We start from the raw sequence: 64,260 nt of genomic DNA on the forward strand, positions 1-64,260 counted from the left end.
TTAGTGGTCCATAAAAAACTGAACGTGGCTTATGTACACAAGTTATCAGAAAAAAATACTTGCTTACCACTGCTATAGTACTCGTAAATTAATTACACACCAAAAAATCCTCAGAATAAAGTTAAACATCATCTTGGAAAACTAAGTGACTACCTGACTTACCAATAGTGGGGTCATGATCTTCTGGGAATCGGTGACTGATGAACTGCATGGTCATGGCTTCAAAACAAGAAATGAAAGGTAAAATTCACACAGAAGTAACCCACAGAAAGAACTAAGTAGCAACACTGCATTAGAGCCCGTCTCCCATTTGGTTTGGATGGAGATCATCTGTCCTAAATTCCTTTCATCCTTCCTTCTTGAAAAAAGAAAATGCCACTCACCACTTTTCCCCACACCACCAGCACCCAGCATCACTAATTTGTATTCCCGGGAGAGGCCCGCAGGGTTGCTACAGCAGCTACCAACTGGTCGAGCGCCAGACTCCATTGTCCTCTTGGAGAATCCTGGGTGCCCCTTGGGAAAAGGTACCTAAAAGAAAGAAGAAAATATTTAATCCAGGAAGGAGACACCTTGACAAGGGCCTAGAGGCAATGCTCTCTCTTCCCTTCTCTGCCCTATTATTACTCACGTTCCCTCCTGCAGTCTTTCTGGAGGCCCCAGAATCTCCCACACCCCTACCTTCGCTCCAGGACAGTTCAATCCTGTGACACACCACAGATTTTCCGCATTACTTTGTCCAGAAAGAAGAGACACTGTCGGCTTTTTCGGGCTGGCGGCACAGCGGGCAGGCGCCCCCGAGCGCGAACTCCCGGGTGAAGGAGCACAAGGAACACCGCCCCGGCGGCGGGGGTCCTCCGAAGCCCGCGGCGCCGCGGTTCCGCCCCCTCCCAGCCCTCCGAGGCGCTTTCTCCCGCGGCAGCCCCGCCCGCCATCACGGCCCCCACCCCGCGCTCCAACAGCCGAATGCCAGCTGCTCTTACCTTCGGGTCGTGAGGGCCCCGGACGGGCCCCCCCGCAACTCGTCTTCCTTCTGGCGGCGAGGGTCGGGCGCTGACCTGTGACCCTCCCGCAACCGGGGAAGATGGCGCCACCGGCACCCACGTCCCGGCGGGAGGGGCGGGGCCACCCCGTGACGCCCGCGGCTGGGCCCACCCCCTCCGGGGAGGGGCCGCTCTCGCCCGGGCCTCAAGCCCCGCGCGCGGCTGGCCGCCACTCCACTCGCAGGTTAAAGCAGTGACTTATACACGTCAATAAGGGAGACTTGAGCAGGTGCACTCGCGGGGCCTCCAAAATAACTCTTCAGGGCTCGACGACGCTCGTGCTAAAGCCGCATTTGGCCACAAGTAACGAGCCACCACCAAATCGCCCCCAGGTGAGGAATGAGATCAGTTCACTTCCCATAGCAGTTTCTAAACGTTTCCAAAAAGGGACAGCCGTGACTTGGGCTCTTGCAAACAGGGATCAGGCCTCAAAAAACAGATGGTCAGTTAATCAAAGTTCTACATGTATTTTAAACATGTAAATGAAAGACGGTCAAAATCACTTTCTGTCTTAAAACAATGTACTGCCTTCCAGTAGGAAATTTTAAGTTTTCAGGTGACCTCTAATTAATGCAGCCATAAATGTACTATCACTATATTCCTCTATTTAGGCAGCACACATAGTTGATAGGTGTGAAATTTCTGTTGAAACTTACACCTTTAAAGAATCCCCCCCAAATAATTTGTATTTCCCTTAAAAATTCATTTAGTCCTTTTAATCAAATCAATATAAAGGAGGGCTCAAATGTGAAATGGGGAAAAAAATCGAGCATAATATTCTACACTTTTCATCTGAACTTTCAAAGGCTTATTTAGCAAAATCATGAAGCTCTTGGAATTATATACAGACACTTTAAGCTCACATGTATTTTTCTGATGAGATTATGTTTCGTTATGGTCTGAGTAAAAGTTTATGAACTTTAGTGTACGGATGGGTTGTGAAAGAAAGAAACCATAAGCAGAATATTTATACATTTATTTATAATGAAATTATGGTCTAAATATTTACAACATATAGGAAACCAGAGGATCAATTTGTACAAAGCCAGCCTGCAAAATATTCAAATGTGCAAAAGTGACAGTTCAGTATCTCAAACTACTCCTGGTTCAGCAGACTAGCTCCTTCAATTTCATACATCAATATTTGATACAAAAAAGTTCTTTTGGCAAAACCTGTAATGCCAAGAAAAAGGACAAGTTGCAATTTCAGTCCACCATCCTATTGCCAGCAGTCACATCTCTTTTTTAGCTGCAACCAGTTCTGAGAGAGACAGACCACTGTTTCATTTCTGTGATGAGTTTTTGATCAAGTAGTTTTCTTTGACCCAGCTGAAGACAAGGAGCTTAGAAGGGCAATAAAAACAGCAATGGCTATCTGGGACAAGTGTGCCTGAAAAGTGCCAGCTTTGGATCATCCCAAAAGACACAACAGGAGAAAGAATATAACCCTTCCCTTACCCCTGGATCCAGCCATATCCAACTGTACTAGTAAAACTGCATTTTCCAAAACAGAATCCAAAAATGAAATAGGGACGAGTTTTTCTTAGATCTTAAGTACTAAAAGGATGTCTTAAAATAATTCCCTCACGAAGAATAAGGCTTTTTTTGTAACCAGTCATTATCAAAATTGACCAAGCAGTAGTAAAATATAAATAAAAACCTTCTTCTATGTCAGATAGGGGCTATTTGTTTGGAAAAGGCTGGATGAGATCAAATGTATATGGGAATGACCCTGTTGGGATGCTTTGTTGCATAAGCACATTTCACCAACCATTAAAAAGCTTCAGAGACAAGTTTGTGATTCTATGTAAATTTTAACAGATGCTATGCCACTGCAGAATTAAGGATGTTTTAAAAAAGACTGGAACCCCTTCAATAAAGGGGACACTGCATCTCTAAGGACTTCTGCAAAGGTCCACTGCAAAGGTCCAAGATGGTTCCCAGTACAGGCCCCAGAGTCTTGTTAAATCAAATGCATGCATTATTGCTAAAGAAGAGTCACCGAAGGTCAAAAGTCAGTTCCAGTATTTCCTACGGGGCCATCCAGAATGGCATCTGTTGTTTAGCTCGTGGTTGTGATGAAGGGTACTGATATCCCAAACTCCAGCCCTGTGGAAAACTACTTGCATTTTTATGACCTCCGTGTTCCTCCTCTTCATCAGATGAATCTGCAGCATAAGCCACCAAACCAAATCCCTTCTCCGCAGTTTTCATCTTCTTCACTGGATAATCTAAAACAGAAAAAAACAACCCAACCCCAAACCCCACCAAGAAAAAAAAAAAAGATAATACCATAAATTCGTTAATAAAAAAAAGATGTTAATTGTAAGTGGTTAGTTGGACACCATTTTGAGGTCACAGGGTCAATGGTCACCCAAAAACGTTGAAGATCACACGAAAAACAGCACCAGCACCAGCAAATGTGAATCCACCAGAACCATGTAAGAAAACAGAGAAAGAAAAAAGAAACACAAAAAAAAAAAAGAAAAAAGAAAAAAAAAAGGAAAGTTAGCAAGTGAGTCTCTGGAGCCTGATATCTCACCTTTTAAAGAGTTAAAAGAAAAGAAGTTTAGAAAAGAAAAAATATTTTTTCTTGTTTGATTTTTATTATGACTATAGGCAAGGAGCAAAATGATCCCACGTAACCCTACAGGATTTAGAGTTCTGGAACACTAGGAGGCAACACTATTTTATAAAAGCCACAAGCTGATCAATAGTTGTAAGGGGAGATGTGGCTCATCTTCCAATACAAAGAAAAAAAAAATCAATCTTTATTAAATCTGTATCAGATTACTTCTAGGTATTCACACAACAAAGGCAACAAAATTTTGAAATGACCTACCAATCATTAGCATTTCCTAGGGTTTTAATGTCACTGATGCTATGTATAAAATATAAGTCGACTGACTCTTTTCTAGACACGTCGGGTTGAAAACAAAAGGCTGTGTAACTATATGCTGTCCATATAAAAAAAAAATTCTCATTAGCCAGTAGATTACAGAAGTTGGATTAAACACCTGAATGAATCACACCTGAATGAACATCAGGTTAGAAAACTAAACACTTATGACCAGTCTTGGACACTCCCTACTCCCCCCAATACACCTTACTCACCATGACTCCCTGTTAAGGTCCCAGACCCATTCCTTTCATCAGACTCTGATTTTATTCCAGTCACTGGGAAGGCTGGTGGAGGCATCAACTGCCTAGGAAAATGAAAAATGAAGTACTTTCAGAAAAAATCAATTTTAAGTTCTCTAATACTTTGGCAAAATAACAGTCTGCAGCTAATCTTTCCAGTTAAATTTTTAAAAAGATTTATTATTTATGCATACAAGAACTAGGGTACAGGCCAGAGGTGCTGGGGGTGGTGGTGAAAGGATTCACCAGGGCAGAGTGGGGAACAGAACAGGCAGATTGAAATACACTACTGAAGGGAGTAGTGGGCAAGATAGGAGAGCTGCTGAACCATGTGGGTCACCTCCCCGGCCAGGGATTGAATTTGTGCTACAGTAGCTGTGGGTAGCTTCATAATGCTTCGCTGTAACTGCTTATGCCATCAAGCAAGAGGCCCTCGAATTAAATTTGACACTAATTTCTACTTTCACGAACCCCCAGGCCTTCAAGCTTACTAACAAGTTATAAGGTTATATGGTCTGTTGACATAGCCAGAACATTCCAAAAATAGAACTGTTATGGGAAATCGGCTCCTACTTGTCAAAGATAATAATACAGGAAAGGTGAATTCAAGAACTGGATGGCAGGATGGATTTTCATTTAATAGCTTCAATGAATGATAGGCTATGGTCATAAAAAACAAGAATGGCTTCTTTGTGTAACACCTTTGTTATTCCCTCTCCCTGCATTGAATTAATGACAATGTAGCTGTTTTTAAGATTTTACTTTCTACTACTGCATCAAAAAGAACTCACCTGAGCCAAATACCATGTTTTTTGTTTTTAAAAAAGATTTACTTATGGGGCCCTCCCTGGTGGCGCAGGGGGTTAAAGCACAACACTGAGAAGCTAAAGCCGCTTCCGCATGAGTTCGATTCCCGCCTGCCCCGGAGGTGACCACATGGCGCAGCAGACCTCTCCTGACCCGCCCACTGCTCCCCTCAGCAGTGTACTTCGTCGATCTGCCTGTTCTGTTCCCCACTCTGTCTCTGGTGAAGCCTCTCGCCTCCCCTGCACCTCTGACCTGTACCCCAGTCTATATGCATAAATAAATAAATCTTTAAAAAAATATTATTTAAAAAAAAAAGATTTACTTACGTATGCATGTAAGAGCTCAGGTATGTAGGCCAGAGGTTTGAGGGATGTGTGAGAAAATTCACTAGAGACAGAGTGGGGACAGGCAGATCTACTGAAATACACTGCTAAGGGGAGCAGCGGGTGAGACAGGAGAGGTCTACTGGGCCATGTGTGTCAGGTCTCTTGCCAGAGATGGAATGAGTGCTGCAGTGGCTGAGGGTAGCTTCACAGTGCTGAGACTTAACCCCTTAGCCACCAGGGAGGCCCTTCATTTCAGTTTAGAATACAAAGTCTGTGAGGGCTCTCCGATGGACTAGTTAAGTCTCAGTGCTATCAATGCTACTTCCTGTGTTCGATCCCCAACTAGGGAGGTAACCCCCTGATGAATCCTCACTGCCCCCCCCCACGGCCCTCTTACCTATACCCCAATTATTCTATGCAAAATAAAACAAACCCCACTTTAGAACACAGAAACTTGTGTCAATTCAAACAACATCTGAATATATCCACATCCACATACATGTGTTTCAACCAACTCACCTGTCCCTCTCTCGCTCTTTGCCTGAGGAACTTGCCAGCTTCGATCCTGCACCTTCAATCTCATTCTGACTGGAGAAGCCTGTACCTAAATTAGTCATATGAATGGGTCCATGCTATGAGCAGAAAAATACATTGGCATTAGCAAATCTACAACTGCTGTATTGACTTTAGCTCCTTAATGTAACTGTCAAGTGCCTCATCTTTCGAGTAATAGCAGTAAGCTGCACTACATAGTTCTTTGGGATCTGGAGTACAACCAAAACAATGAAGGCTTTTTTCTCTGTAGGACTCTGTCAGTGTTGCTGTGACTCTTTTTGTGATGTTTATCTGCTTTCAACGATCCATAACTGGTTTGTATAAATCTAGTGCTGAACTATGAAAATGCTTCAATGTTTTGTTTCAAAAGTTTCCAGAATTCTAAAAAGTAAAGGTGCTTTAAAACAAAGATGCACCCAAGCCACATATTTTAATGATTAAAAAAAAAATCTAATGAATGACTATTAAATATTATGTGTTTGCACAGGATTACTGCATTTCTGTCTCTTTTAGGGAGTATGGAAGGAAATGGAGAAAGAAATCACTCTCAGGGTAGAAGAGAATAAGTTGAAAGCCAAGATTTTAAACTCAAAGCACATAATAGGGGAATAGCTTTTGGAGAGATGTGTAGGGAAGTAAGAACTATCCAGCTTTCAAAAATATTCAAGAGTCCAATGTATGAATAAGACGACGTGCAGAATTTGATAAAACTCATCCCAGATGATAGTCATAGGGGACTTCTTCTAGTGGAGAGTTTTGTAGTCTTATCACACTGACCTTGGAAGACAAAATCTACCAAAGAGAATTACTCTTGCTTAAATTAATCCCCCAAGAAAAAAAATCTAAATAGATTTTCCTGGAATCCTAGTGGAGAATAGTGGATATATTTGTGCATTTCTTTTTCTAAAGGGAGAATTAGTAGGATGCAATGAAGAAAGTAAGACATGGTATTTTATTTAACCTGGTATCCAAGAAGTCCAGATTCTCGTTCATCTGGTAGCTCCTCTGTGAATCGCCTCTTCTGTGCCTGGGGTTGAGTTGGGAGTGGGGGCTGGGGCTGGGGCTGGGGCGGGGGCTGGGGACCAGCCGGCAAGGCAGTTTTGACAGGAGCAGCAGGAATAAAAGGCCCACTCATCGGATTCTGGGACCAAAACAAAGGGGGGGGGCGAGTGAGAATAACCAACTATTGATTTAGTAAACAACAATTACAACATACTTTAATGATCAGAATGTGCCACATGAGTCTTTCATCTGTTTCCTTTTTGTATAAAATTTGCTAACAGCATCACCTAGCTTTCCCACCTTCAAAGGGAAAGATGAAACTGAACCTCTCCCATACTCTGAACTGAGAAAAATCACTGTTTGTTTGGGCTATTAAGAGCAAATAGGATTGTTAAAACACAAAACCTCGGCACTTAGTTCAATGGTTATCAAGCAAGAACATTCTCTTTACAACTAAGGCCCTTTAATCAATGTGATTAGCTTTCTGGATAATGCTTGTGGCAAAGGAAACCTCATCTACCACTTCTACAGGATAAGATGTTACATTTAGAGCATGTATATCTTATGTTTTAAGAGTTTCTTCCAAAAAAGAAAAGGGGCAATCAAAAGGCAGTTTATATTAGAGAAAACAAACACTCCTAAAAACGAAACTCTTAATAATAAACAGCTAACATTTATTGACTGTTATCACCTTACATAATTCTGTAACTATTATCACACATGCTCATTTTGTATATAGATAGTCAAAGCCTGGATCAGAAATAAGTTATATTCCAAGATCATGCAACTCAAAAATGAATAAGTCATGATGAACCCTTGCAGTCTAACCTTAAATCTAAACCACTCTGTTGTATTGCTTCCTGATTACAAAAAAAAAAAAAAAAAAAAAAAAAAAAACCTCACATCTTGAGAACTACAGATCTACCTGTAAACGTAAGGTAAAATAATTATGGATGGGGAACAGAGTCTAGTTCTTAAGCCCCTTTCTGCTTCAAATGTGCAGTCCCTTTCAGAGCCCACAGTCCACGGGTGAGAGACTGGGCAATGGTTCGAGGCTGCACCTTACTCTTGCATGGGTACACTATGACAAGCCCACAAAGAAGGGCCTACCATAAATCCATTTCCATGCTCACACTGACCTCTTCCCTACCACGAAAAAGGACTATATAGTAATCTACCTTGATGAACCACTCACATACTACTCTATGGCCCACACAAACTAAACTATTTTTACCATCTGGTTCTTTACAAAAAGCTTGTTGACTACTGCTATAAACTGTTACATGGTGGCAAGATTTGTAAAATTATCTGTAAACTTTAGGATGAATGCACACACACAAAGTATTCAGGTAGCCTGGTGATGCGAACACAGTGAGAAAACAGGAAAAAAACCCTCACACTGTATATTTATTTCTGGTTAATCCCGCCATCCTCACCCTCTCCCTGCCCCAGTGTTCCAAATTCAGCAGTATCCTGTTGTACATCCTCACAGCCTACCTGTCCAGTGCTAGCTGGAGGCTGCACTTGTGTTATCGGGTATTGTGTTGGCACAGGTGGGACTCCAGTAGGTAATGCTGGCAAGACTCCAGGTGCCAATGAAACAGCAGGTGGCACTATGCTTGGGACTCCATAGGGAGGTTGAACTGGCTGCTGAGGAGGGGGAACAACAGGGTAACCAGACTGATAGCCATTGGATGGATAATATGGTGGCTGAGGAGGGACACTACTTATAGCAGAGGGTTGTGTATAGCCTGAGGGGGAAGAAAAAAAGTGTTTAATCAGCTGCAGCAGAACGAGACATTTTAAATGAATAATTAACTTAATCTCTAGGGAAGCAAAATACTGAGGCACGAATGGCTTTCCGAATTACCCTAAGTTGAAGGGAACATTATCAGTGCCCTGGCACAGTAATTCTAGCCTCAAGTATCATATTTTACACATCAATATCACTAGCAAAACATTTTCTAAACACTTCAAGACATACACACCTGGTAAAGGTACAGCAGTATTAATCTGATTCACAAATCTAGAATATTCAGCATGAACCTACAAGAGAAAGGAAAGCAAATCAACACTGGACAGTCCTAACTGGTGGGCAATTCATAAAGGTCTGACTATACAAGTTCAAGTCCAAAGTAATTAGGAATTAAGTTTGTCCATTGATGTGCTGATCAAGTTTAAACTCATCCAATTTAAATTTTAAGGTACACCTATCAATTTTTTAAAGACTTATTTATGCATGCAAGAATTGGGGTACAGGCCAAGGGTGTGGGGGTGAGAAGATTCACCAGAGACAGAGTGGCAAGAGAAGAGGCAGATTGACTGAAATACAATGCTGAGGAGAACAACGGGCCAGAGAGGAGAACTGCTGTGCCATGTGGGTCACCTCCCCAGCCAGGGACAGAAGTTGTGCTGCAGGGCCCTTCCTGGTGGTACAGTGGGCTGGAGCACAGTACTGCAAGCTAGCTGCAGTGGCTTCACTGCTAGTTTGCTCTCTAGGCCCTGGAGGTGACTCACATGGTGCAGCAGACCTCTTCTGTCTCACCCGCTGCTCCCCTTGGCAGTGTACTTTGTCAGTCTGCCTGTTCTGCTCCCCACTCTACCTCTGGTGAATCCTCTCACTGCCCCTGCAGTTCTGTATGCATAAATAAATAAAATCTTAAAAAAAAAAAAAAGTTGTGCTACAGTGGCTAGCTTCACAGGCCTGTGCTTTAACTCCTTGTGCCACCAGGGAGGGGCCACACCTATAGATTATTAAGCAAGGTTTCGAAAATCAGGATCATGGAAAATTCTAAATCCCAGAAATGCTGGGTACAAAATCAGAGAACCAAAGAAACTTAAGCTGTTATAGAATTTGTAAGTTGTGAGTGTAAGTGTTCAGAAATCGTTCATTCCATCTACAAGGTGATCCACTTGATACCCAGAGCTGTGCCACTGTGCTATAAAATGCTGTTTGTAATTATGCCAATGGAAAGGGTTTGTCTACTATTCACCATAGATGTGGTGATAAAAACTAGAAGTGGGGAATGTAGCTGGGGACTGAAGCCAAGGACTGTGGCAGGTGGTACCCTCCCTGAGGGGGTTTCTGTGAACACAAAACAGCCTCCCATAAGGTATAAAAAAGTATCGATTTTGCAGCAGCAACCTTAGAGAGGAAATAGGAGTGACTGGAGCAGAAAGCCACTGCAGACCTCTGAAGAGGAAGGGAGTTTGCAAGGAGCTGAGAAACTGAAAAGGTTACTGGTTTTGCTGCAGATGTAAGCCTGGCTTAGCTGCCTTTTTTGGGGTCATTTTGGTGGCTGTGGCTGCTGTCCTGAGTGCCCTCTGGTACGGTGCTGAAACGTCCTGCAGTTCTGGAAGCGTCTTTTGTCCTGTTTTCTGTTGTCCTCTTGAGTTTCCTTTGTCCTGGCCTGGAGTCTGGCTGCTGTGTGCCCCAGGTCGACAGAGGCAGGAAGACGCCATGTTAAACATTGTTGAGAAAGGAGCTGCTCATCCTCAGTGGGAGGAAGACGCCATCATAAAGGTCTGTGTGCAGGACAGTACTGGACATGACTTTGGGTAAAGTAAATGGCTATTAATGGCCTCAGTGACTCTTGTTTCTCTGTTAAGAGAACCCCTTTGCTGTTATTTCCTGAGCCTGAGCAGTCTTACAACTGTGCACACAGGTGAAGAACCCAGAGAGTATTTGGTAAAGTATTTGGGCAACAGGGCCTTGGCCAGTTTAGTCTCCCTGCCACCTGGTATCACACCTATCCTCAAGGAATTCAGTTAATAGAGGCCTAATACTTGCCCCAGCTCCAGTTCTGCATTACGTGGATCCTGAGTCTATAAATTCAAGTAGCACCAAAAGATGGGGAATGGTCAGGAAGATATCTGATACAAAGTTTGCTAAATCAGGTTACTTCACAGAACCAACTTCCTAAGGGGTATCCTGAAATACCAAATAGCACAAACATGAACACAGTCAACCCCAAAATCTGAGTATGAGCCCTTCCTAGTGGCACAGGGGTTAAAGTCAGCACTACGAAGCTATTGCTAGCTACTGCTGTCTGAGTTCAATCCCCAGCCAGGGACCTGACCCACATGGCACAGCAGACCTCTCCTGTTGTCACCTACTGCTCCCCTCAGCAGTGTATTTCACTAGATCTGCCTATTTTGCTCCCCACTCTTGTCTCTGGTGAATCCTGTCACCCTGTACACCTCTGGCCTACACCCAGTTCATATGCATTAAAAAAAAATCTTAAGCAAAACAAAAAAAGAGTGTGTAATCAAATAAGCAATTACCCCCCCAAAACACTGCTAACTGTGCTAAACCTATCACTGCTCTAATCTTCAGCTGAAACTATTACTAAAAAAAAACTTACGGCCCTCCCTGGTGGCGCAGCGGGTTAAAGCACTGCACTGAGAAGCTAAAGCCACTTCCGTATGAGTTCGATCCCCGCCTGCCCCCGGAGGAAACCACATGGCGTGGCAGACCTCTCCTGACCCGCCCACTGCTCCCCTCAGCAGTGTACTTCGTTGATCTGCCTGTTCTGCTCCCCACTCTGTCTCTGGTGAAGTCTCTCACTGCCCCTGAGTCTCTGGCCTGTACCCCAGTTCTGTATGTACAAATAAATAAATCTTAAAAAAAAAAAAAAAACTTACAATGCCATCACAACCAGCCTGACTGGAATGAAAAGCATTATTTAAACAACACATTGTTGAGATTTCAGAATCTAGAATATAGATTTTTCAATTTCACACTGAAACAGCATGCTACTGTGAAACTGGATAGGGTGGTGGCCTTCCTTAGACTATGTAAGGTACTAGAAGAATGTAATGGTTTGACTAGTGTTTTCCCTGCCACACACACTCCCTCCCCCTTTACATCTACCCGGAACCTCAAATGTGGCCTTATTTGGGGAGGTGACCATTGCAGATCTAAATTATTAAGATGAAGTCACACTGACTGCTATCCTCAGGAGACAGACACAAAGATACAAGACAAGTGGCCAGGTGAACATGGAGGCAGAGACCAGTGAAATGCCATGGCGAAGAATGCCAAGAATTCAGGTGATCAGAGAGGAAAGTGGCCCAGAAGAGAGTACACCTTAGAGCTCCCAGAGAGAAGCAATCTTGCCCATATCCTGATTTTGGAGTTCTGTGAGAATGAATTTATGTTTTCTAAGTGACCCAATTTGTGGTACTTTGATATGGGATGTCTGAGAAACTAAACCAGGTAGGAAAAACAGCTAAGACACAACCCAAAATGGCAGCGGCTCTTCTGAATGAGTATGTATAACTCACTGTTTGCAAGAGATTCTCACAGAGCTTCTTGGCAGCAGCCAGGCCCTCAGATTTGGGATGACTGCAAAAGAATAATAATGAAAGTTCAAAGGGGAGAAGGAGAAAGAATACAAGATTCCACTTTTACTTTGACTGTTGTTTTGTACATTTCATAAATTCAATAGCACAAATCCAAGTCTCAAAAACCACAAACTAGAAAAAATGTCAAATAAGCTCTTTAATATAACTATATCAATTACTCTATATATTTCAATGGTTTCTTTCTCTGAGTAATAGTATATCTTACCATAAAGACACAGAGTGTTCATTAAAATTACTGTGATGTAGCGATGTTGTCACAGCTTCTAATGCAAGTTACTTTAGGCTTATACAGCTCATTGTAGGATCACAGACTTGTATAAAGCCCAAGCAAAGAGAATATTAAAAATCCCAATTTTATCTCCTCATTCATTATTACCTCATTGGGATGATTCCTAGAGTCTGTTTACCCTAGCTCCTCAAATAGTTACCACTGCTTTATTAAATCCAAACCCTCTTACTTTGGAATTATTCCTGCCTGTACCGTTAAGGTGACAAGTACTCAAATGCCTGAGCCCCATATATTCATACCTGATATAAATATACATAGGTTCAAAAGCTTCTCGGCCAGATGCTGGCTCAATGCAGCCTGAACCCTTGCCTCGTAGGAAGACTTTGGCACCTGTTTCAATTTGAATGTGCTGCAAATAGGAGCAACCTGGACCTTCCACTTTTTCCTTGACGTTAAACGTGGGCACAGCATGTTCTAGACCCACAAATAATTTATCTTGAACATAATGCATCTGTGGAAGAACAGAACACCTTAGATTAAACAGAGTATATATAACCTTCATCTTGAAAATTATTGTGCAAAAATACTTGAATCCCTCTACATACTTTTAATCACTTCCAGAATAAGAACACCTACGTTTTCTATCATGACATATCATACATAAAAATAAACCCTGTCTGGTAGTACACCTTGTGAGAACTACACATTACATGTATCTACCCACGTTAACACCTTACTGTGTTCAGCAAAATATTTGTAAGATGTAAAAACCCAAGATGTAATACTGAAGTAAACATACCCACTTTATCCACTTTATAAGCTATGTTTAAGTTGTGCTAATCCATAATCACAACATGTAACATGTATATATACACACATAAGTAATGAATATAAATAAGAGTCTCCTATAAACTGCAATGAAGTGTTGGGTAGTACAGTCAGCCCGTGACGTTCTCCAATAAGGGCTGCTCTCTCAAACCCTTTTTTTCTAGGAGGATTGTATCAGCAGAATCTTACTTCATCAGACTCAGCCTTCTTAGTCCTCCAGCTACTATCAAGTTACAAACTAGGTTCCAACCGCTAACTTCAAATTGTAAAATACATACTCTGTCATCTATTAATCCCCTTTACAGAATGTATCCGTTTGAAGACGTACTCAGAATCTTGGAACCTTAACAGGCCTGTAAACAGGGTATCAACAGTGGGTAATTTTCAGATTGAAATTTCAGAATTCTCCCCCAACACACACACTTGCTGCATTAGTTGGTATATTTATTTAATAGAAATGATAAAGCTGTTCATCATCTCTCCACAAAACATACCCCTGACTGGAAGGGAGGTTTCTGGCTAACAGCTGGAGACAGTTGTGCAATAGGTGCCGGCTGGTGATAGACAGTGACTGTTGCACCATTGAAAGTTGGACTAGTCCCTGTAGCAGCTTTCACTACCCCATTGGTGATAATTTCTTTGATTCGGTTTACTGCTCCTGGGAAAAAACACAGCTAGTAAGATACTATACCAAAGAACTGAATAAACAAACTAGTACCCAATGGTCACACAGGCCAATGCTCAAGTCCTCAAGTATTATTCCATTTTCTAGGTTACCCAGCACATGACTTCCAACCTCTCTAAGCCCCCATGGACATTCAGGATTGGTTCACAAACCAGAGTTAGAATACAGCTGTTAGGAAGCAGGCAATTTATTGCATATTGCTCTGAATTTTGCCCTTTAAAAAAAGCAGTATGTAAGCCCAAAGTATCACTTACTGTCCACTAATTCCCGTGTCTGGCCCTGAACATGAAGATACAATGGCCGATCCCTATAAAGAGAAATATAAAATGATGATCCCAAACTAGTCACAACCACAGAAGGAGCCAACTGGGTTATCAAGTTAATCTGTAATCTTTAAAGCTTCCAAAAGTAAAAGAGATGATATGTACAGAAATGGTTGCTTCTATTTAATTTCTAAGAATACGGTTTTGCACAGCTGGAGAAATGAGTAAGCCTTTCTTCTTGCTTAAAGTTAACTGGCCCATACAGGGGTTAAGTCTATTCATAAGGGTTCAAAAACATTAGTATCAGTCAATTGAGATAACCCATTATTCAAGAACAGAATTTCTTTGCGCTGGATGTCCATTAGGTTATGGGCAAATGTACTCTTACTATGGAAATTAATGGTGCAGTAAGGATAAATTCAAAAAATCACCCAAGTACCTGTCCTCAAAAATTGATAATGAAAGAGGAGAAATGACAGGGAGATGAAATCTTTACAAAGGATAACTTATAATCTATAATTATCAAAGAAGCACTAAGGACATAGAGAAAAGGCTTTAAAAAAAAAAAAACAGCCCATTTGTTAGAGGAATTATTTCCATAGAACAAAAATTTAGAAGCATATTCATTAAAAATCAACAAGTGTTATTTTTTAAACCTTTGGATGTGTTTCTGCCAATAAAAAAAAAGAGCTGCCAGCATTTGTCACGTCTATTCTGAGGCGCAATACCTGCATGCGCGTGCACATGCACCCCCGCCCCAAGCTACCAGCCAGAATTTACACGTACAGCCTGGGAGAGAAAGACACGAAGCAAATGCCAGCGGGGTATGCCAACCCTTCCCCAGAGTAAAGAATATGCATACACACCCTAGTCCCACTTTGGCCTTCTCCTCAGTTGTCATGAACCGCCCTCGAGTTGACACTGCAGCCCCACTAAGCCGGCTGATCTAAAAATGCAAATGTTCTATTAAAATAGGATGTGCCAATTGATCGATTTTAATGATAACTAGCAGGGCTGACTTTCCTCATTCATTCCACCAATAAGGCAGAAATGAGTTCTCTTCTGTATCTGAAATTTCCGCTCTACTGGTTCTTTACTTTCACTAAGTAATTCCTGAGTTAAATTAAACCCAACCCTCACTTCAAGCCTAGGGCCCAAACCCCTAAAGAATATCTGACTCCTGTTAGTCTGCATTAGTGATGTTGGTTTTCTGAAACCACACCCACCCACCACGTTCCCCACAGAAGCCCGACATCTCCACACCTCGTCTTGAGTCTGTCCTCGAGTCAGCAAGTTCCTACATGTGAGAGGCACATCATTGATTTCTACTTCAGCTACCACCAGGTCATCCTTGCTTTTATTGCTAGTTAGGCCTTTGCCAGGAGCCTGAAGCTACAAAAAAGAGAAATTTAAATTTATATTATGAAATAGTATCTTTTCATTGTCCTCAGTCCCAAGTCCCACCATGTCCCTACTTTTCCTCTTCCCGGCCTATTATCACACTTGGAAACACTTGATAATTCTTCATGAATGAAACAAACAACCTCAGTTTGACACCAAGTATAGTTGATCTATCTTAAGGTCAACATCTGATTTCTCTATACTATTAACCATACGTACATTTTGACAACCACATAATTATAGAAACTGTGGAACTAGACACTGCAATCACCACAAAAATTAAAGGCCAAAATATGATGTTTTATAGCTCAATTAGCTAGCTTTACAAGCAGTAAAATACAAGGGTAGAGTCCTAGGTACAATGATGAGCAAGTCCAACAACTTATGCCCCTCACTCATGCAACAGGAAGCTGCCTACGAACTGATGCTGGTCACAACGTATCAGATCCAACTAATTTCATCTTTGCAGTGAACTCAAAGACCCTTAAGCTGCACTTAGTAACCCATTACTCCATTGTATTAAGTGAAAACAGATTAAAAGCAAGCAAGAACCTAAAAAACTGATCTGATTTCTCTCAATTTAATCTACAGGCAACTCCAGAGGGCTGGATTTCAGGGTTACCTGAAAAAGTTTAATCTCAAAATGGCCTCCTCCAACTTTTAGCTGCTTCAGACCAATGTCAAACAAAGCTGCTCAAGGGAAATATTTTCTTTGTGTGTTCCATACATTTTAAAACTGAAGGCAAACTAGATAGACTGCCTGATTGCTCTTTACCTTTCTTTATCCTCTTTCAGTTCACATTTACACATCTCACTGAATCTTTATGACCAACTTTAAAGGTACAGTTATCAGTATTGCCCAACATTACTACTGTTTTCTATCTGGCAGTCTAATATGCGTGCCACTAGCCCCATGAAATAGACTGCACAGGTAAATTATCATCAAACCCATCATAGATGAGGGAATCGAGGCACCAAATGTCAAAGCCACACAACCAGTAACTGGGAATTGCTTCAAACCTAGGAATTCTAATTCTACATCCAGTATTTATGCACCACACTGTCTCCTGGTATCTAAGCATCACTTTAAAAATTACTTTTCAGAGAAAAAATAAACTTAAATAATTAATATCAAGAATTTTAATATTCAAAAAATACTCCACCTTTGTCAGTGTTTTTTTTTCCTTGTACACCTTAGAAATGGACTGATGCAATCTTTGCAAACATTAAAAAATTAATGAATAATGGTTCCCTGGTGGCCTAGGGATTAACTCTCAGCTCTATCTCTGTGATAGCCAGAGTTTGAGCCCCCATTCTGCTCCCCATTCTGTCTCCGGTGAATCCTCTCATCCTCAACACCAATGGAATGCACCCCAGTTCTTCTACGCAAAAATAAATAAACCTTTAAAATCAACAATGAACTTCCAATTCACTAAAGAGTCCCATCAATTCTACACAACTTTAATACTTCACATTCAGATATGTCTGGCTTCTCTACTAAAGTTAGGTTAGGGGTCTCCCTGGCGGTGCAAGAGGTTAAGTCTCACCACTAAGCAGCCACTGCAGGACCAGTTCCATCCCAGGCCAGGAGCTAACAAGCACAAGGCATAGCAGACCTCTCCTGTCTCACCCACTGCTCCTCTCAGCAGTGTGTTTCAGTCAACCTGCCGGTTCTAATCCCCATTCTGTCTCTGATGATCTCCTCCCACCCCTACCCACTCCCACACATCTGATTTACATTCCAGCTCTTTTATGTATAAATAGGAAAATAAATCCTATTAAAAAAAAAAAAAAAGGTTGGAAAGTTAACAAAGAATTGCATTGCCCCCCGTCAGGCTTATTGAGATATAAAGGACAAATAAAAATTATATATATTTAAGATATACACCTTGATGTTTTCATGTATACAGAGTAACGTATTCACCACAAACATGTTAATTTAACATATCCATACTTTGCACCAATTGCATTTTTTATACAGAACTCATCTCTTCATAGGTAACATGGAAGGCAAATTTTAACTCAAGCATAAGGTCTTTTTTTCAAGTAATGATCACAACAGAATGAGATGTCCTGGAAGACAGTGAATTCTCCAACTCTATAAAGTCTTTATCAAGCAAAAGCCAAATCCTCAACTGCGCAAGGTGACTCAAATCAGACAGCCGTAACTCCCACCTCTGGATCCTGGACAAATTATATCACAATCCTAATCTCCTTCATCTGTAAACTGGCGACAATTATCTACTCCAAAGAATCATCGTAGGGATTATTTCAGTAAAAAGCATACATTCACGAACCTTTTCCATCTGCAGAATGTTGAGTGGCAGCTCTCCTGCCCACCTACAACTAAGCAGGTACCTCTAGCAATATATTCCTCCCATAGGAAGATACTTTCCTTCTACTGCAAGATATGTTCAAGGGATCAAAGTTAAAAGATTCAGTCTAATTGTAAGGTTCTACCAGGTTTTTATAAAATGATCAAGTAATTTTCCCCATTAGTATGAAAACCCAAAACAAAGTATTGGTTTGCAGTTCACATTCAATTGCACTTCAGTTAATCATCAGAGATTTGAATCCACAAGTTCTAATTAGAGAGAACTATTTCAAATTAGAGAATTTAAAGTTTCCTTGATTTACCCGAACTTGTCTTTTGACTTCTGAAAAAAAATACAAGTAATCACTAAACATACTACTTTAAACAAAGTGAACACAGACTAAATCTATCAGCCCATAAACATTACCAGCCCAATCAAACCTGCCTGATAAAAGCAAATAGGACAAAAAATGTGTACATTACAAAATTAAACTTTAAATTACTGTACTTATATTTTCTCCTTTTTTAACACAACGATTCTGAGATTACAAGATTGTGAAATAACACCTATTAAATTTGCTATAAGCAGAGTCCCTTCAACTTCAAATACCTTTTCAGCAGCATTCTGAGTTGGTTTCAGCTTCCCTTTGGCCATGAGCATGGCATTGATCTTGGCAGCCACAGCAGCAGCAGCATCCAAGGCTCCAGAGGGAGCAGCTGTGGAGCTCCCAGGATTCCCCCCACTGCTGGTAACCTCCCCACCTTGAGCTACAGGTGGAAGATAAAGAAGAGGTGCTGGCGCTGGTTGGTCCCATTTGCTGCGACGTCTACAAAAAGGAAAAGAAAATTATTAAGACGCTTCCTTTACTACCTACCGACAGCACCCCACTTTCCCTCTCATGTTCTCTTACACCTCCAAATCACCGATCAGGGATAAAATCACCTTGTCTCTTTAAATAGATAACTACTGCAATATATCCCCTTACTTCTCTAACTCTTTCCCGAAATCTACTTCCTTTCTACTCTGCCCCATCAAGGCTCCATTCTATTCCGCACGCCCTTGTTTACTGTCTTCCCCTTGCTTCGTTCCTCCAAAACCACCTGCTTTCCTGTGCCCTCTGATCCCCGCCGGCCTTGTTCAGGGACTCTCGGCCTACCTCTCCCCACAAGTTCGGCTGTCCAATACACACACTTCTCACTTCCGCGCCCCTGCACCCACGCAGATTCCCAAGGCTTCTCGGCCCTTTCTGTGCCCCACGCCCCGTGAGGCCCTCGCCCGCAAAGCTTTACCCGCCGGCTCCAGGATGTGTCGCGCTCCCCGCGGACATGGCGACCAGCCCTGCTCATCCACCCGCCAACTACCCCACTAGCACCGCTCCCGTCATTTCCGCCCCCAACGCCCTTACGCACAGCTTCTTCCGGTCGTGAGGAAAGCGGTTCCGGTGAAATCGTCTTTTCGATTGGATTCAGGGTGACTTCAAGACGTCTGGCTTTCTGAGAGTGGTAGGGTGTGACCTTCCCGCTTGAGCCTTGCCCTTGAGAAAGATGGCTGCTAGCGTTCATATTTAAGCGGAATAGGTGTTGGAAGAACCCATGTTTGTTGTGGGCAACTAGATAGCCCCCCAAAGACAATACACACGAGTCAGGAAATTAAAAGGGGTTTTCCCCCAAAATTCAGCGGCTTTAGTGTGGACTCCCGCCTTTGGCCAGAAACAGAGCTCTATCACGAGTTTTGCCTATTTCACATTTTAGTTACAGGTGCAGGGAAAAGAGAAATGACTCGTCCTAAGGTCATTAGAAAAATTTCTTTCTCCTCTTTACTTTTTTTTAAAATTCTGTGCGGAAGAGTAGGCCATGAAGGTGAATAAGCCACGAGTCCTGCCTTTCTGGTCAGTCTCAAATGGGCAGGGTAGGCAAGCAGACAAACACTTGTAATAACTTGATGTGCTCTTAACCTCAGCATATTTATTAATGTCCTCTAGGGTTTTTTTTTTTTTTAAGTGTTGTAGGGTTTTTGGTTTTTTTAAATATTTTTACTTTATTTATTTAGCATACAAGAGCTGGGGTGTAGATCAGAGGTAAAGGGGGCCTGAGAGGATTCACCAGAGACAGAGTGGGGAGCAGAAAGGCAGATTGACTGAAATACACTGCTGAGGGGAGCAGCCTGGGAGACAGGAGAGGGCTGCTGGGCCATGTGAATCAACTCCAAGACTGGGGATGGAACTGATGCATCAGTGGCTGCAGGTAGTGCTGGACCTTAACCCTTTGCACCGCCAGGGAGATCCCTAAGTGTTTAGTTTGAATTGTCTGCTATGTGTTGTGGGATGGTATGGACTGTAGGTTGGAGGCATGTGGGTGAAAGAATTCACCAGAGACAGCGTAGCTAACAGAAGCAATGGACAAGGCAGAAGAGGTTTGCTGTTCAAAGTGTGGGTCCTGAAGCTTTGTTTATTTTCACGGATTAGGCTAGGGAGGCTAGTCAAGGGGGTCACAACTGACAATCTGAATTTGTTTAAAGGAGCATCAGCTTACTGACCCAAGTTCTCCAGTGCAGTCCCATTCATTAGTTAATCCAGTTAAGCTTTCTGACCCTCCAAGCCAGGCAAGGAATTGTGGCTTAGGTGTTAAATTTAGCATTATATATGTGTCTTGTATTTGTTTTTATCATTCCAACTTACTTTGTTGCCCATAATTTTCTCATAGATCCTCCATTTTGTTGAAAATGACTGTGTTTCATCCTTTCTTAATGGCTATATAGTATTCAATGGTGTGTATATACCACACCTTCTTGATCCAATCATCTGTCCCTGGACATCTAGGCTATTTCCATTTCCTAACTACTGTAAATAATGTTGCTATGAATATTGTGGAACTTAAGGATTTTTTTGTTGTTGTTGCTACTGATAGTTTAATCTTCTGTGGTATATGCCCAAGAGTAGGGTTTCTGGGATGTAAAATATTTTTAAGTTAAATCCAGATTGTTTTCTATATTGGTTGCACCAGTTCACATTCCTACCAACAATGTTATAATGTTCCTTTTTCTCCATCTCCTCTCCAACATTTCTTATTGGGGGGGGGGGGTCATTTTAATATGTAACCTTCTCACAGGTGTGAGATGGTATCTCTTTAAATTTTTAATCTTCATCTCTCAGAAGTGATGATGGTGGGGGCCCTCCCTAGTGGTGCAGTGGGTTAAAGCACAGTACTATGAAGCGGTCCACAGCCACTGCAGCATGAGTTTGATTCCTGGCAAGAGAGGTGACCCACATGTCATGACACACCTCTCCTGACCTGCTCCTGCTCCCCTCAGCAGTGTATTTCAGTCTGTTCTACTTCCCACTATGTCTCTGGTGATTCCTCTCACACCCTGAAACTCTGGCCTGTACCTCAGTTTTTGTATGCATAAATAAATAAATTTTTTAAAATTATGGTGGGATAGGTGGTGGCCCAAGATTAAGTCTCAGTGCTATCACCATTATGGCCTGAGTTCAATTCCTGGCCAGGGTGCTAACCCACATGTGATGCAAGAGACCTTTTCTTGTCTTACCTGCTACTCCCCTTAACAGTGTATTTCAGTAAATCCAACTGCCCTGCTCCCCACTCTGTCTTATCTGCCTTTTGCCCCCAAACCTCTAGCATACACCCCAGTTCTTCCTTGCCAAAATAAATAAATAAATAAAATGTTTGGATAAAATTTCACTAAGTCTCTTAATGAAGCTGGGGCCCTCTCTGGTGGCTTAATGGGTTAGGATGCAACACTGTAAGCTAGCCACAGCTGCTTCAATGCCAGTTTGATCCTTGGCCCCGGAGGTGATCCATATGGCACAGCAGACCTGCTGCCCTCAGCTATATACTTGATCTGCCTACTCTGCTCCCCACTCTGTTTATGGTGAATCCTTTTGCTGCCCCTGTACCTCTGTCCTGTACCCCATTTCTGTATGCATAAATAAATAAAATATTTTTTAAAAAGTGGAAGCAGAGGGCCTCCCTGGTGGCAAAAGGGGTTAAAGCACAGCACTATGAACCTTTCCATTGCCACTGCAGCTCAAGTTTGATTCCTGTAGAAGGAGGTGACCCACATGGCATGTGAGACCTCTTTTGTCCCATCCACTGCATTCCTAAAGCAGTGTCTTTCAGTAGTCCGTCTGCCTATATTGTTCCTCATTCTGTCTTTGGTGAATCCTCTCATCCCGTGTACCTCTGGTCTATATCCCAGTTTTGTATGTATAAATAAATCAATCTTTAAAAAATAGTGGGGACTCCTAGGTATCTACCCAAAAGACACAAAAACACTGAAAAAAATACCTGCACCCACATGTTTATTGCTACTTTATTTACAAGTGGAAAAACATGGAAGCAGCCCAAATGCCCAAAAGTAGATGACTGGATTTAAAAGATGTGGTACATATACACAATGGAATATTACTCAGCAACCAAAAAAGAGAAACACATGTCTTTTGCAGCAACTTGGATGGAGCTGGAAAAGATCATGCTTAGTGAGATAAGCCAGAAAGAAAAAGAAAAATACCGGATGGTTTCGCTCATAGCAGGAGTATAATGGACCAGGCGAAAAAATAATAAGAATAATGAACAGCCATATACCAGAGACATTTTGTGGGGGTGGAGTGGGGAATGGGATAAAAAACGGGGGTGGGGGGTTGGGGAGGGAAGTGCACGGGATTATGGTGATGGCACATGGGTGACTTGGTGACGGGAAACCTGCGGGGATCACAATTGAGATGGGAAAAAAATGTACAAAATGATGTAAAAATAAAGTGTTATAAAAAAAATAGTGGGGAGCAGAACAAGTGGATCTACTGAAATACTGAGGGGAGCAGCCGCCCTGACAGGAGAGGTCTGATGCGCCATGTAAGTCACCTCCCTGGCCAGGCACTGAAATCCTGCCGCAGTGCAGTGGCTGGTGATAACTTGATAGCCCCTGTGCTACAAAGGACCCCCTTAAGTCCAATTCTTTATTTATTTTTTAGTTCTCTTAGAAAGTCTTGATTTTCTCAGTAATGTTTCCCTATTGATATAACCAATTTTAATTTTAAACTCCATTCAATGACACTTTGTTTTATTGCTAACTGAAAAGTCTCTCTTGGGGGCTTCCTCTGTGGTACAAGGGGTTAAGGCACAGCAAGCACTGCAGCACAAAAGTTGGATTCCAGGCCAGCAGAAATCTACATGATCTACATGATGTGGCAGACTTCTCCTGGCCCACCCACTGCTCCCCTCAGCAGTATACTTCATCATTAAGTTTGTTCTGCTCCCCACTCTGTCTCTGGTGAATCCTCTCACTGCCCTTGCATCTCTGGTCTGTACCCCAGCTCTGTATGCACAAATAATTTTTTTTTAAAAAAGGACAGTTTCCAATTAAACACCCAAAGTTACCCTTTCCCTCATGGGTAAATGCCCAAATAATGTTGGCCCAAAGCAGGGCCGCTGAGGCCCAAAAGCTTGCCACAAGTCTTCTGGTGAGGAACCACAGGAAAGGGGCAGAGGTGGGCAGGTAAGTCTGGTATGAAAGGAACAAAGTCAATTAAAAAACAAAAGTACAATTCAAGAGAAAGGCTGCCATTGTCAGCCTTCCCACAGGTCTCTCATCCAAGTCTGTCTCTTTCAAATGTCTCCTTCCATGATTCCCAAATTTCCTGGTATGAGACTGGCATCCCAAATCGCTTCTCAGCTTTTGGCTAAGATCACGTATTCAAAGTTGGCATCCCCAGCAAGAGCTGTTGGACTCTACTTCTATGATGCTCTAGAATTAACACATTTCAATTTCCAAGCCTTCCTACCAACAATTTCCCAGCCTGACATCTAATCATGAGGAAATAGTAGGCAAACCTTAATTGAGGTATGTTATACAGTGTAACTAAACTTCCCTTGAAAGCTGACTACAGATCTGAGGGCGAGAGAAGGTTAAGACTGAGAGGGTGGGGCCAAGACTCCCCCACCCCCCCACCAGTGAACTGGCCCCAGCTTCAGCAGCTCCAGCAGTCCAGTCAGTGGACTTCCATTCCTGTCCCAGAGGTGACCCACATGGTGCAACAGCCCTCGCCTGTCTCCCCTGCTGCTCCCCTCAGCAGTGTATTTCTGTTCTGCTCCACCTGTTCTGCTCCCCGCTTTGTCTCTGGTGACTCTTCTCTCCCCACAGCAGCTCTGGCCTACATCCCAGTTCTTGTGTGCAAAAATAAATAATTTTTTTTAATGTAACATTAAGGAAGTCATAAAAGACAAAGGCTGAGGAACTGTTCTAGATTAAATGAGACTGGAGATATGTGACAACTGAATGTAATCATACACTGAGATTTCATGCAACCATTCCAGGCTGGGCAGTTTCATTGTCAATTCTCAGAGGGAAAGAGAATTTGGAAACTTTGGTGGAAGTTTGCAGGCCTTTCATGCAGAACAGGAGACCAAATACACAAGCAGGCAAAGCAAAAGAGAGACTTAAACTCTGAGGAAGGCAGAACAGGGATTCCCTTGCTTAGCTCCCTCTGCGCTGCTAACCCCATAGCACAACTGATACATTGTTGCAAACACAAGGCCCATCTGTTGTTTCCTAGCTGTCAGAAGGGTGGGAAACAGCATTTCAAGATATGGGCTGTTATATGAAAGGCAAAAAATAACCTGATTTTAACTTATTTTCCTTATATATAGTATAGGGACAAATGGCCTTATCTCAATAAGATTTCTAGATTAATAATGTAGCTTTTTAATATGTCGGCTTTGATCATTGTTCTGTGGTTATGTAAGAGCATATTCTTGTGTTTAGAAACCACATAAGGAGTAATTTAGAGCTAGAGACATCTTGTCTGCAACTAACTTTCAAACTGTTTCAGGAACAAATTATGCACACACAATCACACTGAGGGGTTGTGGTAGGAAAAGGACAAAGTCAGAAAAAACGTTCACCATTAGGGAATCTGGGTAAAGGTGATAAAAGAAATCTTTTGTATTTATAAAGGTGCAGGGGCCGTGAGAGGATTCACCAGAGACAGAGTGGGGAGCAGAATAGACAGATGGACGAAGTACACTGCTGACGGGAGCAGAATAGACAGATGGACGAAGTACACTGCTGAGGGGAGCAGTGGGCGGGCCAGGAGAGGTCTGCTGTGCCATGTGGGTCACCTCTGGGCCAGGGATTGAACTCGCACTGAAAAAGTGGCTGCAGCTGGCTTGCAGTGCTGCCCTTTACTAGTTGAGCCACTAGGGAGGGTCCCTTCTAGCATTCTATAAGGAAATATGTCAAAATAAAAAACTACAAAAGTTAAAAAGAAAAGGCTGTAACAACAGCAAAAACTGCTAGAGATGGTACCCTTAAATGTGAAAGGGGAAAGTACTTCACTAGAGTTCCATGGGAATTGAATTATGTTGATTAAATTAAGCCTTGGCTCTTGAACCAGTCACTGTCAGGGTCACTTCATGGGTCTGTGTTCTGAGAAGAGCGTCATTAAGCAATTCATCCCTGTGTGAACATCATAGTGTGATAACATTCCCCCCCCCCATATTATGGTCTATGTCTGCTGATAGAAACCTCATTACATGAATCTTGTTGAAAAGGAAGATTATATTATAATTGGTTTATACTAATCAGAATCCACCCTGGAAGGAAAATGAGTTAAAATCAGGCTATTTTTCACTTTCCACACAGACAGCCCATACCTTGAAATGCTGTTTTCCACCACTCTGAAAGCTGGCAAACAACAGATGGGTTTTACATTTGCAACAATGTATCAGTTGTGTGATTATGGGCACTTAGCAGCTAGAAGGGGACTAGACAGGGGACTGCTGTTCATTCTGCCTTTCTTAGTCTCTTGCAGTCTCTTTCTGCCTGCCTGTGTATTGGTCCCCTGTTGCAGTATTAAAGACCTGCAAAATCCCCCAAGGTCTCCAAATTGTCTTTTCACCTGCAAGAATTGACAACAAACCTACCCAGCCTGGGATGGTTGCTGAGCACACCCCTAGAGCTGGGGGTGGAGTTAGCTTCCTTCAAGTCATCTGGACACTTTAAGGATGAAGTGAATACTGAAAATTAGTTTGGAAAGGAGTGGGGGAGTGTGGATGGATACTATGAAGCAGCCAACTGGGTTCACAGAGCTGGTGGGTGGTTTCTTCTCTAAAAGTATAAAAGGTAGACCCCAGCTTTTCTGTATTGCACACTAATTGTATTAAAGTTCCTTTCCTTGAAGGTCTTACATGTTTTTGCCTTGATGAAGCGGATGGCAGAACCTATTTAAAGCGGTCAGGCTTGGGGGTGCAGGGCTACCCTTCTCCCTGCCCTGTAACAGAAGGTCATCACCGTCTTGTACTAAAGACTCTTAAACCCAGATCTTCAAGACCAGGCATCATTCCAGACTACGTAGTCAACTCTACATTACACCACCACACACAGATAGTTCAGACCCAGTTGTTGCTCTCTGTATTCCAATGTTGTACGTGGCACTGTAACCAGTGGCTGAAACCAAACGCTGCTACAGGTGGTGACCCCTGGAGGGGGGTTGCTGATGAGGATAGATACTCCCAGGGAAAACCCTAAAATGTGTATGACTTTTGGAGGCAGAGCGACTGAAAAGAAATATAGAGGACTGCAATAGCTGGGATTATTCAGTGTTCCAGATCCAGCTTTTGAGGATTCAGCCTCTGGGATTCAGAGTTTAGATTCAACATTTTTGAATCTTTAGCAACTTCAGGGTCAGTGATTTGACCCCCACCCTCCCAGTCTTCTAGAAGGCTGTTGTGGGCCTCTGGAGATGGAGACTTCGAGCAGCCAACCTCAGAGAGAAAAAGTTGGGAAGCTTTGCAACTAGCCAAGGGACTGAACCTGTTCTGCGCTTTGCTGCTGTTACAGCCTAGCAGGGAAGACAAAAGACTTGAAACAGGCACCTCCCTGAGCTGTGAGTGTGGCCTTTTATCGGGAAGTTCAGCAACCATAGGTTCTGTTTTGAGTGTCTCTTGCCTGGTGCTGTGCTGGGGCATCTTGGCAGCTCTGGGAGCATCTCCTGTATCTTGTCTTATGAGTTGGAGCCTAGCCTGTAGTCTGGCTGCTGTGTGCTCCAGGTCTGCAGTGGCAGGAAGATGCCATCTTGGGCATGTGACCTACTGTTCAGGAGAGGTGGGAAGATGCCATCTTAGGTTTTGTTTAGGACTTGAAAACACTGGACACAGCTTTGGGTGAGGTGAATGGCCATTTTGGCCTCAGTAACTCTGTTTTTCCCTGGTTTGTTAAGTAACTCCCATTATTGCTCTTTGAACATGAGTACTTGCAATTATGTGCACAGGTGAAGAACTTAGTGACTGATAAACTATTTGGGCAGTATCCTTGGCCAGTGTTAGTACACCTTGCTGCCCTATATCATTTGGCAAGACAGCCAGGATGGGGCCACCATTATTGACTTACCCAAGGGTCCTCTCCTTGCATTGGCCATCTTAGAGTACCAAACAATTGCAAAGTTACTGAGGCCAAAAAATGGCCATTTACCTCACCCGAAGCAGTGCTCATTTTTTTAAAGATTTATTTATTTATGTATATAAGAAACTGGGCTGTAGGTCAGGGTGCAGGGCTAAGAGGATTCACCAGGGATAGAGTGGGGAGCAGAACAGTCAGATCTACTGAAATACACTGCTAAGGGCGGAACAGGAGAGGTCTGCCGTGCCATGTGGATCAGCTCCCTGGCTGGGGATCAAACTCATGCTGCAGTGGCTGCTGATGGTGTCCTAGTGCTAAGACTTAACCCTTGAAATCTACAAACCAATTATGATGTGACATCTTTTTGAGTCTTACAGCCCATAAACAGTGTTACCTCTGTTTACTTAAGTCTTCTCTGCATTCTCAGCTGTTTTGTAGTTTCCAATGTGCCAATATCCTATATCGTTTGTCAGATTCCTCCCTAAGATCTTTCTAATACTCTGGCCATTTTATTTTATTGTGAGAAATAAATGAGGATTGTTCACTCTTATTACCTTTGTACTTTTTCTATTAAATCTGAAACTAATACAAAGTAGTTAATTGAGTGAGACTATGATCCAAATTTGTGATGGCCCTCCCTGGTGGTGCAGCGGGTTAAAGCACAGCACTGAGAAGCTAAAGCCAAATTTGTCTGTTGTCTGTGAGTATTGAAGCTGCCTATTATCCTTTACCAAGACCAGCAGATTTTCTCTGGTTGATTACTAAATTGGTGTGTGAGGTTAGACATTTAGATTAGGGACCGATCTCCTGCACCTGCCATTTGTAGTCACCTGAGTGCTGTCTCTGCTACAAATGCAAACACAAAGCTTCCTTTTCTTTCTGTTCTGCAGGGGATTACTCAGCCCCTCCCTCTAGCTCCTCTATGCCTAGGCTGGAGTGCAGCAATGCATGGGGAGAACATGCAGGCTGAAGGAGTGGTGGGTATTAAGGTGATAGAAGGGCAGGCCAGATCATCAGTTTTTTTAATCTATCTGCCACACCTGCATGGCAGGGACACAAGTCTGAGCGGGGGACGTCGAGGTTGAAGAAGCAGCTCACATAGATTGTTGCAGCAAGATGTCTCTTTATTTTCCCCTCCAGCCTCCCTTTTATACCCTTAGTACCAGGGTGTTGGCCTGGGGCCAGAGGAAGTCTCCCTCACATGCCTCACTGAGGATCAGGGCAGATATTGACCAGCCGCTCACAGGTTGAACAACATACACAGGTGGCAGACAAAACAGGATGTTTTTCTTCCTGTTTTGATCTTGTGCTTAAGCTCAGGGATGGTTGGGGAGGCTCATCCCGGCTGGGACCCAACATCTATCAGTATAGGGCCTCTCTGGTGGTGTAGGGGTTAAAGCTACAGCATGCATTGGATCCCACCCAGGGAGCTGACAGCAGACCTCTCCTGTCCCAGGGCTGCTCCCTTCAACAGTGTATTTCAATCAGTCCACCTGTTCTGCTCCCCACTATATCTCTGGTGAATCTTCTCACCCCTCCCCCTACACCTCTAGTCTACACCCCAGCTCTTGTATGCATAGGTAAATAAATCCTTAAAAAAGAAAATAGGGTTGGTGAAGTATGAAGAACTTTGGGGAGTCCCTCAGGAACATGAGAACAGAATTTTTGTTGAGTCCTGTTCCTCCTGTTCTCCCAGCATCAGTAAATAAAGATCACCTGGAAAGGTGTAGTAACTTTCTGGCCACACCCTGGTACTGTTCCCTTGGCAGACTAGACACTTCCAAGGGGAAAGGACTTGTGCATCTGACATGCAGGAAACAGGGAGAACAGAGGTGGAAAGAAATGCCTACCCGTATTGTGATATAGTTGAAAGAGCCAGATAAGGAGAAACTTGGGGCAGTCACTTTCATTCCTTATAAATACGTTGAACTAGATAAGCTTGAAAAACCCATGCATCTCAAAAAGTTTATGATAGTCTGAGAAGAGGAACTGTATTTAGTCCTTGTCTCCCCAGTACCTAGCATAGTGCCTGGTACATAAGAAGTTGGTAAATGTGATTGGTGAATGAACAAACAAAATACTAGAAAGTCGCCCAAAGTGACTTCTTAGACTTGGCCAGCTGGTGGCAACACCTCTCTGTAGAACCACAGGGGGGTGTTGCTAGTCTTAGACTTAGGGAGAAGACCTTGATTAGAAATGACTACAGAGAAAACAGAAATCATCAGAGGACCAGGTATTTCAAGTAGATGGCAGAATCTCAAAATCCTGACCCAGCTTATTTTCTCCAAGCCAAGAGAAACAAACCCCAATGCCTAAACACACGTCTTCACGGACAGATTGGCAGGGCAATGCTGGGCGGGTGGCAGAGTAAACATGGTCCTAAGAGACTGGCACAGCCACACAGGAGTAGTCCTTGAAGCCAAGGTAATCTGCTTCATGACCTTGGACTGGCATTCTCCTCCTGGGGCTCCTTGCTTTTGCACCCATCCTTTGCTGGAAAACCCAAACATCCTGGCACAGGGGCCAAGATCATTTCCAGAGGGTCGTCCTAGAGAACTCCTCGACACCCCTGCTGGTTAATGTCCAGAAGTTTCCCTGCCAGCAATACCCCCCCCCACAGCACTCCAAGGGGATCTGAACCCCAAACATCTAAATTAGCTGGTTGATGGCAAGAAGTTGAGTATTTCCAAATTCTTGGACCGGTCTAGCTCTTCTATGCACCTGTCTCCTGCTCTCTCCTTTACCCCAGGGCAGCAAATCCTACCAGGGGTAAGAGGTATGGGCATAAAAGGGGAGCGCCCAATGAGGTGTTTCTTTCCAGTTAGAACTGAGCTCATGGGGAGACAGGATGAGGTGTGGTTAGGGTGTAGCTCAAAATCCATAGTTGTGAAAACAGTTGGGGACTGCAGGAGCATGGGGGGGAGGAGGGGTGCTGTTCTCATCTGACTCCGTAGACCTGAGCAGTAAAGGGTGATATGGCAGCAGGAGAGAAGTTGCTGGGACTGCTTGGTACTCAGGAGCAAGAACAGCAAGGAGGGCGTGCTGGGGCTCTCAGGTCCTCACAGCAGTGCTCCCCCCAGCAGGGAGGAGACAGGAAACAGCAGCTTCCTCTCTGCCTTTGGTCTCAAGGTCACTGGCTGTTTCAGTGAATTCCAACCTGTTTTAGTTGGCACTGGTACTAGCTACTCAGCACCCTGCTTCCTCCCACCACAAATATCCCAAAGTTTTCCTTTGAAAGGATCTTCATTCACACAAGTAGCAACGGAGTGCTTCTTCATTTGTATTATCTCATTTCATCACACCAACCCTGCAGACTTTTAACTGAAAACGTTGAGCACCAAGGTGCAGGGGCACCAAGTGCCTGGCGGGGGGGGGGGGGGGGGCCCCTGCTGCTGGCAGCTTATCAGGGACCTCAGGGGCACCCCCCACCCCCACCACTGCTCGCGCACACGTGCTCACCCACCCTTCTCATTTCAGCCTGTATCCTCCCCCAGACCAGAATAAGGGGCCCCTGCACATCAGAACAGAGGGGGCCCCAGATGGTTCCTGTGAGGACCTTCTCCCGGGGTGGAGACTTGGCGCCTCCCTCCACAGTAGGATGATACTTCCTCCCCCCTTCTCCTCAACTAGGCCACCCTGCTTTATGGGACCTGGAGGTAAATTAGAGGTTAGACAGGTCCAGGTCAGACGTGAATGATGAATGCATGAAGATCTGCTCTTGTGGGGGCGGGAGGGGTAAGGAGGCAGCAGTGGGGAAGGGCTAGGCAGGGCCCACTGGGGAAGAACTTCTCTTCTCTGGGGAAGGCGTTGAGAGACTTAGCCCCCCCGACCCGAGTCTGCAGCCACAGTGCTCTGAAATTGTAGGCAGGAGGGATACAAGTTAACAGGGAGTGTCCAAAAACAGGATCAGTGGGGGCACAGAAAAGTTAAAAGGTGTGTGAGGGACTCACCTCATTCAGGAACAGCAACTCAAAAAGAAATGCGTGCTAGGTTTTACTCAAGGGGCGGCAGGAAGGACAGGGCTGTGGGGCACCCCCACACCAGGTCCAGGCCTGCAGTCTGTTTCTTTCCTGGCCAGCATCCTTCCCTGCATCCACGTTTGAATGTTGGAGGCCACACTCCCTTCTTGGTGGCTCCTGCATAGGACCCAATGTCTGTCCCTCCTGCAGCCTTCCTCCCTCCACTCCACCTTCACAGCACTGGGTCCCCATGGGCCAGGCTGCAGCTGCTGGACTGCGTGCTGGTGTGGTCTAGCTCTAGTGCTGTAGGCTGAGGGGCTGAGGAGCTGAGGGGGGCGTAGAGGACTGTGGCTTGGAAGGGCCCCCTCCAGCTCACCTATCCACACCTACCTGGTAACCTTTCTGCCTCCAGATCTTCCTGTCTGTGACGAGAACATCCCTACCCTCCCAGATCCCATAATGGATAAGGAAGCATCTTATAAAGGGCAAATGCTGATGGGTGAAAATGACAGCAAATGAAGGGTGCCGGCTGCACCCTCAAATCTGCCTCTTGACTCCCCCATCTCGTCTTACCCCATGGGCTCTGCCAGAGATGCACACAACTGCCAGAAATGATACAACTCTATACCCTCCTCTTTCCCCCTCCCCCACACCCGAGAGCAGAGTATCCACCGGAAATAGGAAATAACGAAAACAAGAACTGAAACCAACTGAGCCTGCATCTGCAGAGGAACTGTCTTGGAGAGGTTACCCCAGGCTCTGACATGGAACAGGGCAGAGTGGAGGCTGAGCCTGAAATGAGTGACATCAGGGCAGGCTAACAGGAACTGTGTGGCAAGGGAGGAGAGGGGGCGACAGGCTGATGCAAATTCTGAGCAAGCACACAAGTGAGAACAAACACGTGTTCTAATATTGGCACCCCGACAGCCACTGGGCGCGCTGACTTCGTGCCTCTTCATTTCTATCCTTGTATTTGTGAACATCAACCACAGAGGCGGCGGCAATTTCGTTTGTTCATGCCCTGCTTCCACGAGGCGGTCTGTCCTTCCTGGCAGAGGACAGGGCCCTTTCAGAGCAACAAAGCTGGCCGCCCGGCTCCCCTGCCCACACCCTCAGGGCTGGCAGACAGCAAGAGACAATTCATGGGGTTCTAGGTCTTTTAATTTTCCCTGTTTTATCCTCTTTAAAAAAACAATCAAATTGGCAAAAAATGTCTGGGGCTGGTGGGCAATGGAGGTGTATTGAAAACCCCCAAAATGCACGCTGAGGTTTCAGGTCATGGTTGCTGAGGGTGAGGCCAGGGTTTGCAGACATCTCCCAATTCACCCCAGGACTTTTTTCCCAAATGGGGGGGGGTGAGCAAAGAATAAGTCCCCCCTTATTGTAGATGAGGGGAGAAGTCATTGTTCCCCCCATCTGTCAAGTTCTTCAGTGGAGATAGAGGTTTTGCTCTCTAATTGCCTATAATCTTCTTAAAAATATAAAACACGTGCAGTTGGCTTTGGTACAAAAAAGAAAACAACAACAACAAAAAACATTCTGGTCCTTGTGGGTTTCTCCCTCACCCCCACCCCCCAATAAACCATTATGGTCACCTCAACCTCTATTCCATCAACTCTAGGAAGCCCGGTGATTTCCCTGGTGTTTCCATGGAGGACAGAGAGGAGAGAACAGCAGTAGGAGCTGAGGAGAGTGGAGAGAGGGCCATGACCCTGCCCACATTCCTTCCTGAGGGGGCAGTAGCGTCCTGTGGCTGCAGCTTCCCTCAAAGACAGGTGTTGCTCGGGAGGGGTTAGAACCCAGCAGCTGCACTGTTAAGCCTGAATAAACCCCAGTAGTGTTAAAGGACAAGGCCCCCTGGTCCCTATGGCTTGGTTCCCATGTCCCTGGTCCTCTAAATCTCCTCTCTCCCTCCATAACTAATAAACAATAAATAAATAAATTTCCCTAAAGTAGAGGGAAAGAGGCGTGAAAAATTGGCATCTGTGGTGTAGCTTCTGGATGCCACCAGGGGGCACTGTGGTCTAATTCCCCCAGTATGCTAGATGGCCCCAGGTATCCAAGGATCCCCAAGAGCTGGCAAGAACAATCAATCAGCAGTTCTTTTAAATGTTCCCTCATCATTGGCAGAATGGAGTCCCCAAGGTTTGCCTCCCCCAGGAATGTTCTGGAGGGAGGGACTCAGGGCAGGGGCGGAGGGGGCCCCCTTAGCTCTCTGAAGCTACAGGTTCCCCGTCTCGACTCTCGGTTTCTTCTGGGATGTCCTGCATTCGGCTGAAATCTGAAGGAAGATGGGGCAAAGTTAGTCAGTAAGCAGAAGCTCCTCTCTTAACCTCAAGTGGGGCCAACTGCACCCCTACACTAAGGGCTCCCCATCTGTGGGCAGGAGGAGCTCTGAGAGAGAAGAGATAGCAGAGGTCTGTGAATCCTTGGGCGAGGAAAACAGGTGTCAAGTAAGTCAACAGACCCACACCAAGGTACTCTGTTCACTGTCAGTATATGAAGACACAATCTCATTAATAAAATGCCTAAAATTTTAAGATTATTGTATGAAGTTACAATAACTTTTAGTTGTTTTGTATTTCCTGAATCAACTAGAAGAACTTTGAGTTTCTGAAAGTTTTATATTTAGGAACTGATTATTATGCCCCTCCAAGAGTGACCCCAGACCTCAGGAATCATCCTAAATGTTCCTGTGTCCCAGGACAAACACACGTTTGTAAACCACAGCCACAAGGCCTCACCCAGGCCTGCACCCCATTTCTATTCCATGTCTCCGCAGGGGTCTCACCTCGTGGACTATGGGGTGGAGATAGTCGGCTGCTACCTTCCTCCTCGCTGCCAGTGTCGGGGTCACTGCTGTCCTGGAGCCGCTCCTCTGGGCTGCCCAGCTCCTGTCTCTCGCGATCCTCAAACGGCCGGTGGATAGAGCGCATAGTCACAGGCAGGTCTAGGCGGTCATGGCCTCGGCTGGACTGTGGACAGCAGGCAGGGAATGAGTAGTGCGACGCGCGCAGGCCTGCTCACCTGTGGGTAGTGGGCACTGCTGTGTCCCGAGACGCACCTCTCTGCTGGGACTCACCACGGAGTCCCTTCAGTAGATCTATCGCCAACAGGTTTCTGTCTGCACCCACTGAAATTTTTCAGTGCTCTAACCAGGATACTAATTAATACTCATCGAGTCTGTTGCTCCACTTTTTCTGGGTTCAAATCCCCAACTGCTTCCCCACTGGGTTCAAATCCCCTAGACCCTTATGTCTACCCCAGGTCAGTCCACTCGTCCAAGCCCCCTTACCTGCGGGGGGGTGAAACTCAAGTACAGGGCGTCGCCTGCAGGGAGGCTCCGTCGCCGAGGGTCCAGAGGCCTGCGGGCCCAGGGGGCCTCAGCGGGGTGGGGTTCTGTGTGGCCCAAGGCGGCCAGCTGCCTGCGGGCCTCCTCAGCCTCCCGCTCCAGCAGAGCCCGGGCCTGTTCGCTCTCGCGGAGCCGGGCTTCCAGGCTGCCAGCCTCCGTGGCCCTCTCTTCACCCAGCCGCCGGCATCGCCGCAGCTCCTCCTGCAACAGCGCGTGCTGCCGCTGCAGTAATGCCAGTTCTGTGGCCTGCTTTTCCGGAGCCACCGGGATAGGCCTGCCGGCCTCTCCATCCCGAGAGTTGGTTCGAGACAGCTTCTCACGCCGCTCGGGGCCCTCGGGGAGACGGGCTTCCATCAAAGTGTCCTGCTGGGCCACAGCTGCCTGGGAGCGGAAGGGGGACGGGAGGGCCTGTCAGAACCGTGTCTTCTCTTTACTCTCAGTCCCCAGGGCCCAGGTCATGATTCCCAGAAGGGTCAAAATGGGGAATACATAGAATGGCTTGTTGGGATGACTGCTCCCCCAAAGGACAGCTTGATTCTCTTTGTGGGTACCTCACATTCCCTCGCCCCACTGACCTGTAGGCCATGTAGAAGTCCATAGAGATTGACCAACCGCTGTAATGCTTCCTGAGGACAGAGGAGAGGGTGGGAACAGGGCAACTTCAGGATGGGAGAACTGACTAGAAGTTGACTAGAAGTTGAGTGTGGGGGTGGGGACAGTAAGGCTCTGGATATTCTGAAGTACAGATTCTCCCCCACAAAGCTCCATGCTGGCGTCTAACTTCTCAGCCTCCCTTCAGTTTCCACACCACTGAACGCCCATCTCACCTCCTGGGGAGATCGCAGCTGGTTTCCATTTCGATCCTGTACGAATGGATGAGGATGGGGAGTCAATGGACACACGAGTCCCAGTAGCTCCAGTCCCAGGACTGCAGTGTGTCCCTTCTCCATCCTCTAGCCAAGTCCCGACACCTCCTGAGAACCCACCTTTTGGCTGGAGTCTGAGTCAGCTCTGCAAAGTTCGATTGAGCCATTGAAGGTTCTGGCCTCACCGTCTGTTGAGAAGGGGAGGCTGAGTTCACTCCCAGGGACGTGGCACACGTGGTCCCTGCCACTCTCCCATTCTTTGACCTCTGCCACCCACTCCCTCGGCCCCTGCCTCAACACTCACTGGCAGTGACCCCAGGACTTGTGTTACCACCGTCAGGCTCCACGGGCAGGGCCGGCTCCCGGGGTGCGAGCAGCAGTTCCACTCCAGGCCCCACCAGCAGGTCTTTCAGGCCCTCCACTGAGGGAAGAGAGGAGGGGATGAAGGCAGGAACAACACAGAACCTGTGGGGGGCGGGGGGGACTCCAGGGCAGGGCCCTTGCCCAAGCAGTGGGTCTCACGCCCACCACTGATGAGGCCAAGGAACCGCAAAGGTGTAGAACAAGAGCAAGAAGCAAGCCCTTGCCCTGCCCTTCGAGCACAGAGTAAGGAGCAGGCACTCGGGGAGTTTATGGACGACAGGGCCTGCGTGCACCAGGGCTAGTCACAGGTCTACACTGACGGCAAGTGGACGAGCCAGGACTCTTCCCGAGCAGCCCCTCACCCTCACGGATGGCATCCTGCAGCAGCCGCTCGCCACGAGGGGACTCGAGGGACTCGGAACGGAAAAGGCCCCTGGGCAGGGTGGGTAGGGGCATCCCGCTGCCACCATCCTCTTCCACCTGGAAGTGTGTCATCTCAGCAAACAGCCCGACCTTCTCCTGCAGCAGCTCCACCAGCGCGCGGTCCTTCTGCTGCAGCTCCACTGTGGACGAGGACCGACGAGCACATGAGGGCCAGGGGCGCCCGGCAGTGCCGGTAATGGGGAAGCGGTCCTAGCGGTTAGGGGCCAATGCTGGGCAGAGTGGAAGGACTTAATTCTGTGTTTTTTTTGGGGTCAGGTATGAAAACAGAACACTTTTTTGTTGGGAGAAAGTAACATATGCACTATTGTTTTAAAAACTAAGAGGAGGGCCTTTCTGGTGACCTGGGGATTAAGTCTCAGTGCTACCGCTGTGAAGGCCCACCATGAAGGCCGGAGTTCGATCGCCAGCAGGGAGCTGACCCACATGGCGCAGGAGACCTCTCCTGTCTTGCCCACCGCTCCCCTCAGCAGGGTATTTCAGTCCATCTGCCTGTCTTGCTCCCCACTCTGTCTCTAGTGAATCCTCTCACCACCCACACCTCTGGCCTGCACCCCAGTTCTATACAAAAATAAGTAAGAAAAATCTTAAAAAAACAAAACTGAATTAAAATGATTTGTAACAGCGGCGTCCACAGTGTTCTTTTTCCCGACCTTCCTTTATTCAGCGAATAAATATGTGCAAGTTTTATTTGGGCACACGACTGCCCAGGTAGACTACATTTCCTAGCCCAACTTGCTATTAGATATGCCACTAGATATGGCCACGTGGCTAAATTATATAGACAGTGGGTGCTCAGGAGAGTATAAAGTCTCCTTGTTCTTTTCTTCCCGCAGCTGGAGTGCGGAGCCATCTATGACGGTGCGGCTGGGGAAGCCACTTGGGAGCTTCGTGTTGAAGACGGAAGAGCAGCAACAGTGCTCTGGGCTTTCCCTTCCTGGACTGTTATGTGGCAAAAGTCATCCTCTACCTTGTTTAAGCAACTGATTTTTGTTCTTTCTATATAATAATTAGATCACACTCTAATAAATGTAAGGTCCGACAGTAAAAAATTAAGGCTTAGTTTTGGTCACCCTTTAGGGGAGCCTAAGTGACACTGTTCTAGCGGTGTGACACACATACATGACACCCAAATACAAGTAGCGTAACCTAGTCCCATTATTTTTACACCAAAGGTAGCAGATCACTCACATTGTTTTAATTCTTGCTCTTTTGACTGAACAATATATTCTGGTTATAGATCTATATCAGTCTTTCTTGCGCCATCTCAGATTTTTAAAATAGTTTCATATCATCCCACCGTATGGATATATCAAATTATTTAATGAGCTCTGGGGGTGGACTTACTCTTGATCCGTCGCAGGTAAGCCTCATCCTCTGTCTCAATCAGGGGGAAGTCCTCCCTGGATGGGCATCTGGAGAGAGGACAGGTTCAGTTGGGGAAGGAGGCCAGGTGACAGGCCAGGACTCAGCCTTCCCTCCTCCCTGGGATGACTTAGCCAGCACCTTGCCCGGGCTGGATTCATTCCCCCTCGACCCCGACTCTTCTGCAGCACAGACCGCCCCTGTTCCTTGATGTACCTGCACCCCTCCAGGATGAGAGGCAGCACAGTGCGGGCTTAGGCAGCCAGACAAATGGGCTCAAGTCTGGGCTCCACCATTTTCCAGGTGGTAACCTCTCTATTCCCTCAGCTGAAAAATAAGGGTAATACCTTTTCCCCAGGTTTGTGGGTAGGATTACAGCAATATGACCATGCTCTGAAGATGTCAATTTCAATGACTAACGATTATAATGTTCACAATTACGAATATTAACACTACCAATTAAGAGTGCCTCTAGATCTGATATTAACAAGCCCATTACATTGTTCCTAGAAAAGGCAATTTCGTATTTCCATAGGCATTTCTGAAAAATGTTCAAAGTCTAAATTGCAGAATTAAAAAAAAAAAGGTAAGCTTACATATATAAAATGGAGAATTCATTCCCTAAAATTGAAAAACATCATACACATCCCAGCTGAAATTCCGGGGACATAAACCGCAAAGTCCACTTTGAATGCTGCATACACGCGACTTTCAGTCTCATCGCGCAGGCGCTGCCTGAGCCTGGCCCGTGAGCCCCTGCACTGCTGCTTCCTCGCCACTGTCAGGCGGCTTTTGTTTCTGAGACTCCTCTGGGGCCCACCATCAGTGCTTTCATTATCTATACTCGCTCTCACTCATATTTAGAATATAAAGGTAAAATGCAATAGAGTAAGCAACAGCCACTGCCTGGGAGACCAGGGCACACCTGTGTGACAGTGCAAAGTGTCCCTGTGCTTGTCGACTGACGCTGCCTTGGGAAGTTGGCCGAGTTGCCGTCGCTGTATAAAACACAATTGATAGCATCTAAGAATTCACAAGCCTGCCCTGCCTGGGCCACCGTGCCTCTCCCCAGCCTCTGTCTCACCTCCACAAGCTGGGTTTGCTCCCGGGGTGCCGAGCCCCACACTGCAGTTACTCACACACGCACGCTCTGCTGAATGACGCGGATCCAAGTGCTCCGGTCGTCCCGGGACGCTGTGTGGACCTCGTACATCTCTGGGGGTGCCGCGCTGATCAGAAACATCCCTTTCTCCTGGTTGGCGATGTCCCGCACGATCAGATTCTGCAGTGATACCACCGAGGGCTTGTCCTGCCGGTCAGAGGAAAGAAAGGATCAAGCCCGGGCATCCTGACCTCGGCTATTTCGGTATTCAACCTTGGAACACCCGAAGGACTGGAAAGTCAACTGACAATTTACAAGGCCAGGCCTGGTACATGCCTGAGAGGACTTCAATTCATATGTGACCCTTGACAATTTAAGATTTACTTCTGTCATCTGCAAATACAGGGTAAGAAGGCGCATTTGTACAGCAACGTGATGCGCATGCACAGTAACAGTACCTATTAGCTACTCATATCATATAATGGTTACAGTAACAGCTGTTGGACTCTGGAGGACTCCAGAGTTCTTTGGGCTTGAGCAGGAAAGCAAGAAGGGCCTGTAATAGTCTGTGCTGTGAAAGCAGAGAAGGTCTCACCAGGGCAGGAAAGATGTATTTCTGGTCCTTCTCTTGGAGAAACACCAGCACATCTGTCATCAGCAGCATCAGCACATCTGGTGGGGGATTAAGACAAGAGGACAGGCAGCATCGGAAAGCTGGTCTGACTGGCAGTCTCCCCATTTTAAGAACCAGACAGATTCCGTTGGCTAGGGCCCCTGACTCCCCTCTTCTGGCCTCTTGCCCCTCTTGCCCCACTGGTGACTTCCTCTGCCTTCCAGACCGCACACCACCCAATTTTTCCAGTTCAGAAATGGCAGAGGGGAAAAGATGCCTGTGTATCTTTAAAAAAATTTTCTGGGGGCTCTCTCTGGTGGCACAACAGATTAGGACGCAGCACTGCAAGCTGGCCACAGTCTCTTCAGTGCAAGTTCAGTCCTGCCCCAGAGCTAACCCACAGGACAGCAGACCTCTCCTGACCCGCCCGCTGCTCCCCTCAGCAGTGTATTTCAGTACATCTGCCTGTTGAGCTCCCCACTCTGTCTCTGGTGACTCCTCTCACTGTCCCTAAACCTCTGGCCTGTACCCCAGGTCTGTATGCATATATAAACAAATCTTACCAAAAAAAAATCTTCTGGGCTGCAACAGACCATAAGGGATCACCCAAGGCGTCTTTACCCCACTGACGCATGTTCCTGACCGTAGGTTCATATACAGACCTGTATGTCCAGCTGCTGGGCTTTATGGGCCTACAGACCCTCTCTGGCTGCAAAGTGATTTACATAGTGACACAGCAGATGTGTATTTTTCTATGTGAAAGGGTCAGAATGCTAGCAAGTAAAAAGGCTTCCCCATGAGAAGGGGCTGTCATTTTTCCAGCTTTCCTCTTGCTATCTAACAATGAAGAATATAAGACCTTTTTGGGACACCCAGCCTTCACCGCCCTGCCTCAGCACTGCCCAGCATTCTGTGCTTGGCAGGGGGCAAAAGTTGGGCTCCTTAGGCATGTCCCAAGGCTAAGCCACCCACCTCCTTCAACCCCAGCGGGGCCTCAGGCCCTGCCCTTTCCACCTCATCTGTGAGGTTCTCAGACCCTGCCTTTAAGTCTGAGGGAGAACAAAGGTCAATTCCCTAAAAGTCAGATGTCACAGTCAAGAAAACGCTCTCAACCTTCATCTTTAGCTTACTGAACTGTGAGCACACAGAAGGGGAGTTTTTTCGCTAAATGCTTCAGAAATAAAGCTCTCCAGTCTTGCTATTTTTAACCCCCCATGGTTTATATTCTTAGCTGCTGCGTGGGAGGGATGGGAAGGAGAAAAGGATGAAGAAAAGTGGCTGAGGAAGACTGGAACCCTTCAGCCCATGGAATGGGCATTTCATAATGCTGGGACAGAGGCTGTGGCCTCAGGCGGCAGCTTGCCTCTGTCCCTCACTCTGTGCTCTCGAGTCTGGTCTGCTATTCTCTCACCTTGTCTTAGGGAGCAAAGACTGCCAGTGCAGTCCAGGAAGAAAGTCTGGGAGTGGCTGCCCTGCCCCAACCTGCCCCGCCTGTCCCTATCTCTTCTCCAGCCTGCTTGTCCTTCACTGGGCTCAGTGCCTTTCTCTGAGCTTTCCAGAACACTGTCCCAAAGCTCCTGCCTGTTGTCTAAGATTCCAACTGATAAAACTAACTGCCCTGAATTTAACCTCTAGCTAACTTTCCAGGCAAGCAAGGACCAAGATCATGTATGACACAAAAGTCCTTCATGAAATGAAAGCCAGAAGTGGTAGAATTTTGCTGTAACCGACACCAAATTAAGATCCGACGTCCAACTCTTGCCTGACCTGCCAAGCTGACCACTGACCTTTGAAGCGCCCGGTGGCTGTCTTCCAGAGCAGGCAACCATCATGGATGAGCTTGCGCCGGAGAAGCTCTTCCCGGCCAAAAGGGCCTTTGCTAGGCACTGGGGTCTGGGCCCGAGGGTCCATGCGGTTGTAGATCTCCTGCAGGCGGGCGCCTTTCTCCAGCTCATGCACATCCTGGTCCACATTGGACAGCAACTCCTTCACCAGCCCCAGGGCTGCCGTCAGGTCGTGGCGCTCTTCCTCCATCCCTGGCACGGGGGTCCGTCCACATGAGAGCTGGCTCGGCCAGCTTCATTCCAGCCCCGGTTCCCATCTCTTGACCACACCTTGGGAGCCTGCCCACGTCGCCACCTCTCACCCTGTCCCTTCCCTTGGTGTCCACAAGCTTTTCTCCCCCAGGTGGCCCTCTCCTGCCTACGCCCGTGTCCCCTCACCGTGGGAATGCTGCAGGATGCGGTTGATGAGCACCGGGTACTTGGTGATGCGCTGAGTCACCAGCAGGATGCACTCCTGGACCCCATGCCGCTTCAGCACAGCAGAGCGGGTCACTTTCTGCAAGCGAATCAGTGGGGCTCAGGGTTGGAATGGGGCAGCGGAGGGCAACCAAGAGTGCCTGCCGGGCTCGGGGCTTGGAGCCTGAGCTCTGGGGCCCCAGCTCAGCCATTCACTTCATGGCTTTCCAGACTATGTCTGGAAAATAGACTAACTTGCCACAGGCCTATGGTGAGGCCCAAGCAGACAAGGAGAGAAGGGCACTGACTCCGCCACCATGAGGGCTGATGGAGACAGGGTACAGGAGAATGGGGAACGCTGAGCCCTGGCGGGTGCGGCACACACACTCCCCCATGAATGTGGCTCTCAAGTGTGGGTCCTGAGAGGTCTGCTCACCCGGATGAACTGCTGGAAGCGTTTGTCCCGGGCATACAGCTCCTTATATAGCTTTAAGGCTTTGGTGTGGCGGCTGCAGAACTCCGAGTAGGTCTTACGCATCTGCTCAGCACTGGGACCTGAGAACTAGAAGTTGGGGGGACAAGACTGGGTCAGCATATCCCCCCAAAGCCTGTCTCCCAACACCCTCAAAACTCCCACCAGCCCAGCTAGTTTCCTGCCTCTCCAGTTCTCCCTGGAGGTAAGACACACACAGTCCCTGCCACGAGTCCTCCCTTTCTGTACCTGGTTAATGAGCAGGTCCCCCAGGCGATGGATGACGAAGTTCCGGGTGCTGCCAGGGCACAGGGCCTGACGTCGGCGTTCTAACAGCTGGCTGAGGAAGCGCGTGTGGATGTCACTGAGCTCATCCACGCAGGGGAACAGGCCCTGGACCACTCCGGGCTCCAGCTGCAGCTCTTCCAGCATCCCCGTGCGGAAGAGGCGGGTCATGATCTTCAGTGTCCGCACATGGTGCAGTTCTGTCTGGATCAGCTCTGTGGGGACAATGGGACACTTGGCCTCTATCTTGGGGTGGCTGCGTTAGGTGGGGAGCCTCAGGGCTCATCTGAGGTGTTAAAACCCTTCCAGATTAATGTTCTACACCATAATGTTCTACATCATTTTCCCATCAGTTTTTACCTTTCTGTCTGGCCACCTCAAGGTTTAAGTGGTTTAGGGCAGTAACAGGTGTTTTCATGTCTAGGTTTTCCAGAGTCCCCAGCACAATGCTGGGCATGAAAGTGTCAGAGCATAAAAGAACTGATTTCAAAAAAGGGATAAAGATAGGTGCTTGGACACTCTTGGGGGGGGGAGGGAGTGAGGGACCTAGCAGCAATTAGGAGGCGCCAGGCAGCCTTAAAAGCCAGTAGGGTATATGAGAAAGGATTGTGAGAGGTAGGGCTGTAGAAGAAGGGCACAGATGAACAGAATCCGGAGAAGGAACACAAGTTTGGACAGCCCCAGGGGCTCACCATAAATGACATCCTGCTGCTTCATCACCTCCTTTTTGTGCTGCTGCAGAAAGCTGTTATCCACAGCAAGGCTCCAGGAGTCAGCCGCAAAGTCCTTCTCATCCATCTCAAAGTCACTCATCAGCTCATTGTAGATCACCTCGGCACCTGAACATCAGCGAGGGAGACAACTAAGGGCCTATTCTCTTCCTGGGACCCTGGGCCCTTCCTAGGTCCCTCCCACCCCCCATCCCTGGCTTATTCCCACCAGACACGCATTTCAGATGCCCCCAGCTAGGCACGGTCACCTTCGTCGATGAGGGACTCCACTGACAGGGTTCGATTGCGCATGTTGAGGGAGTCTGTGGACTGGGAGAGGATCCGGCGCAGCCCCAAGGGAGACTCATCGTTGAAGTGTCTGAGGGCAGGGGAGGCTGGCTGCATCACCCAGACCCAACCAGAGACCCCTTCCGGGGATGGGGGGACCCAGGCCTGGGGTCTGAGTTCTCCTTACCTGTCCATCTGTAATTCTTAACTCAGGGACAGGAGGCCCTCCCAGCCTCCCTGCTCTCCACAGCCCGGCTTTTCCAACCCTAGCAGAGGCTCACCCAGCAATGTTGGTGGTGGAAACACTCTTGGCTAAAGACAAGGATGAGCGGCCGCGGCGGGAGCCTAGCAGGGACTGCCGGAAGCTGTCTGAGGGGTAGATGGCAGAGCTAGGCCGTTCCCGGTTGGTGGCTGTGGGGGGCAGACACCGAACAGGCCAACGTCAACCTCCTCTCATCCAGGAATGGAAACAGTGTTGTCAATGTGTACAAAGCGCCTTTCTACTTTTTCTCTGAAATAAGCCTATGAGGAAACTGAAGCTCAGAATGTCTGGGCCAACCCTGCCGGTGCTGAGCAAGCATTCGGCACTTTAAGCACCCAGCTCCCTGATAGGCCAACACTGTCGCCAATACTCCCATGCAGTGTGAATGAGTGGTAACAACACAGGGTGAGACCAGGCTCAGCCAGCCCGCCAGCCACCCCAAGCCCTCAGTCCCCTTGGACTGCTCCTGTCCTGCCCCTAATCCCAGGAGTCTGGACATCCCCAGGGCCCACTAGTCTAGTGGTGAGGAAGGTGCTGTGCCAAAGCTGACCTCAGGGGGGCAGCAGAGCTCAGGCTGAGGCTGGGGTCCTGACCCCCTGCAGGGGCGGGCTACTCACTCTTACTTCGAAGAGAAACAGACTGCAAGGCAGTGTTGTTCTTGATCAAGGCGGCTTTCTGTTGCTGTGAGACAGGGCAAGGGAGAGACACCAAGAACAGCTGTCATCCAGGGGTCACCTCCTTGGGCATGGGACAGGAACTGGGCAGCTGGTCTCCTTGGGAAGAAGCTGGCACCATAGCTAAGGGCATCAGGGTGGCTGAGCCCAAAGCTGGGGAGGTGTCTCCAGCAGCAGTCTAACCCAAGAGGGGCCCCAGGCCTGGGGTGGAGGCTCTGGGCCGCCCCCTGATGAGGAGAGGGGTTGAGGAACACAGGGGGGGATGAATGGAAGAGGCATGAGGGCACCACACACTCACTACCCTCTCCCCCAGCCCTCTGCCCTCCCTGCCCTCTCACCTTCTGCTTGACCTTGGTGCAGTTGGCGAGGGTGTCTTTACAGCGGTTGTGGATAGTCACATTGCAAGCTGGGAGGGTGGGGTAGAGAGGGTGAAGGGAGGGCCAGGTGGTACGGGGGGCGGATACACCCACATGCAGACACCATCTCCCCCTGGACACAGTCTCAGAGACGGCCCCCAGCCCAAACTTCTCGACCATCACCATCCCCAGTCCCTTTCCTCCCACCTCCCTTTCCTGCAAGCAGGAGATGAAGTGAGGGGTGCGGGTATAGACTCCAGTTAAGCAATTAGGAGGGGTGGCCAATCCTGACTCCAAGGTGACCTGAGGGGTGGACTAGAGGGAAGATGGGGTTCACTGGCTGCCAGAGATGAGCTCAAGAAGCACAAAGGTGGTTAGAACGACAGATGGAAGAGCGGACGCCCACGGAGAAGATGGCACAGGAGCAGCTGGGATGGGGGCTCAGGGCAGGGGGGAATCACATTCCTTGAACATCCAGCAAACCCCCTACACTCACTTGGGACCAACAACCTTCTGTGGCAGACTAAAATATCCTTACTTTACAGATAAGAGAGGAAACTGTCCTCCAGAGCTCAAACTATGGCCAGAGGCCAGCGCTAGTGGGAGAGCTGGGACTCAGACTCAGAAATGCTGGCTGCTCTTTCTGCTGAGCCACATGTGTGCCCAGGACTCTGGTCAGGCCGAAGAAGGTGGAAAGCTGATGTATGGAGTGGCAGCACGGGGCCAGTCCTGCCCCTCCCCACAAGCTTGCTCCGCAAGGCCTGCTCAGTCTGTGACTCCCCTCAACGTGCCTTCTCTCTCCCTTCCAGGCCCAGGGAGTCCTGCTCTCCATCCGCTTCTCCTTCAACACCCACCCCACCTTGGCATGGGGAGGAGAGGAAAGGAAAGGTGAGAAGCAGCCAAGCCCAGGCCCCGGGACCATGGCTGTCCCCCTTTCCCCACAGGCCATCAGGCCTCAGTCGTCTCCAGCTTCCCTCCCCCGTACAACACCGGAAACTCTGCTAACTCCTTCAGACAATACCCAGCACCATGTTCACTTCCACAAATACAAGGCCAGCTGGGTGGGGCAGAGGGACAGACAGAAGTGGGGGCTGGGGCTGCCCTCACCCCCTGGAGCTCCCAGAGGGTGGGAGCTCCTGCCCCCAAGCACCTAGTGTCTCTGAATCGAACCTCCGCTTTCCACCTGCTCTCAAAATAGCGATGGCTGCCCGCCTCCCTGGTTCCCCTGGCAACAGCTTCCAGATTGGGAATTTTGTCAGTTCTCTAGAGGAATCTAGATTGGGGTTCCCTCTTCATAACTCTAAGTTGAGCAGTGAGGAAGCTGGGAGGCCTTTCTGGTTCCTTCCACAAATTCCACAGGGATTTAGGGGCTGGCGTTTCTGTTCTACTGTTCAATGACAGTCACACCTCTAAACCTGCTCTAATCAGAAGCAGCTCTTTGCCACAAGCTGGAGGTTGGGGAGGTGGGAGGCAGAGCAGAAGTCCTCTGTGTGGGGATCCTGGGAAGGAAGAATTCCTTGCTTATACTTTCTAAATGCAAGACTCCCCACTCAGACCTGGGTGAACCCCTAGACCCTGACACACACAATCCTAGCTGTTACCTTATTCTGTGTCTCAGTCAGACTGAAAATCCAAGACTAAAACCCCAATTCTTATCCTCCGCTTCAAACTACATAGATTTCGAGATTTCAGGCCCCACCAAGTCAACAGAAAGTGGGGGCAGAGGATCCTCAAGTTTACCCAAGAGGACAGCTAGCAGCAGTTGCAAAGCCAGCAGCTTTCTGTCCCACCTTCTCCCCCAACATTCCTCTTCCTCCTTCAATTAGTTCCCCTAACCCGCGGCAGCTGTTCAGGGAGTTGGGGGATACCCAGTGGACAACAGCTGCAAGGGGAGCCGTCCCAGTCAGCCACCCCTCCCCCAATTCCCAAACAGCCTCATTGGTGCCACATTCTGATGGCCACCAGCCCTGCAAGCAGGGGGTCAAAGCCTTTGGCCCTGGCATTTGGGCTTGACAAGGGCTCTCAGGGGAGAGTGACCCTGAAAGGACACGTGGCAAGGTCAGGTCCGGCAGGCAATGAGTCAGAACGACATTCAGGGTGCAAACAACTCACTCGGGCAGATGAGTGCTTCCTTGGCTGTGATGCTCTTGTTACAGGCATAGCACATGGTCATGCCAGAAACGGAGATGGTGGTGAAGAGGTGCCCATTGGTGTAGCGGGCATCCTTGGCTTCCTTCATCTTCTCCTTTTCCCGGGTCTATGGAAGGGGTGAGAGAGACAGCAAGTGAGGATGGAAGAAGCCGGTGTGTCCAAGGTGTCCAGAGACAGCCGAAGGGGGCTGGCGGGACGCCAGCTAAAGCAGCGGCCGCGGAGACGGCAGGGCAGCGGTGGCGGCAGCCCTCGGGACCTTGCTGGCCTCTGACCTACCTGGACCCTGCGGCTGGGCTGCCTCCTGTTGCCACTCATCTCCCTGGATCTAGACCTCACCTCGGCGTCCTCACTCCACCTCCCAGCCTGGCTCTGCTCGCCCCCTGAGCTGCTGTAGTCTTCTCTGTGCCGGGAGGAAGATGCGCGGAGAGGAGGGGAGAGCAGGCGAAGCAGAGGATGCCAGCTCACCAGCGCTTTAAAATCTATGGGAGTGAGCTCCTCTCATAACCATGACAACCAGTGCTGGAGCCACTGTCTCCACGCAGTCATGGCGGGGGTAGGAGATCCCCTTATTAGATTGGCTGGAGGGGGCAGAGTACCTCCACTGCGACCCCTTCAGCCCCCTCAGGCAGGAGCCCAAGCCTGTAACTTCCCCACACACCAGCCAGGGGAGCAAAGCCCCTCACGCGCCAGGAGGCGGCTTGCCCCTACCCAACTTCCAGGCTGGAGGAGCTTGATTCTGCTCTCAGTCACTCCTCTCCAAGTGTTTAAGGGAAGCAGTTCTGCGGCTGGTGTCTTGGGCTCATCCTGGCAGGAAGTCCCTCCTGCAGTCTAACTCCCTCTATTCCTCCTCCTCCACTTAGTGGCTCCCATTCGAGGGCGTCCTTGCTGGCATGTACTCTTCATCTTCTGCTGTCTGCAGAGCTGAGGCACATGTCCCTTCTCAAAGCCCAGAGCCTGCTATTTTCAACTCAGCTCCTCTCCAGTTTGCTCCCTCACCTCTGTGGGGCAAGACATCGCTGATGTCTTCTCTGTCCCTCTTCAAGCTTTTGAGAGTCCCTAAGAGCCTGAGATGTGAAGATGGGAGTCCACTTTCCACCTATTCCAGGCCCTTCCCCAATGGTCACCTGAGACCCCTGGCCTTTCCCTCTACTCTTAGGGGACAGACAGCAAGAGTCGACTACCCCACACCCCTCCCACCTGTCAGAAACCAAGATGCAGGAGCCAGGGAACCAGGGCTGAGGGGATGGGCCCCAAATTGGAGAGCACTGGCTGGGGCCCTGAGACAGAGCTGGAACTGGGGGAGTGCTCAGTGTGGCCCCAGATCTGATTCTCAGCTCCAGACACATTAAGCCTTTAAGTCTTTAAGGGGGGAGAGGAAGCTGCACTGGTCAGGTATTGAGGGCAGAAGGGGGCAGAAAGGGAAGTGAGGAGGGGTTGAGTCATCAGCACCGGTGCCAGAGGGCACTGGGCTGCAGAGCGCCAGGGTCTCAGGGCGCTGGGCTGGGCGCCTCCTCTCCTGCCTCCTTCAGAAGCTCGCTTGTCTCAAGACGAGTGGTGCCAGGCATCTCGGGTCATTCCGGCCAGCGGTGCCAGGCGTCTCGGGTCATCTGGCCACTCACCACCCCGCCGCCTATTATTCTCTTTCCCCTCCTACTGCCTGGTTTCCTTTCCGTGTTCCCCTTCTCATCATCTCCCTCCTCCACCTCTGCCTTCCCTTTCTTTAAGCTTTTCTACTGCCCTTGATCTGCCCCTCAGTACTCCCCACTGAGGCCAACTCCTCCCCCACCTAGGCCTTGCTAACGAAGTTCCGACCTCTAGTCTGACTCTGGCCTCCAGCTTCATGCTCCTTCCTTTTTACTGGTCTTCCTACTTGCAGAAAAGACTAGAAAATACTCCCTTTTATCTAACATCTACCCATGTTGCTCCACATTCTAGCTCTTTAGAGCAAATGCTCCCCTGAATAACCACTTACAGGGCCTAAAAGACAAAGTCCAAATACTTCACTGCCACCCCCTTCTCTGCTGCCCTGCCTCCCTGTCTTCTGGGACACAAAAAAATTTGAGGATTATTATACATGAGAGAAAAACAAGCACTCCAGAGTGGGTGGTGAGGCCCAACAGCTACAACTCCCCTTCCCAGATGACCTCTGCCCTCCGCCCTCAGGAAGCACCGGTGAGGGAAGGAGAGGACCGGATCAGCGCTCCTCTCAGGCATCAAGGCCCCACAGGCCAGCCTGGTCCTCTGGGCCCAGCCTCCTCCACCTGCCACACTCACCTTCTCCTCTGGAGATGCCCCCTCTCGGGGGGCCAGCAGTGGGCAGCAGCCCCAACAGCACATCCCAACGCGGAGCTGCCCTGCAGCAGGCGGCCCCAGCACTGCCTAGCGCTATTGTCCCAGAGGCGGCGGGGCCTGCCCCAGAGTGGGGTGGACGGCTTGTTTGGGTCTTTGTCCTCCTCTTTTCCAGGTATTCTTAGGATAATCACATCGGACCCCACTGACAGCCCCACCAGCGTCTATTACCCCACAATCCGCCACACCCAGCCCCGGCACTCGGAGGCCCTTCCTGCTCAGTCACCTGCTGTCCGGTGTCTAGGGTCATTCCATCTCACAAAGCCCTCCAGAAACCACCTCAAGGGTGCGATGAACAGAGCGTGAGAGCACAGCACCGCAGGTACACAAACAGGCTTGGAAATGGAGGGGGGACGGGCGCCAAGACCTGGACCCCAGTGGTACCTTTGTCCCTGCTCCAGGAGGCTTCTTCCTCTCAGGGCTTCTGAGCCTTTAGTCCTCTTGTCTTATTTTGCATTTCTCCCACCCTCCTCTCTACTTCCTCTGAGATCTCCTCTGGTCATCAGAAAAAGGCCAACCCAGAACCTTCTTTTCATTCGTCATCTCAGATCTCAGTCACATGGGGGTAAGGGTATGGGATGAACGGCAGAAGGCCTGGTGCTTGGCGGTTAAAAAAGCTCAAAGACAGAGGCTGTCTCCGCTCCGAACCCCTTCTCTGCACATGCTGCCCAGGCCGAGGAGGAGGAAAATAGAAAGGGCCACCACAAGGCCCATCTGAGCCGGCTTCCGCGCTCCCTCTGTGAGGAGCCTGCATTTCCAGCTGTCCCTGCTCCTGGCTCGGCTGTCAGCTATGGGTCAACCAAGAGCTCAGGGAAGAACTGTGGGCTGTTCAGAATCACCTCTGCTCCAGCTGCCCCTTCCCCAAGATGGCGAGATCTCTATCCAGGCCTTCTATGTGGTGACCAGGAGCTCCTGAACTACAGGCGTGCTAAGTCACAGCCTGGGCAGGGCCCTGAATCACAGAGAGTGAGTTAAAAGGCTGAGAAATGAGAAGGCAGAGTGTTTCTGGCCGGGGAAGGAGAAGGCAGCTTGGTACAGTCTTGGTTAGGGTAGGGTCTTTCCCCGGCTTCCAGGGACAAGAGAAAGGCAGGAGGCTGAGGAGAAGGCAGCTACAGGAAAACAAAAGCCAAAGCCCAAACAGCACAGAAAGACATGGCTGCACACACAAAGGCACTTAATAAATGCTTGCTTAATGAATGAAGACGAGACTCCGGACAACGGGGGAGAGCACATCTGTGAGGCAGAAGGGAGCACTAAGGGCCACAGGAAATAAAACCAGGCTAGAGACCCTGAGGCCCAGGCATGCACCCTGGACCTCAGCCTGCCCCCCATGGGCCACACCTGTCGGGTCAGGAGAGAGACAGGCAGGGAGGGGGGAGTGATGCAAACAGACGGGCATTTGTGCAGGCGAACAATAGCTGTGCCAGGACTCCCTGCCCTCCTGGCACAGGGCAGGCCGGCTGAGTTGGGAGGGGACAGCTGCTCCCCCCACTGGCCCCCAAGGAGACATAAACAAACCCAGAAGGGTCCAGTCAGCGACTGCACTCTTCCTCTTAGCTCTGGGAAGCCTGACTAGTCTGCTCACTCAAGCTCCTCCTAGATGATGCTTTAGACCCAGGCTGAAGCTAAGAATGGATCTATTTCCTCCTGTCCAAGCAGAGTGAGCCCCCTATTTTGGTAACCAATCTGAACGGTAACCCAGAGCATCTGGGGACATAGACACGCACATACCACATGCAAGCATGAAATTCATCTATCTCCTCCCTGATTCCAAGGTCACGGTTCCAAAGGGAAGCCAAAGGGACTGAGAGCAGACCCCTCTTTCCACTCTGTGGTGAGCCTCAGCCAAGTCCTTCTTTTGACACCCCCCCCCAGCCCCTTCCTGGTTTCCTTGCGCTTCAATTCCTGTCCCCCAAGCTCCCTTCCTTTCTCCTTCCCCATTCCTGTCTCCTCCCCTCCCCCCCCAGCTCTTTCCCTAACCTCCAGTACCCCTAGAATTTTTCTTATGCCTCTAAAAAGACTCAATCTCTTGGGAGACCCCCAGTTCCTCAACTTGCCTCCAAAACTGCCAGCCCTCGCAGCTCCCACCTGGGCTCCCAGCCCTGCTCTCCGGATGCACTCCCGTCCTGCACACAAAGCCAGCCACCTCTCCACACTCAGAACAAAGAAATAGTCTCTCTCCTCTCTTCCCCACTCCACCTGCCTGCAACACTCCAGTGCTGGGGTCCTAGAGATTTTAAGGGGACGCCCAGCCTCTAGAGCCATTCCTGGAACTCTGGACCCTCTGGCTCTTAGACAGGAAAGGACCCTTTTGTTCTGAGTCTGAAGGTTAGGGTTGGGGGGAGGGAAGCAGAGGGGGCTACAGAGAGAAGAGGGACCTATGAGGTTTGGGGCCTGAGGAGGTAGGAAGTAGAGCAGAGAGAACTGAGGGGGTGGAAAAGTGAAGACAGCCTGGAAGAATAGAAACAGAGTGAAAAGAAAAAGGAAGCATGGGGAGTGGGAGCTACTGAGAAAGAGGCTGTGAGGGTGGGAAGGAGGGCAGGTGCGACCTTAAATTTCTCCTTCCATCAAGAGGTGCCAGCAGGAAGGCAAAGACAAGGAGAGGGGGGATGTGGGGCTGGGGGAGGCTCGCTCGGAGCCCCCCCCCCAGAGGTAGCACGGGAGACCATCTTCTACAAATAATCTCATTTCCAGCGGGCCCCCCTCTACTTCCCACCACAGTATAAAAAGAAAAGAGACAGCTGGTGTGCTTGGGGGAGGGGGAAGAGGGGATCCAGGGTTTGTTGGCTAAGAACCAACTCCCCTCTTCTGTAACCACAGCTTTCCGGAGGTGGCCCTCCCCTTCCTACCAGCCCAAACTGACAACCACCCTCCTCTCCTGGCCTCTTCGCCCTCTCAGATCCACCCACTCAGGCCCCTCACACCACCCTAGCCAGATTCCTAGCCTCCTCCCCCACCCCCACCAGCAGCCTCAAGATAGGAAGAGGCAAGCTCTGGGTTCTAGTCCCTCCCACTACAGAAAAAACAAAAACCCCCAGCAAGACTCAGGTATCTGCGGTATCCCCCTCACTGTGCTTCCCAGTAATGGAAAAAGGATCCAGTAACTACCCTCCCAGAACAACCTCTCTACATGCCCCCTCCGGGTCTGATTTCCCACCCCAGGCTCCCCCACGGTTTTCCTTTTTAGGGTGGAACCAAATTTCCGTGGTTTCAAAAAAACCTCTCCGCCCCCCTTGGCTCTCCTCCAGGGTCTCAGCAGCTCAGACCGTTGAAAAATAAACAGACTTTCTGAGCTGGGGCCTGGCCTGGCGCTGGGCTGAGAAGAGCCTGTCTGCCACCCCACTGTTCCACCACACTTCAGCCACCTCTCCCCTGGCCCTGTTTGTTTTAGGCCCCACTCCAATCCTGGGCTGCTTATTCCAACCCCCTCTAAGAAAAAAGTTCCAGGATGAAATCTTTCCCAAGTTAGCCTCCAGGCCGGTAGTTGGGCTAGGAGCTGGGAGGAAAGTGCAGGGAGGGGTTCCTTAATCTCTAAGGGTTCCAGAGGGGTATTGCTCCCCTGCCTGAAGCTGTATGTCAGCTCTAAGTCCCCGGCCGGCAGGGGTCCAGGACCAGACAGGGGCCAGGAGGGAAGCCAGAGATAAAACCACCATTAGGCTGGTCCTGGCCTTTCTGATAATGGGTACGGACTGCTCTGCCTGCAAGCACTAACCTCCCAGTTCACACTAGTCACCTACCAGTCTGCTCCATCAATTCCTGGGGCAGGGGGTAGGAGAGGTCATGGCCTTTGGGAGTGGGCCTGGGTACACGGACAGGGATAAAGGATACTTGGGAAGGAGAGGCCGGAGGTCATGATGGGGATGGGAGGGCAAGGATAATTACTCACTGGGACACTTAAAATGGTAGGTGGAGGTGTCCCAAGAAGACAGGAAAACTGGAGTGATGGGGGGGTGGGGAGAGGCAGGAGGGCAGTGCCCAGTGGGTCAGCCTAAAAAAGGTCTCTCGTGGGGAGAACAAGGAGCTTGCTAAGTGCAAGGGCACAGAGGGATGAGGGACCCGGTGTTGCAGGAACCCCTTGGGGTACTCAGGACCCCACGGGTGGAAGAAAGGAGCCCAATTACACAAAGGCCTCGGCTCCCTTCACCTGAGAGTGATAGCTTGGGGGAAGTCGGGCGCCCAGAGCCTGGTCACCCGCCCACCAGAGGCGAGAACTGAATCACAGCTGGAAAGTCCATTTGCGAGGAAAGGAGGAGCTGACTTTTGTTTCGGAGGGGTGGCTGCAGCGGTGGCGGTGGTGGTGGGAGGAAACCGGGAAACCACCCTCTCCAGCCCCGCGCCGGATGGAGGGACAAAGGGGGACCGACCAAGCCTGCGACTGCGGGGTGGGGGACGCCCGAGAGCAGCCAGGTGGGACCCGGCCGGCGGAGAGCTACGCCGCCCCCACCCCCATCCGCACACCTCCCGGTTCCCGCTCCATCCCTTACCCGAGCAACTTTCTTTCCGGGGGCCCCAAGCGCCAGGTCCCGCCCTGATCGGAGGCGACTGAGCCTCGGGTCCACTCTCTCTGGGGGTGCGGGCGGATCCGGGCGGAGCTGGCGGCGCGGGTCCACGGCGGTCCCCCAGCCCCCTCCCCACTCACTCACAGTCCCCACCCACCCGTCCCGCCGCGTCCTCAGCCGATGCTCCGCCCGATTTGGGCGCCCAGAAAGCAGGCGAGGAGATGTGGGGGGGCGCCGCGGGGTCTGGGGAAGAAGGGTACCCCGGGACCGCGGGCGGAGGGAGAGGGGTTGCCGAGCCCACCTTGCTCGCCAGTTCTTTGCTCCGGTCGATCCGCGCTCGCGTGAGGGATTCGATCCGAGACATAATCCGAATAGGGGAGCCCGGGAGGACGCGGCGTGGACCCAGGCGTCCAGCTATTGTACGGGGAGGGCGGGGGAGGGTCCGCCCCGCGCGCGTAGGTCTCAGGGACAGGAAGTCTGACTCCCCTCGCCCGGCACCCAGAGCCAGTTCCTCAAACCCTAGTCTCCACCCCCGCCGGGGCTCAGGAAGGGGGGAGGCGGGGCGGAGGGAGGGAGGGTTACCGCGCGGGACAGGACGCGCGGGGCTGCGGAGGGGCACCCCTGGGAGCTCTGGGGTCCCAGGACGAGTGGGAGGGGCCGGCAGTCAGACACGCTTCCTGCACCCGGGGCGGCTCTCTAGCCCCAGAGCGGCGCACAGCGCGCGGGTCTGGCCGCTCCACCCCGCCCAGCCCAACCCCGAGGACCTCGCCCCACCCAGGTCTGGCCTCTCCCCTCCCCCTCCGCGGTACTTGAGTCTTTAAATTAAAGACCCGCGGGCAGGACTGTCCATCCGCCCCCCAGCTCTCCAGGGAGTCCGGGACTAGTTCCTTACTGATCTTGGGGGCCCATTAAAGCCAGCCAGAGCCTACAGACCCTTTTTATGATTGGGGGCAGGGGTGAGGGGAGGGAGGGGAAATCAAAGAGGAACTAAAGGCTGAGTCCTGAGAAGGCGTGAAAGATTCGCCCCAGAGGTCTAAGATTTCGAGGCCCAGAGGAGAGCACTGTCCATCAAGCCCCCATTCCTCCGCGGCCTTCCGGACCACACTCTGCCCATCCCCCCTCTGCCGCCCCACCTCTACCAAATGGGGCTGGAGGGGAGGAGGGCTCATCACTTTTCCTGAGGACTCGGAGCTGAGGAAATCCTTCCTAGAGGCTAACCCAGTTCTCTGGTTCCAATAAGGACAGAACCAAAAGACCAGACCAGAAACCAGCTTGCTCGGGTTATAGGGAGCAGTTGGGGTTAAGGGCAGTCTCTTTGTAAGAAAGAGGGTGAGGTGAGGCATTTGCTTTCTGGGCCCTTTGCCCCAGCCTGGGCCAACCTCCATCTTCCTGAGTTTCCTGCTCTTGGGAAAATTCCTACTCCCACTCTTAACTATAATCACACTGCAGTTCCTCTCTGCCTCAGGATCTCCTGTTTCCCTAGAGAAGCACAGTGGGCCCGGTGACATGGTATCCTGAGTTTGCAGGGTCCTGCCTGATTGGGGTCCTAAGAGGTGTTGGGGGAAAGAGGGAGGGAGAGCAGGCCCAACCCATATCCAGGGGCTCCCAGCCCTGGCTCTGCTGCAAGGCCAAGCTGCAGGTTTCAAGCCCAACTCAGCACTCCTGTAGGTGCCAATTTTAGCCTCTGCCACTATTTCGGGCTCCACAGTCTCACCACTGGCTGAGCTGGTTGGGCTCCTCACCCCCAGCACCACTCCCACACTGCTCCTCTGGCACCCCCACCCCCCTGCCTAGCAGCTCCTTCACCTCCATCACCCAATACCCTGTTTAGGATCCTTTTATAGCAAAGGCCAGAAAAAGGGAGAGGAAATACCTGTGCCCCTTCTCAGATGCATAGAAATTAGAAAGCAGAAAGGACTTTTGCAGGGCCTGAGGAGGCTGTTTCCTTCAGGCTTGCACCTGTAGGGGACACCCCTGGGGAGGCCCTAGGAATTCTCCCAAACCAGCAATCCATGGGCTTCCAGGCCCAGGACCCCAACTTACCTCTCCTGAGTGGACAGCCAAAGCGGAGGAATGTTCTAAATTTAAAAACAGATAGCCAGAAGCCAGAACCCTGACCTCATGGCTCCACCCACTGGGGGCCTAGAGAAAAGGGGTGTGCTGGGACCTCAGCTTTTCTCCCAGGCCTGGGGTGGGAGGACACCAAAAGTTAAAGTCAGAATCTTAAAGGGCCACACTCCAGTCTGAGACCCTATAAACATGGGACCTAAAACCTAAGGGGTTTTTGAGGGAACTCTTGGTCTTTAAACCCAGCTTCAAAGAAGAGGCCCCAACTCCTCCACCCTCCCTCTCAAACCCCAATCTTTAGCTCTCTTTCCATCCCACCTGCCCTTTATTAGTTACTTGACCTGTGACTCTCTGCCCTCCCTTCTCCCAGGAGATGAAGAGTAAGGAAGGTCCTTGGGGTGAGAGAAGGAAATCATTTTACCTTTAAAAATACCTGGGCTTTTATGGAACCAGGCCTGCAACTTGAGTTAATTTTCTGTATCCTTTGGAACAGTGAACACTTTTCCTTCTCTTTGCCATTCCCTGGCCCTTCTTCCAAACCAATTTCATCCCAGCACTACTCCCCCCTCCCCATTTGTATCTAAATAATATTTTAGATAGACAAAAACAAAAGCCAACCCTAACTTGTACCAAAATCAAAAGTAGTCACCGCCTTTAGCTCATTTAATTTGACGAATGTGTTCACTACTTTAAGGATGGGGGTGGGCACAGGGAAGAGGGTGTTTGTAGAGTTTTGGCCTGAGTGGCTTGGTGGGCATGGCTAGCCACTACATTAGAACCCAAGAGCTACAGTGCCTGGGTGTGTTATGAGAGGGGGTGATAAGGCATAATCAACTCCAATGGTGAGCCTTCAGGATGTGATGGGAAGAGAGGGGATAAGCTTAGGTTTACTGAGAAAATAAGCAATATTATATCATCAGGACTCACACTGTAGCCCCACATCCTAACTGGAATCTTGGGGAAGTCTATAAAATAAGGATGAAAATAGTTATCTTTGCCAGAGTTGTTATAAGAATTAAGCGAGATGACCTCTGTGAAAGTGTTTTGGCAACCCGATAGTGCTAATCAAATAGGAAGGCGTAAACCACTCCCTTCTTCCCTTGGACTCCAATGTGCCTCTCTCCAGCCCCACCCTTAATGTTTACCTGCAAGGCCATCCTGAGCTGGGATGAAGGGGAAGAAGAGATCTAGTGAGGCAGACACACACATTCATGATGTTGGAAGGAAAATGGCCTGGCGATGAAAAAGGAAAGTGGACAAGCAGTGGCAGGGAAGTACGAAGACAGGACCAGAGAGGCTGGTGAGGACAGACCAAGTAGACATTGCCCTGACCTATTGTGTATCTTTCCTGTTGCTTGTCTGGTGTCCATAGCATCTGTCCACATTCCCCTCACCAGGAACTGTTAGGCCAAGGGTGGGCAAACAAAGACAGACCCCTGGATCTGGCTGGCCCATGGCATTCATTCCCTTTCACTGCAGAAAGAATTGGCCAGCCAATTCTTCTTCCTACCATGAACTGACGGCAACCGCCAGTGGGTGGAGGGGCTCAGGCCCAGGGTCTGGACCTCAGTTTGGGCTGGGCTCTCTAGAGCTCCTCTCCTCATGGGAGGGAGGACGCCTGTAGCCCCATTTGCCCTCCTAGTTGCCAGCTCTAAGATTCCCATCTGCGCAGCCTCACCAGACCTGCCTGCTCTCAGGCCTGTAATGAGAAGGTGCTAACAACTTGGCTTCATCTCTGCCTTCCCTGCCCACTCAGAGGAAGGGGTCCTGGCTACTAGACCAGCAGAGAAGAAAGCCCTCCAGCACTTGGGGCTGGCAGGTGCCAGCAACCTCTCTGGTGAGACTCTTTTGGCTACTTACAGTGACTATGACAGTGTCCTCACTGGACTTTCTGTGCTTAAGAGCACCGGAGTTGGAAAGTACATGTGTGCTTGGGGTGACCATGAGAGGAAAGGGAGTGTCTCATTCTACCAGTAAATGAGTAAAGTAGAAATGAATTATAGCAGCAGGGAACTCAGGTTTCATCAGAGCCTGGGGGTAGTAACAAGGAAGAGAGAGCAGTGAGCCTTCACCTCACCTTCACCTTACTGGGACTAGAATTGCACTCTTCATCTTAAGGGACCATATACTTTCTCTCCTTCTGCTCCGCCTTTGGTCTAATTTCAACTCATTCAGCTGTCCTATCTGCCCGTAAAATTAGGAGTATAAAGGCACTTTGCAGACCCTAAGACTCTATGAAGAAGTAAAAAATATTGGCTGTAAATTATCATTATTCTGTCCGTAAATTATCATTATTCTGTCCAGTGGTCAAGATTTCTGTTGCCTACCTCCTAATTATGTGAGGCCTAAAGAAAGGGAGGGCTAAGCCACTCCTCAACCTCTGAGGCTTCTGGCTCTTCTCATCCAGCTGTTCACAGCTGGCTGCTAGAGGAAAGGTGATTTACTGGGGTACAAGAAGGGAGGCTGGGAGAGATAAAATCTGTTCTCTTAAAACTGGAACCAGAGGCCTCCCTGTCGGCACAACCAATGGGTTAAAATGCAGCACTATGAAGCTATCTGCAACCACTGCAGCATAAGTTCAATCCTAGGCTAGGGAGCTGACCCACACGGTGCGGCAGACCTCTCCTGTCTCACCCGTTGTTGCTCCTCTCAGCAGTATCTCAGTAGATCAGCCTGTTCTGCTCCCCACCCTGTCGCTGGTGAATTCTCTCACCACCCCTGTACCTCTGGCCTGTACGCCAGTTCTGTATGCATAAATAAATCCTTAAAAACAAAACTGGCATCACTGCCTGAATCTATCAGATGAATCTGGAGAGGAGTAGGAAGTGGGGTGGGCTATGAAGGGAACGAGGGAAGGCAGAGGGTCCCCCCCATACCCACCCTACTCCTCCTACCTTGGCCTTTCCAGTCATTCCCCAGAAGAAGCTGAAGGTCCTTCGCAGGGAGGAGCCTGCCCAGGTACCAGAGCCCCGTTCCAGTTGGCTACAGCTGCAGAGAGAAAATGAAGAGGTGAAGAGATGGACATAAGAGTTGGGAAAGAAAAACAAGAGTGATTCTGGGAGACTGAAAGCAGGGGTTAGGGAAAGAAAGAGACTCCCCACCCACCTACCCTCCCACCTCCTAGGACTTCCCAGATGTGGGTGCTACTGTTTCCCAGGGCCACTATTTATGAGGAAAACTCCAGGCTCCTCCCAAATGAATGCAAACTCCCCCTTCCTACTTAAACTGGGTCCAATCTCCTCTCTCATGCTGCTCCCCAAAGGAAATGAGGGGAGTGCAGGCTCTCTAGGGGGGCATGTTCCCCTCACAAAACAAGAGCCTTGTGTGAGACCCTCTCTGCTGTTTGGAAAGGGCCTCTGGGCCCAAGGCCAAAAAGGACTGAATTTCCTAGGATTTCATCAGCCCCTTCCCGTGAGCTAATCCCAAACCCAGAGCCAGAAGGATGTGTCAGCTAGAGACTTTCAGGACCACAAATCAGAGTCTGGTAGCTTAAAGGGCCCATTACTAGCTCACACACCCACCGGTCTGAAGACTGACCCACTCTAATTAGACTTCAGCTGTACCAGCCAAATAAACAGGTGCTGATTTTGCATACTTATTTACATAGTTATTGAAATCTACCAGCCTCCACCCCATTCCTGAAATGTTCTCTCCTCCTAGGGCTCTACAGCCCTTGTCCAGCACTCCTAGGAGCCAGGGGTCACTAATCTGAGCCATCCACAGCTGACCCCCGGTGCTTGGCCACTGTCTCTCCCAGAGGTAGGCCCCCACTCACCTTTCTGGCCCTGACAACAGCAAGCAACTCCCACTTTCTTTTACTAACCTGATACCCTGGGTATTAACTTCAGTTTATACTTCTTGCTTCCCCTAATTTCTTCCCCATCCCATGGGGCTACCAAGAACCTTCGGAGGCTTCCCTGGCCAAAGAGAAAGGGTAAATTCTGTGCGGTTCAGAGAAGATATTTGGAGTCTTTAATCAGAAACATGAAGGGGAGCAGAGTTTTGGGGTGCAGAGCCCCTGCAAAATCCATGGCCGGGTCCTGCGGTCCCTCGGTCCCTCCCAGTCTAGGCCTTTGGCAGTGCCGAATCCCCCAAACTCACCTTCCACTGCGGTCAGCAGCAGAGAACTGTGATAAATTCCCTGCCAACACAAAAGGAGATGAGAAATGTCCAGCTAAAGCCAGACAAAGGCACCCGGGGCCTCCCCCACCCTCTCCACCTGGATCAGGTTCCCCAGCCGCAGGTGCCTGTGACGCCATTCCTGAGGGCGGGCGGTGGCTGGGGACTAGGGAGGGCGGGTCTGAACCGACTGGAGCTGAAGACTTATGAGCCCGGGGAAGAGCGGCAGTGTTTTGTGGAGAAAGGACTGAGGGCCGGATATCTCAGTTCTGTTTCTGGTGACTGGGGAGGGAGTGTGGAGGTTTCACAATGAACACCCAACGCCTCGTTGTGGGGACAGGGGGTGTTGCATATAACTGTTTTCCACCTCTGTGATGGAGAGGCTAGAGAGCACACTCTGCCCCACCACGCCCTCCTCCATTGGAAAGAGAGTCTCCGAATGCTGTGAAGTTCTGAGTTCGGATCCCTCATTTGAATAAAAGCATTTTGGGAGCTCTAAGCATTTGTGGTTATACACAACCAGGACATCTGGCTCATAAACAGCTAACTCTGAAGAGCAGTGATGAGATAAATGAGACAGGACAGAGCCACCACTGCTTTGCTCCCCGCTCTTACTCACCAGCTGGATCTGAGCAGCCAAAGAAGCAATTGATGCCACTCATGGATACAGACTTGGAAAGCATGCCAGTGGTTCGGTGGTCCAGAGGCCCAGCAGATGGATGACAGGAGGTCTGACCCTAGAATCATGCCAGGAATCCTCACCGAAGGCCATGCTCACTCACCTCCCTGCCATGCTCTTCACTGGCCCACAGCTGGCCCCTTCTTCAAGGCAATTTTGTTTCCCACTCCTCACTAGCTGGGTATCTGGAATATTCTACTAGAAACAGAGGGATATTATTCCTGCTCTTTAGCAGCCATCATTTTGCTGCTCTACAAGCCAAGCTTCCGGAACATAGAAAGTATTTTAGGGGGTTTTCCTGGGGGGCCTTGGGGTTAAGTCTCAGCACTGTCACTGCACTATGGCCCATGTTTGATCGAGGCTGCTAACCCACATGGCGCAGCAGACCTCTCCTATCTCATCCGCTGTTCCCTTCAGCATGGTATCTTAGTCAATCCACCTGTTCTGCTCTTCACTCTGTCTCTGGTGAATCTTCTCCTCATCCCTCTCACCTCTGGCCTACACCCCAGCTCTTCTATGCAAAAAAAAAAAAAAAAGAGAGAGAGAGAAAGAGAGAGCGTATTTTAGAAAAGATTTACCCTGAATAGTTTTCAGAGATGACACACTCAACCTGTAGAGTTCAGACAGCTCATGAAAGCAATGGAGGCTGTCTGGGCTTAAGGTAGTAGGGTAGAAATATTCACAAACCACACCCAACTGTTAGAAAATATTTTTTTCCCTCAACAACATATGGGATATTGTAAAACTGGCCACCTATCATGCTATAAGACAAATCATAACATATTTCAAATAATCAATATGATAGACAATAAGAAATGATCCAGAAATCCCTCTCTAGTAACCTGATAAAGAATAGGTGTTGTGGCCCTTTCCTGGTGGCACAAAGCAACAGGTTAAAGCTCAGCACTAAGAAGCTATCCCCAGGCACCGCAGCAGGAGTTCAATCCCCAGCCAGGGAGGTGACCCATGTGGTGGGGCAGGCCTCTCCTGTCTTGCCCGCTGCTCCCCTCAGCAGTGTTTCAGTTGATCTCCTTGTTCTGCTCCCTGCTCTGTCTCTGGTGACTCTTCTCATGCCCCACACCTCTGGCCTACACCCCATTTCTTGTATGGATAAATAAATTGAAAAAAATAAATAAAACAAGCAGAGTTAATTGATATGTTTAGAGAAGCATATAAAGATCACAAATCTATAAGGGAAGTTTATTTCAGAAGTCAAGGCTCCACCAGGAGAGAGGGGACTACGAATGAGAGCACACAGGGGCTCTGGATTGGGTGACACTTTCTTTGTGTAGCGGTGGCCACATAGTTGGTTGCTTCCTAGTAATTCATTAAAATTTATATACTTTCAGTCTTGATGTAATACTTCAAAATTTTAATAGTTTTTACAAAATATAGAGAGAGATTTATAAATTTTAAACATCCTAAATAAATTTACTGGTCAAAGAAGAAATCACAATGAAAATTTAAAGCTGTTTTATGGTAACAATAATGAAAATATTACAGACAAAACTTGTGGAAAGTGACCAAAGCGATGTTGCAAGGGTAATTTGTAGCATTAACATGCTTATATTGAAAATTTTTTTAACTGAATATTAATGAATTATGTAACTTTAAAAGTTCGACAAAAAAAAAAGTTCAACAAAGAGTAGAACACATTCAAAGAAAACAGGAGGAAGAACATAATAAGGATGAAAGCAGGACTCAGTGAAACATCACAAGATAAAAGAGAGAGGGTCAATAAAGACAAGTTGCTTTTTTTTTTTTTCAGGAATGGGTAAATACAACAGACAAACCTCTGTTAAGAGTGATGAAAAGAGAAAGACAGATGATACATATAAGCAGAATGAGGGCCCTTCCTGGTGGTGCAGTGGGTTAAAGCACAGCACTACCATGCTAAAGCCGCTGCAGCACAAGGTCGATCCCTGGCCAGGGAGGTGATCCACATGGCACAGCAGACCTCTCTTGTCTCGCCCACTGCTCTGCTCAGCAGTGTACTTTATCAATCAGCCTGTTCTGCCACTCATTCTGTGTCTGGTGAATCCTCTCACTGCCCCTGCACCTTTGGCCTGTACCCCAGTTCTGTATGCATAAATAAATAAATCTCTTTTAAAAAAAAAAAAAAAACAGAATGAGAAAGTGGACCTAACTACAGAAAGAGCCAAGATCAGAAAGATAAGAGATTATTACCTACAACTTAATGCCAATACTTTAAAAAATGCAAATTCTTTAAAGAAAAAAATATATATAACTTACCACAATTGAATCTAGAAGAAATAGAAAGTCTGAATAGTCCTATTAAAGAAATGGAATCAGTAATTAATCTTTCTATAAACAAAACAAAATATACCAGGCCAAAATAGTTTTATAATGCCAGAATAGTTTTATAGCAAGGGACAGATCTTTCAAGGAATAGATCACCAAAATCTTACGCAAACTCTTTCAAAGACTAGGAAATTAAAAGTCTCTAATTCTTTCTATAAGGCGAGTATAACAGGGTTTCTTAAATGTAGCATGACATGGGGAAGTTATGAGCCAATCTCTCTCATGAAAATAGTACAAAAATCCCAAACAAAATATTTGCAAACTATGGAAGATTTTAAGTGGCAACAAAGTTTTGCAAGTCCTAGGAGTCTATTTCTTCAGTTTGAATCGAGGCTGGCCTATGACATACTATGAGAATAAAATGTGCCAGATATGGCATTATGTGACTTTTTTTTTTAGTCTAACCTGCAAGAAATTGTGAAGCCTCCACTTTTGCATGGAATGTTATTTCCATGCAAACAAGCTTAAACCACACTCTGGAGGGGTCAAATGGATGAGAACCAAAGTATTACAACTGACAGGCTTGCATGAGTAAGACCATTCTTGTCTAGCCATCAGACATCTGTAGTCACGTGAGTCCAATTGAAACCAAACAAACTACACATCTAAACTCATTCCAAATTATCACCCACAAAATTGTGGGGGGCAGGGAAGTAGTGGTTTAAGCCACTAAGTTTGGGGTTAATTTATCATGCAGCAATAGAGAATTAATATCACAAATTAATACAACAGCACATAAAAAAGATAATCTGTCATGACAAAGTTAGAATTATCCTAAGAATGCAACAGTGACTTACTGAGAAAGATCTTGAAATGCAGTTTTCCCTAATAAAATATTAAAGGAGATACATGGAAAAAAAATGAAACTAGATCACTACCTCACACCATACACAAAAACCAACTCGAAGTGGATTAAAGACCTAGACATAAGAATGGAAACCATAAAATACCTGGAAGCAAAGATGGGCAAAACGCTATACGACATACACCTCAGTAACATCTTAGAAGATACAGCACCCAATGCAATGATAGTGAAGGCAAGGATAAATGATGGGACTACATCAAGTTAAAGAGCTTCTGTACAGCAGAAGAGACATTACAAAAAACAAACTAACATCCCACTGATTGGGGAAAAATTTTCTCATACAAAACTGGCGCTAGAGGATTGATCCAAAGATATACAAAGAACTGATGAAACTCAACAAAAATAAAATAAACAACCCCATCAGAAAATGGACAGAAGAGCTAAAAAGACACTTCTCCAAAGAGGAAATGCAGATAGCCAACAAGCATATAAAAATATGTTCAACATCACTCGTAATAGGGAGATGCAAATTAAAACCACAATGAGAT

The 64,260-nt window shown here is 48.3% G+C and overlaps 3 protein-coding genes across 7 annotated transcripts in view; all 3 read right to left on the reverse strand.

Annotated features, from left to right (window-relative positions):
• RIT1 (Ras-like without CAAX 1) overlaps positions 1–1,104 on the reverse strand; it is a 9,493-nt gene extending 8,389 nt beyond the window's left edge. The window contains exons 1-3 of the mRNA XM_004693825.2: positions 984–1,104; positions 384–531; positions 163–219 (exon numbers count right to left, since the gene is read on the reverse strand). Of these exons, the coding sequence (XP_004693882.1) occupies positions 163–219; positions 384–489 (163 nt within the window). The 5' untranslated portion in view covers positions 490–531; positions 984–1,104. The remainder of the gene's footprint in view (positions 1–162; positions 220–383; positions 532–983) is intronic.
• An 898-nt stretch (positions 1,105–2,002) lies between these two features.
• Positions 2,003–19,360, reverse strand: KIAA0907 (KIAA0907 ortholog). Of its 2 annotated transcripts, XM_004693826.2 has the most exons (14): positions 19,252–19,360; positions 18,572–18,788; positions 15,510–15,638; positions 15,113–15,192; positions 14,238–14,290; positions 13,793–13,956; positions 12,770–12,981; positions 12,161–12,221; positions 8,863–8,920; positions 8,372–8,625; positions 6,834–7,013; positions 5,837–5,949; positions 4,158–4,249; positions 2,003–3,274 (listed from the first exon to the last, which is right to left on the reverse strand). In XM_004693826.2, exons 1-14 carry the CDS (start codon positions 19,287–19,289, stop codon positions 3,075–3,077), a joined length of 1,851 nt encoding a protein of 616 aa, XP_004693883.1. In that variant the 5' UTR covers positions 19,290–19,360; the 3' UTR covers positions 2,003–3,074. The 2 variants fall into 2 exon arrangements, with proteins under 2 accessions (XP_004693883.1, XP_012588868.1); XM_012733414.1 differs by lacking the exon at positions 2,003–3,274 and having other exon boundaries at positions 4,163–4,249; positions 5,837–5,921; positions 19,252–19,315.
• A 12,938-nt stretch (positions 19,361–32,298) lies between these two features.
• ARHGEF2 (Rho/Rac guanine nucleotide exchange factor (GEF) 2) lies at positions 32,299–60,732 on the reverse strand. Of its 4 annotated transcripts, XM_012733398.1 has the most exons (24): positions 60,526–60,731; positions 59,889–59,928; positions 58,682–58,775; positions 46,834–46,978; positions 44,704–44,771; positions 44,309–44,372; positions 43,711–43,840; positions 43,411–43,520; positions 43,124–43,270; positions 42,396–42,646; positions 42,111–42,236; positions 41,657–41,774; positions 41,222–41,470; positions 39,417–39,493; positions 38,859–39,028; positions 37,702–37,769; positions 36,276–36,476; positions 35,855–35,971; positions 35,671–35,738; positions 35,512–35,547; positions 35,260–35,310; positions 34,628–35,065; positions 34,124–34,307; positions 32,299–33,613 (listed from the first exon to the last, which is right to left on the reverse strand). In XM_012733398.1, exons 1-24 carry the CDS (start codon positions 60,587–60,589, stop codon positions 33,540–33,542), a joined length of 3,090 nt encoding a protein of 1,029 aa, XP_012588852.1. In that variant the 5' UTR covers positions 60,590–60,731; the 3' UTR covers positions 32,299–33,539. The 4 variants fall into 4 exon arrangements, with proteins under 4 accessions (XP_012588852.1, XP_004693884.1, XP_012588853.1 ...); XM_004693827.2 differs by lacking the exons at positions 58,682–58,775; positions 59,889–59,928; positions 60,526–60,731 and adding an exon at positions 54,022–54,150; XM_012733400.1 differs by lacking the exons at positions 32,299–33,613; positions 34,124–34,307 and having other exon boundaries at positions 34,955–35,061; positions 60,526–60,732.
• Between the last annotated feature and the right edge of the window lie 3,528 nt (positions 60,733–64,260).

This window comes from Condylura cristata, unplaced genomic scaffold, assembly GCF_000260355.1.
Source record: "Condylura cristata isolate star-nosed mole 26May11 unplaced genomic scaffold, ConCri1.0 scaffold00040, whole genome shotgun sequence".
Lineage (NCBI taxonomy): Eukaryota > Metazoa > Chordata > Mammalia > Eulipotyphla > Talpidae > Condylura > Condylura cristata.

What these genes read in the sequence shown, in the direction of transcription:
- KIAA0907 (XM_004693826.2), bottom strand. Translation starts at nt 19,289, where the DNA reads ATGTCCGCGGGGAGCGCGACACATCCTGGAGCCGGCGG. An exon ending in AAGGCCAAAGTGGGACTAGG is followed by an intron (nt 14,291 to 15,112) that starts GTGTGTATGCAT and finishes TTCTCTTTATAG; the next exon opens with GGATCGGCCATTGTATCTTC. An exon ending in AAAGAGCGAGAGAGGGACAG is followed by an intron (nt 4,250 to 5,836) that starts GTGAGTTGGTTG and finishes TCATTTTCCTAG; the next exon opens with GCAGTTGATGCCTCCACCAG.
- ARHGEF2 (XM_012733398.1), bottom strand. Translation starts at nt 60,589, where the DNA reads ATGCTTTCCAAGTCTGTATCCATGAGTGGCATCAATTGCTTCTTTGGC. An exon ending in TGGCTGCTCAGATCCAGCTG is followed by an intron (nt 59,929 to 60,525) that starts GTGAGTAAGAGC and finishes TTGTGTTGGCAG; the next exon opens with GGAATTTATCACAGTTCTCT. An exon ending in GAATGACTGGAAAGGCCAAG is followed by an intron (nt 46,979 to 58,681) that starts GTAGGAGGAGTA and finishes CCCCTTCCATAG; the next exon opens with ACCCGGGAAAAGGAGAAGAT.